This window comes from Saccostrea cucullata, unplaced genomic scaffold (assembly GCF_032062105.1).
Source record: "Saccostrea cucullata isolate Sc308-1 unplaced genomic scaffold, CSIRO_AGI_Scuc_v1 ctg1274, whole genome shotgun sequence".
NCBI classification, from domain to species: Eukaryota; Metazoa; Mollusca; class Bivalvia; order Ostreida; family Ostreidae; genus Saccostrea; species Saccostrea cuccullata.
The window spans coordinates 233,776-305,864 of NW_026927398.1; the positions used below are offsets into that span (position 1 = coordinate 233,776).

Consider the following 72,089-nt stretch of genomic DNA (forward strand, 5'->3'; position numbering starts at 1 on the left):
CTGAGGGATGTTGAGGTAGAAATGCGAGTTGATAAAGACTGGATTCAGGAGTGATTTTAGGTGGACGGGGGTTCAAAGGCTCTGGAACACGGTCAAATACGAGGGGGAAAATTCGGAAACTCTTAAGTCGAGTTTGTTTTAACTATTTCCAGAAAAACATGAATCTTTTCTGATATTTTTTGTTCGTTCATATTTAATGGAATAATCAATATACTATAATTATATATAAAAAAACAAACTGTAATTTATTTTCAAAATTAAGCAGTTTGAGTTTTTTCGAAAATTCGAAATTCGAGTGAATATGACGTCATTTTGAGTTTTGTGCTAATAAACACATTTAAATTTAAACGACTAAATTTTCCATTTTAAAATGTTCATAATAGTGTTCTATTGGAATTTTACATTAGTTAATTGTACTCGCTCAATAAGATATTCAAAAATCATTTCTCCTATGTAAAAGACATTAAGAAATAATTTGAAAAAAGGAATATCCGCCATTTTGAATCGCCATTTTGACTTTAAACTTACAGCTGCATCATCATTCAATTGTAGAACTGTGAGATATAGAGGAAAAAATACAAATCTGCAGTGTATGGGTATTTGCAAAAGTAAAATCCTGAACAAAGAAGAATAAAGAAACAATAGACAAATAAATCAGAGAAAATTATAATTAAGTGTAAAAACGGCTAAATTTTCTGAGTTAAACTAACAATGTTAGCATTTTATTATATTTTTTATAGTTTTATTACTCTCAGTAAGATAATCACTCATTACTTCTCCATTTTTAATGACATTAAGAGAAAATTAGAAAAATTGGATGTCCGCCATTTTGAATCGCCATTTTGATCTCTTTAACGCCATTTTCATGAAGGCCAGCATATTTTTTCGGATTCAGCATTCTCGAATTAGGTTAAAAAACTATGCTGGACCAAATAATAATTATTTGCCGTTAGAAGTATATTTTTTCTATAAATCGGACCAGACTATAAGGGTTGGGTGAGGATGGTAATAAGTAAGATTTGTACGTAAACAATTCTGTCTCCTTGTGCAAAATTGATGTCAGCTAGCTGATAAATAACTTTCAGTAAATTTACTTCTGATATATTTTTAACCATGTAAACGAGTGGCCAATATCCAAAAGTTTTGTATGTCAAGCCTTTCTACTATTTACTCTTTCAATAAGAAAGGTACCTCTATAGCTTATAGAGATATCTTTATACATGCCTTAGAGAGATATCTCTTTGACTGATAGAGATATCTTTATACCTTAGAGAGATATCTCTTTCAACAAAAGATTTACATAAAAAGTGAATGAATAATATAAGAATAATGAATGTCTTTTTAAAATAAAAAGATATCTCTATTTGCATGAGAGATACTAGTATCTCTTTCCGACACTTATGATTTTTCCTTTACATTGAGAGATATCTCTTTAACTGAAAAGATATCTCTAGAAGTAAAATAGATATATCTCTCTAGGTAAAAAGAGATATTTCTTTTATCTTCAGAGATATCTCTTTTCACGAAAGGGATATCTCCCAAGGAGAAAGAGATATCTGTTTAAGTGAAAGAGATATCTCTCTATGAAAAATGTATATCTCACTAAGTATAAGAGATATCTCTCTAAGTTTAAGGTATATCTTCTTCTCAAAGAGATATCTCTTTAAGTTGTAAGATATCTTTATTTCTAAAGTGATATCTTTCTAAAATGAGAGATATCTCTGTAATTTTAAATTTTTTTATTTTCCAAATAAATAGCAAAAGGGCTTGCCATAAAAATGTGACATTATTAATGCTGCAATATCAATATTTTTCGTAGTTCTGATTTAAAATTGTTGATAAAATATAGCATTGTTGATTCATTAAAATATCATACTGATACACATGCAGACAGCGAGTGCAGTAGAACGTATCGCAAAAATTACTTTCACACACCAAAATTAAAATTTGCACACATTTAACACCTGTTAGCAAAAATCACTGATTTTAATCTATGAGAAAAGGACTGTAGAAGTTAACGGTTTGCCATATATCGGTGATACTCACTGACGGTCTCTAGTAAACAAGTAATGGAAAGGTGCTTACTAAGTTATTAGAAATATACAGATATCTTTTTCCCCTACCCCCCCCCCCTACCAGGAAACCACCTGAATCTTATTAAGAACTGGACACTGTTCTGCTTTACCAAATGCATCGTAGTGGCTCTTATGGATTATCACATCGTTCAAAAAACTGTGGGCCTTATACAGAAACACTTTTTCTTTGTAACAATGATTCATCATATACATAGAAATAGACAATGACAACTTATTAAACGCACTATGGTGAATATCTATATTTTAACTCTAACTTTCAGATTTTGAAATGGATTTATCATCCCTGGTTATTGTTCTGTTAACTGTCTTGGACACAGTAATTGGTAAGTAAAATGTTACATGTTAAAATCAGACTAATTTTTATATGTGGTTTGACATACAAAAACACGGACGACAAATTTGTCTCTGTAAATACTCTGTGGTTCAGAAATTCTAGAAGGAAGTGAGGAAATATCTTTTCTGCTCATAAGGTCCTGTAGTGTGAGTCACTAATAATTAAGTAGAGAGACTAATTATTAACTCGTATTGCATAAACATTAGTGCTTTAATATTGGCTTAAAGGTAAATGTCCCCAGAAGTCGTCTTAAGTGGATAAATTTTGCTTTATTTATAAATCAATCGTGAAATTAGAATGATTTCCTTATCTGTCTTATAGTAAAGAAACCGGAATTTGATGGAAATATTCTATTTATAATTTATAAATGTAATAAAGTACATGTATTTTTTTTTTTTTTTTGCATAGCAGTCCTTTATTTCATTTTGCTTTATTTAGGACTGAAATGCTCTAAATGTACTCACGTGGCTATAACGGACGCCCCTTTAACTCTCAGACCAATTCTCTCAAGCATTCCATTGACCGATAGTCCTCAATGTGCCAGCACCCCTCCAGGACAAGCAGCCGATGGCGTGAGTTTGGTTGAGTGCCCAAGTAATCAAACGTCAGGACAAGTGTACAAGTGTGTGACCTACACCGGCACTGTCACCGTGGAAGTAAGCGTTCCCATCGTCTCACGTAAGATTGTCTGAATTAATAATAGATGTGTGAGTTAATATTCTGAAAATATGATTTGCCAAATTTATGAGCTATATCGCAAATTCTCTACATTAAAAATCATATTGAACCCAAAGTAAGAAATGTTTTATTTAAATGAATTAGTATATACATTCGGTTAAATATACTTTGCAATATAGGTAAGCTGTTTTATTTAATTCATTAACATTTTAAAGTCCATGGACAGACTTTTTAAGGAAAAATCGGGTACCAACGAACACACCTTATGGATCCCTTTTCCCCCTTTACCCTACTAATTCCATCGCAGCTTTTATTTTTTACATTATTACTGCAAAACATACAATTATGTCAAGAATAAAACTTAGAGCATCTCTCTGTCCTTTGTTTCCATGATCTACCACCAATAATATTGTACTTTTCTCCAAGTATTACCACTAAATATTGAGTTTATGATGATGACCAGTACTCATTTGTGTTTCGTTACAGCTAGTTTCAAAGCTGAAATAGCTGACCGTGATTGTGAGCTGATGGACCCAGCAGTCCCTGCTTCATGCACCCCACAGGACAACATTCCTGCTGATAACGCTATATTGAAATCCGTGTTCTCCAGTCTATCTGATCTCAATGCTGTCACCTTCGTTGGTACCAGATGTGTGGTAGACGAGAAGTCAACAGCAACACATCTGAGTGAAACCAAGATTGTCCTTTGCACGTTCATGCTTCTAATCTCTAACTATTTAAATCATCTTTGATTATAAGAATCGATCATACTTAATTACCCTTTTATCCATGGGATATACTAGTAAGCTACATAATTATTAGAATAAATTATAATTAGACCATCATCCAGGAGATATCATTCACTGAATATTTTTCTTCATATTTCCCGCTTTGATTTTTATTGATATGTAATCAGAGGTCATGATATTACACTACCTTTTCAGGCTTTTTCATACATATGACCAAATATGACTTTGCTTTTCCTGCAAAAAATATTTTTAGAAACGATTTTCCAATGTATTTCTATTTCAAACTATATGTCATATAAATATGATCAATAGTGGCTTTGCTGTTTTTGAGATTTTTTTTTTCTCTCCAATCAAATAAAATTACTGAACTAACAGTTCTTTTGTTCTCATTTCCTAATGCGCTATGTTCAGTGGCGGAACAACTCAGACAGTTTTACAAAGTTAAAATAAAGCGAATGGAAAGGGAACTATGTTTAAAAATTTTTTTACAAGAAGTCATGTTATTTAACATATTTTATTGTAATAAACATAAACAATGAAATTGAGTCATGTTTTTGAAGTGAGCATATTTTATTGTAATAAACATAAATAATGAAATCGGGCATAAATTTTTAAAACTCAATTCTCTGCCTCCATACAGTGTCATGAAAAATGTATACATTTAAATTATCAAATATGAAATAACCTTAAAAACAGGGATTACTGCTTGAATTATTGTATCAAACAACATAATACTGGGACTGAGTGATTAGTATTTTATTTGACTGAATGGGCCACGACCGCTTCAATGCAGGAGCCGATACATCAATATACTGCCTTTTGTAATGGCATCATTAGACAAGTGGCCCAAGGGCATTGAATCGCTCTTCTGATAAATTATACAATCTATCCTAAGACCCAAGATGCATCAACTAATATTTGATAATTCTTAGCAAGTTAGGACTGAAGATATTTCAATCTTACTATAAAATACTGTAAGTAGGTTATGGTCATGGGCGGATACAGGATTTGCGGTTAGGGGGGGGCGTGGATAAATTTGTTGAGGCAAGGGGTCTGGGGGCCGCCTTAAGGCCCCCAGTGGGTCCAGGGCGAAGCCCTGATGGGGGCCCAGGGGGCGAAGCCCCCGGAAGCTCCTGGGTTTTCGTGTATTTTAGAGTAAAACCAGGCACTATATTAGTGCATATTTTTCAATTTTTTTTGTTAAAAGTGGCATATAGGTTCGGATGTTTGAATGATAATATTGTATTGAATGTTTCTCAGTTCTCATTGTATTGTAACACATGTCACCATAATAAACGATTTACCTTAGTACTTACTAATAGTGGTATTGGTTAGTGATGTAACAAAGTACGCCGTGTTTAATACTAGTTATATCATACTTTGAATGGGGGGACCAGGGGGCGCAGCCCCCGGAAGCTCCTGGATTTTTGTGTATTTTAAGAGTAAAACCAGGCAGAATAACAGTGGTTTGGTTGGTTTTGTACCAAAATGTGGCATTATAAATATTAGTCACATCATAGTTTGAAAATTTTAGGGGGGGGGGGGGCGTGCGCCCCCCACCCCCCCTTAAATCCGCCAGTGATGGTGACATACTTTTTAATTTTAATTTTCTGAGGACACAAGATACATTAACTGACAAAGATTGATGACTTTTCGATCATCATTCTCTAAAAATCCAAGATGATTCAATTGACAAAGTTTGATGATTCTAAGCCAATAAGAACCCAATATAGCTATATATAGCCATAAAATGTCAAAAGAAGGTCAGAGTGACCTACTTTTTGGTCGACCACCGAAAACCCAAGATGCATCTACTGACAAAGTTTGATGATTATAAGCCAATCTGTACCTGCGATATTCAAAAGTAGGTCACCGTGACCTACTTTTTGATCGACATACTCCGGAAACTCAAGATGCCTCAAATGACCAAGTTTGATGATTCTAAGCCAATTAGAACCTGAGATACTTAAATATAACCATAAAATGTCAAAAGTAGGTCACTGTAACCTACTTTCTGGTCGTCAATCGCCGAAAACCCAAGACGCATGACAAAGTTTGATGATTCTAAGCCAATAAGTACCTGAGATACTTAAATATAGCCATAAAATGTCAAAAATAAGTAACCGTGACCTACTTTTTACAAAGTGCGATGTGGTTCACAGGCCTCGTGTTACTTTGTATATTAAAACAAGATGATGGGTCTTACGTGTATAATGGTTTCCCTTTTATGACAGGACCGGTGTTAGGTTGCAGGATATCACTCCAACTGGCCAAATTGACGACTGAGGACGTCACGTGACAATTGACCATGGCGGTCATGCTTTGCTAGTGGGAAGAAAAAATAGATCAAAATCGGAGTTAAAAGTGTCAAAGTGCCGAAAAAAGGGTCAACAGTTTATCATTAACTTTGAGTGGAGGTATTGAAGCTTTTTTGTGTAAGTATCTGCTTATTTGGAACTTTTGGTAAATAACTGTGCACCGCTGTGTATGCAATGTCCAGTCGTGAGTTGAAATCACAAAAAAGAAAGCCGGAGTCTAAGTCTAAGGGAACTGAGAAAATGCCGTTCCCCTCCACTAACTTTGGAACTTTAACCCCATTCAGTGTACCGTTTGCTCCTTGCCCTGAGCAAATAGCGGACCCTTTTAAAACTTTAGCAAGTCTATCACAAGCCGTTGGAGATATTAAGGCTGATCTATGGGAACAGGACGGCTTTGAAGACAAGGTACAATTCATTGCACAACAGCAGAAAGACAATATAACAGAGATAGAGAGTCTAAAATCTGAAAATGCATCCCTACGTAAGGATCTTGAAATGTTAAAATCGGTTGTAATCAGACTTGATAGAAGAGTCACAGAACAAGAGAAGGAAATTATTGATTTGAAAGGGCGATCCATGAAAAACAATATCCTTATACAATACATAACCTGGAAGAAGAAGAAGGAGAAGATCTATTCAGCAAAATTCCCCGCCTGCTAAATGAACACCTAGATTTAGAACGAATAGAGTTCGTTAATATCCATAGGAATACGGGGGACAGAAGGCAAGGAGATAAGCCCCGGGTTATAACAGGCCGGTTAGTGAGATTTGAGAACAAAGACCGTTTACTGAATCAGCAGAGAAAAAAGAAAGATGAAGGGAATATTCTACCATTCTATATCACCCCCAGTCTCCAGTTCAAGTTAACGAAACTTGCAGAAAACTGGTTGAACTCAACAGCAAATATTGGAGCGAAAATATCAAAACGAGAGTTGTGGGGGACAAATTGGTTTTCCCGAATGGGTCCGTTTACAGAGATAAAGTGAAGACACCAAACGCCGAGGAAATTCTACAACTTGACCAGAAAGAACAACAAAAACTAGAGGAAATTGAAGTTAAACGCTCTATCACCCACACAGAATCAGGAAACCAAATTAGTGCTGCTGCAGTTGAGGTAGAGACATATGCAAAAGTTCGGAACTTCTACAGGAAAATTTCCATGGATCCAGTTTATGGGCGTGCAAATCACAATATACTGGTATACCGTTTTAAAGACAATTCTGGGACTATACATGACGGATACTGTGACGACGGCGAATTTGGAGCTGGAAGGAAAATGCTAAAAATTCTGCAAGATGAAAACTTTACAAATGTATCCGTTGTGATATCGCGCATGATGGGAAAACATCTTGGTCCGAAACGCTTGGACATAATGGAGAAAGCGGTATTTGACGCCCTCAAAGAACTTCGATAAGCTAAAAGAGTGTCCTGCAACACGATTTTTCTTTTCTTGGACATTTTGTGATATAACTAGTTTTTTGCTTTTTTCCTTTTTTCCCGGATTGAATAGCTCTGTTCTGAACAGGTTTCTTTTTTATAGTATATATATTCCGGAAAAAAGAAGTTTATGTTTGTTTTTGATTTTTCAATTACCGACCAAAGAAGTATGTCCGGTATTACATCGGCACAGAATTTGAGGTAAACAAAATAACAAGTAGAGCTTTTTAAAAAAGCTTCCCGTCTTTAGCAACAATCTTAAACAGTAAACTGATCTACACCTATCAAGCCGTATAATTCTTTTGAATTTTGTATTTCTACATTAGCCTTTTACTGGCATTAGCTCTACCACGGTTGTCGCTCGGTCATCTCCGTAAACTTTGACTGGCCGAGAACTTCCTTGGAAGACGGGTATTGTATAGCACTGGTTCTCTGCCCTTGATTCCAGTCGCTGCCGCTAGGAATTACAAGGACAGGTAACCTCCGCCGCCATGACAGTGGAAAAACTCACTGCTTGCTTCGCGCATAGTACTGCGCATTCCAAAAATAAATAGCATCGATGCTTGCAGAGAAGAATGTTAGGTGGATCCAGCGATTTAAATAACAGAGAAAACAAAACGTAGCATATCTTTCTTGATGAATAGAGCAATTGAATACGGTGAAATTATTCAAACAACATAGTTAGGACTTTATTAACTGAGTATATCATTAACTTACAATATATTGTCACAATGAACTTTCAAATGTTCCGTAGTGTTAAACATTGTAATCCTCCCTGGTGCATACCATTACACATGGAGTTAGAGAGACGAGTTATAGCATTCCCCGTAAACTTTAGAACATAAATATTATAATGATAAAGAACAAGTGTTATAACTAAATCGATGATTTAATCATATCAGTGGTAAATATGTAGGTAAATTAATCATGCAATAGATCTTGATTTGAATTATTTTGGTAGGATATGCATATGGGACGGTCCTGTGATATCGCTTTACATTTAATGGTTTTTGAGGCAGCACTTCTTTATGGTTTTATAGATGCTTAAAATCCGTCTACTTTCTTTGTTAACAGCAGTGTAGAGTGCAGAGAGAAGGGTTTATTTACTTCAGCACTTCTGGATTTACGCTAGTCTAAATATAGATTTTTTCATCAGTGCTGTTTCCTGTGACGCGATAAAATGGCAGTGGTTACCTGTCGTTGGTTTTTTAGGGCGCTTGCGCCCGTTAACCAATGTCAGGGTACCAGTCTAGGTATTGTATAGTTGAATTTTTTACAGTCTTCGGACTATGCACTTCCTCTCTTTTGTGATTGGTAGAAATTGCATGATGAGAAAATTTTCAATTATTTCATTGGTTGAAATGCTGTTCAAGGCAAGGGAGATAACTTTCTGATGATCTATTTTTCGTACGACTTAACAATTTCGCAAGATTTCCAATCTCAACAAAATCAGCAGTAATTATTTCTTAATTACATGATATTTTTTATAGCAATAAATAAAAAGGTCTCTTTAATTTCATTATAAATAAAATTTGATAGTTATTGCTTGCAGGCTTTACAGTTTGTTTTATTCTTTTCCCCTTTCTTGTTTGAAGAGTGAATGGGAATCATCCGAGGTTTGCCGAAAGCTCCCGGCCAGTCAAAGTTTACGGAGATGACCGAGCGACAACCGTGATAGGGCTAATGCCCGTAAAAAGCTTATTTAGAAATACAAAATCAAGAAATTCAAAAGAATTATACGGCCTGTTAAGTGTAGATCTGTTTACTGTTTAAAATTGTTGCTAAAGACGGTAAGCTTTTTTGAAAAGCTCTACTTGATTATTTATTCGGAAATATTCGCGCAAAGGACATTGGGTAGTGCAGGAATTCTGGGAATGTTGCACAGAGAAATTTGGCTGACGTATGTACACATTTCAATCCGAATTTCCTCTGTTCTTACACGTTAGTCTATTGAGCTCGCTTCGCGAGCGTCGCTTCGCGACGCTCGCTGCGCTCGCTATTAAACTCTTTCAACTATGCATTTGTAATTTATGCAAAGAGTTTGTTTCGTACATGTACATACCCTTTTCTTTTGTTTAATATATTTTCTTTTTTCAGTTTTGTTTACATTTTTGAGTGAGTGTGAAAGTGTGTTTGTGAGAGAATACAACAGTCATGTAGTCGAAAATTTCGCTTGGAGGTTGCTTACACTTTTACAAATCAGTTTTTGTTGATAAACGATAATATAAAAATCGTAACGTTGAACTGCCAAGGTCTAGCGACACCTCAGAAACGACAAGATGTCCTTAACTAAATTATAGAAAAAAGGGTTTCTCTATTTTGTGTTTGCAAGATACACATTTTACCTATGAAACAGAACCATTTGTAGAAGCTCAGTGGGGTTACAAGTGCTATTTTAGTTCATATAAATCGAATTCACGAGGAGTAAGTATTCTTTTTAACAATAATTTTGAATTTAAAGTCCACAAAGATAAGAGAGATAAGGAAGGGAATTTAGTAGCTCTTGATATTACCATTGAAGACAATAGGTTTACCTTGGTAAATGTATATGGACCGAATACTGACTGTCCAGAATTTTATGAAAAGGTTAGAGATATTTTTCTAGAATTAGACAATGAATATTTTGTACTATGCGGTGACTTAAATCTTGCTCTTAATCCAGAAATAGATACATACAATTATGTTAATGTAAATAATCCAATGGCTCGTGAAAAATTAATAGAAATTATGGAAGATTTACAAATGATTGACTATTACAGGATTTTGAATCCAGAAAAAAAAGTGTATACATGGAGGAAAAAAACCCCTGTCAAACAAGGCCGCTTAGACTATATTTTAATATCTGAAGGATTATCTAATCTTGTCGAAGAATTTACTGTTAAACCGGGGTACAGATCTGATCATTCTATTGTTGTTCTAGAATTAAAATTCAATCCCTTCAATAAAGGTCGTGGCCTATGGAAGTTTAATAATAGTTTACTGAATGATGCAGTGTATGTTGAAAGAGTGAAGCAAACTATACAAAAAGTCAAATGTCAATATTTACAAAACATAAATGATATTGAAAATAATGGAAAAAAAATATGGATGACTCTATATTCCTTGAAATTCTTCTTATGGAAATACGAGGAATATTTATTTCATATTCTTCATTTGAGAAAAGAGAGAGAGAAAAGTTAGAGAAATCCCTTGTAGAAGAAATAGAGAGATTAGAAACAAATAATGAAAATAATACAGGTATTTTGGAAGAAAAAAAAGTAACCCTTGAAAATTTAAGAAAAGTTAAAATGCAAGGCCATTTAATTAGATACCGTGCTAGATGGGTAGAAGAGGGTGAAAAGCCAACAAAATATTTTTGCAATTTGGAATCAAGAAACTATGTTAACAAAATTATTAAAAGGGTTGAGATTGATGAACAATCAACTGTTTATGATCAATTTGAAATTTTAAACCACGTTAAATCTTTTTATGAAGAACTATATTCAAATAAAGATTCAGAATGTATTGACATAGATCTGAATGATATTATTGACCCAGCGGAAGTTAAAAAACTTGATGAGATGACTTCTAATAGTCTTGAGAAAGATATTGAAGAAAGTGAAATTTTAGATGTTCTTAAGAATATGAAAAATAACAAGTCTCCAGGCAGTGATGGTTTTACAGCTGAGTTTTTCAAATTTTTCTGGATAGATTTGAAAAGTTATATTTTAAATGCAATTAACTGTATTTTTTCAAAGAAAGAACTTCCTATTTCTCAGAGACTTGGGATTATTTCCTGTATATCCAAAGGTGATAAACCTAGACAGTTCTTAAAAAATTGGCACCCAATTACTTTACTAAATGTCCTCTATAAACTTATATCTGGATGTTTAAGTTGTAGAATAAAGTCGACTCTAGAATATCTTATTTCTGATACACAAACAGGTTTCATTAAAGGTAGATTTATAGGGGAAAATACAAGATTTATTTATTACTTAATGTCTTATACAGAGTCAAATAATATTCCTGGTCTGTTGATGCTATTAGACTTTGAGAAAGCATTTGACTCAATTTCATGGACCTTTCTTTATAAAGTTTTGAAGTATTTTGGTTTTGGAAACAACATTATTGAATGGATTAAAATCCTAAATACTAATTTTAAAGCTTCAGTTTTACAATGTGGTTTTTTATCAGAACAATTTTTTATTCAGAGGGGTTGTAGACAAGGAGATCCTGTTGCTCCCTACTTGTTCCTCCTTTGTGCTGAAATCCTGGCTATTCTCATTAAACAAAACAGAGATATAAAAGGTATAATAGTAAAAGAAAAAGAACACAAAATCTCTCAATATGCAGATGATACCTCGCTTGCCCTTGATGGTTCACCAAAATCTTTGTTTGCTGCTTTTGATACATTGGATTTATTTTCACAATTATCTGGTTTAAAGATAAATAGTTCTAGACAAAAATTATTTGGATTGCCTCGAAAAAATTTTCAAGTCAAGTTTTTCATCATACAAGATGGAAACTAGATTGGGGATCCACAACTTTTACTTTGCTTGGTATAACATTTTCTGTAGAGCTAGAAAATATTATTGACATAAATTACAAACTTGTTTTACCAAAAATTAAATCAATGATCCAACAATGGAAAAGGCGAATACTTACACCAATCGGTCGTGTCACCGTTGTAAAAACACTGATTTTACCAAAACTTACTCATTTATTTATTTCTCTTCCTACCCCTAGCTATGACATAATATCTTCATTGTGTAAGGACCTTTTTGAATTTATATGGAAATCAAAAAGTGATAGAGTTAAAAGAGATATAGTTACTCAAGATTTTTTATCTGGAGGATTAAAAATGTTAAATGTTGATTACTTCATAAAATCATTGAAATGTACATGGGTCAAAAGATTGGTATCAGAAAGTAGTAAGCCATGGCTGGACATATTTTTAGGAATTAATGGTAGACATGTTGTAAACAAATTTATAGATTTTGGTGATGTTTATATTTTAAATAGTCTAATACCTCAAAATAATATTTTCTGGTTTGATGTTTTTATTTCATGGCAACATGTTTTGAAGAATGTAGATCAGGATGTAGAAATGAAATGCAAGGCTTGCAATATTCCTGTATGGTATAATTCAAATATTAAGGTAGGTAATAAAAGTATTTTTATAGAAAATTGGTATAAAAGTGGAGTTAAAAATATTGGGGATTTTTTGTCAGAAGATTGCAATTTTTTATCAAAAACCGCCTTTCAAGAAAAATTCAGCATTTCCAATGTATGCGTAATGCAGTATAATAGTACTATTTCTGCTATCTCTAAATTCTTAAAGAAAATGTCAATAGATAGAATGAACTTGAGAAAACATTGTCAGCCTAATTTACCATTTTATTTTGAAAATATTTTTCACTATGAAAAATGTACAAAGAGAATTTACAACTATATAAATAAAAATGATATAATTCCTACAGCAATTCCAAAGTGGAATCAAGACTTATCTCCCTTTGGAGTGACAGATATTTGTATAAAAGATGTTTTTAAAGTTTGTTTTAAGACTACTTCTGATTCTTCTGTACAGTGGTTACAATATAGAATTTTACATAGGATCCTCCCTGTAGATTCTTATCTTAAGAAAATCAATATAAAAACTACTGATGTTTGTAAGTTTTGTACCCAAGAAACTGAAACTGTACTGCATGTATTTGTTCATTGTGACCATATTATATCTTTATGGAGGAACTTGAGTTTAGTCGTTTACATACATACAGAACAATTTTAAAAAGAATTGCATTTAATGTTAAAAATATTATCTTAGGTGAATTACCACTTACAAATGATAATAGAATTGAAAACTTTATGATATTATACACAAAACAATATATTTTTTCATGTTTATTGCAACCAAAAATACCTTCACTTCTTGGTTTACTAAGCTTTTTGAAAATGAAATACAATATTGAAAGATGCATATCTATCATCTCTGCTCCTAGGAATGAAATAAACTAATTACATAGTTATGATGAGCAAGAATACCTCTTCCAAAATTGTGAATTTTATGGCCCTGGGGTCAGGGGTTCTAGTGATAGGGCGGGGCTCTATTGATTATATAGTGAAAATACATTGAATCTTTGAAAGTTTTCTTCTCTGCTCCTTGGTATTAAGCAGATGAACTACCTATATAGTTATGATGAGCAAGGGTACTAATCTTCCATAATTGTGAATTTCAAGGCCCCAGGGTCAGGGGTACCATAAAGGAGGGGGGGGGGGCTGTACTTATATACTGAAACTGGATGAATTGTTCAAAATATTCTCCTTGGTATTAATCAAATATTTTTGAAAAGCACGGGTGCCTTTTCAAAAATTGTGCAATGTGTGGATCTAGGCCTAGGGTCAGGGGTTCATGTATGATTGGGGCATTACTGATCATGCTGAATGTTACTGATTACTTGAAGTGTATTTTTTGTTCCCCTACCCTGCCTATGGGTATTAAGTAAACAAACTAAGCAACTGCTAAGTGTATTGTTATGATGATCAATGGGGCCTCTTTCAAAATTGTGAATGCCATAGCATCTGGATTAAAACATGAATCAAATTCAATCACTGGAAAGTTGTTGCATAATGCTCAGGTGACCTATAAGGCCCATGGGCCTCTTGTTTTTTTTTTTTTTTTACATTATATTATGAAAGAAATTTTCAAATTGCAAAGAAATACCATTCTCAAATAGCAATTTGTGTTTTGCCTTTCAAGCTATTTGCACCATAGAGATATTTGAAGTAGTTGTTTTATTTAATTCTTCGTTTATTATTTTGTAGGAGTATGTGGAGAACATTGGCTCGGGAACAACGTGATACACCGACTTACAAATCAGGATCACTACACACTTAGAATTGAGATGACGGACTGGGATAAAAACCATAAATACGCTGAATATAGCACGTTTGTAGTTGATGATGAAGATGAAGGTTACAAATTGCATATCGGAGATTACGAGGGAGACGCCGGTGATGGAATGATTAAACATAACAATAAAAAATTCTCCACTCGAGATGTTGACAATGATCAAGTTGTGAAGGAATTTGGAGGAAGTTGCGCAAAGAGATTCCACGCAGCATGGGGGTTTTATAAGTGCTATCAGAACAATTTAAATGGAAAATATTATAGAAATGGCAAAATTGACGATAAAAAATATGATGGTGTAACAAGGAAACCCTGGACTGGCACAAACTATTCACTTAAACATGTGGAGATGAAAATAAGACCGAATTTAGAGCGTAAAATGACATAAATATCAGAAAGTATTACCACATTCAATAAAAGAACTATCCACATTGCATAAAAGTTTTTAATTTCATATCAACGTTTCATGAAATGCACAAGTTATAAATACATGTATATATATCACCTAAGATTTGGTCCGATAATCCATATGAACAATAAGAATTTATTTAGAATATGGAGTGAAACATATGGAGATACCAAACAGTACATGTATTTAATATTTAAAATTCATAAAACAATACTCAATAAGAGCAGATCAAACATAGACCTCCAAAAATCAGAGTTGGAGTAGGTGCCATGGAGAGTGATCATACCCTGCCGATCGATCGGTCACACCTGCTGTGTGCTCCTTGTCATGATCGGGAAATAACGGAAAAATCCGAACTTACGGACGGAAGACTTTATACGAGACTGCTTATATTCTTATTTCAGCAATTTGTCAATAATTACCTCGTTTTAGAGATTGGTCATACATAGAACACTCTCTTGCGCATCGAATCAACTGGGAGACATAAACTTGGAAAATAAAGCTTGGTAGTTATACAACCATTGTCAATTTCAAGTAAAATAATTAAATATGAAAAAAAAGACTCCGTGGTATCTTTTATTTCAAGCTCACCGAAATATGTTATATCGACATAAGAATGGAAATAAGCATTATTAATTGACATACTTTGTCGATACATATAAGTGTTGAGTTGAAGGCAACAGAAGTGTATTTTTTGTTTCCAACCCGACAATTAGATATACTGACGAAAAATTTTAAATTAACAATAGTTATAGTTCCATTCATATATTATATGTTGACATGATATATCACTGTGAGCTTCAAATTAAAGGTATAATAGAGTCTATTTCATATTTTAATATTTTACTAGAAAAATACGTAAATGTTAACACAACAACTAAGCTTTACGATAAACCTCACAATTGAAACTTTTCAATTGTCAACCTACCTTACTTACTAGTATGTTAAGGTTCATTGATACTCTGATAAGAGAGATAACTCTTACTGACATAAATGTCTATTATTCCTTTATAGATTTGCGAAGTTGGAGTGTCTTTTTTGTCAAACTTGCCCCGCAACCTATGCTGTATTATTTGTATTTTACCTAACAAATACATTTCTTCTGGAAAATCATTAAGGTTCAAGCAACACTTAATATAAGTGAGCAGAGGTTTTATGACCCTTAATGTAGCAACATGCCCTTTTTACCTGTTTACGGAGTTTATATATTGCATAGTTGATCAGATATGCAGGAGCATGCTTCGTATACGTTTGAATAATTTCTAAAACAAGATAAGTTATTGACAAACAAGTTGATGAAACAAGAATACCAACAGTCTCGTTTAAAGTCAATTCGTAAGTTCCAAGGTCGATCGATATAATGAACTTTTATACAGATACAATCACCTTTAATTAAAATGCTGAATGATTTTTTTCATACTTGTTGTTAAGTCATTATTAATCTACTGAAATTTTGTAAACATATTTCTTTTTATTTTCTGATATGACAAGGAGCACAAGGTGGATGTGACTGGTCGGTAGGGTATGGTCATTTGCAATCAGAATGTGTTTTAACAAAATAATTTTGCAAATGACCGATGACCAGGTAAGTACGAGTGCCATTGTATATCAAAAAGCCTGGACTTAAATTTATCGTGGGGAATGGTTGTGTATAAAATTGAAAGTCGAAAGTTTTTAAGCTGTTGATTTTGGTAAATTCTTGTGATTTCGAATTGTCCAAAAGTTCTTTGGAATTTTTGAGTATCCACATCTGTTTCACACCACTTCTTAAATATATTGTTGCACAGTGCTCTTGAAGTTTTTTCTTCACTACTGTCAATATTTTAGTGAGAAGTAACAAAAGAGGCTTGATTGAACATTTACTGGAACCCGTAAAGTATCTTTGTAAGGATTTTGATGAAGTTTTGGAATCCAATATACTGAAAACGTATTACATTTGGCGGTGTATTCTTTTTAGCGCTTTTGGCGGAAAAATACTTCCGCTAATTCAAGTACATCGTAAAATGTCTTAAACAACGATAAATGAATAAGAATATCAAGAAATGACCTAAATCAAATCTACACTAACTTGTTCAAAAATCACTTTCCGCTGATTATCGAACGCGCTAAATATTATACATTTACAATATCTAGGGTAGTTCAAATTCATTTTGGCTCTGTGGAATATTAAAAATTTTTAAAACTGACATATGATTTTGAAGAATTTCTTCCTTCTATGAGTATAAGTAGGATTACCACTTATAGAATTAAATCCAAGTTCTTTTAAAATACCATTTATATAATGAGCCTTACGAACGAAGACAATGTTGTTACCTGCTTTGTCAGCAGGGACCAGTACGTACTGATCATGTAATCTATCTACTTTTTTCACTTTTGGATTATTGAACATAGAAGAATAGATGGTTTTCATATTGCCCCTCAATCTGATAATACGCGACTTTAACATGGATCTGATACATTTAATCCATTCTGACAAGGTGTTAATGTCTTCTTTTTCATATCTGGCCCATCGTCTAGCGTAATTTTCAACAGAATCCATAATATTTATGAATTACCGACGCCAGTTGAAGGATCGGGGTTCCCTATATTTAGGACCTTTTAAAATAAGTGTTCTAAGGTTCTCATTATTAAATATTTTTACGTCACCTGTAATAACGTGTCCAGCAGGACTATAGTTATATGGTGAAGTAGAACACGAACGTGATGGAAGTTTATGTTTCAGATACTCGGTATCCAGGCCATGTAAAGTTTTTTTGTAATTGAAAAGTTTGGAAGCAATGGTCGATGTACATTTGTAGGAAAAACAAGATGTAGTCTTTAATTTGAAATATGGCGGAATACAAGACTGGACCCTTTTGTGACTAAGAATATTGCTTATAATAACAGCGTCAATTCCTTTATTGGCATATTGAAGTTTAGAGAAAAGACGGATTGTTTAAGCTGCATTTTCTTCCGTAACAAGCGCGGGTTAAAAAAGCCTACGATTTGCAATATCCATAATCACAGATCCGTGCCTATATTCTGGTATCGAGGAATAAAAAAATGGACTTTCCATGGCCTTCTCAAGAAGACTTTTCAAAAGTTTCAAAGCGACAGAGTAAAGTTTGGTGCGAATATGACGTAGACCTCACTGTTGATTTACATAAGGTAGTAATGAATCAAAAGAGACGTCGTGTATTGCGGGTTTATTGTACGACCGATGCCATGACTACGCTTACGTCTCTGTGTATGTTTAAAAAGTCCCATTACATTTACATTGCTACACTTTGGACTGAAAAGATTTCCAACCTATCGACATTGACATTACATCCATAGTGAAAGGCTGTCCCTAGTTTTCTAATCCAAAATTCTTCTCGTTGTCTACGGGAAGGTGTACTCAACGACGGACTATATGTCTGTTGATAAATCTTTTCGGGATTCCTAACTTTCATAGACAGAATAGAATGATCAGGTGAATTAAAATGTTAAGAGGGTTAAAACAAATCGATTTTTACAATTTCAACCCAGGAATGTAGTAAGAAACATATTGAAAGTATATGCTTTACTTGTGTTGTAAAAAATGTCATAAAATAATATCAAGTTTGCACTAAAGTCAAATGTTCTTAAGAGCATTATAACATTAAAATAAAATACAAGTTTTAAGGGCGTGAAAACCTCTTCATAAAGATATTTACAGTACAGAGCCAAATCTGGAATTGTTTTATTCTGTACTAAGCAGTCTGAAATACCTGTTTGACATATTCTTTCGATGTACTTAGAAATACAGTTACACGTGAAGTTTTGAGTAATTCCTTGGCGAATGCATGTCCCATTATTCAGACATTAGGTTAATATATACACATCAACTTCATTAAAAACTGAAAAGCCCCCAAGTTTGATTTTTAAGAAAAAAAATAATCATCTTGGTTTAATTTTTTTTTAAAGTTTACCTGGAGATGAATTGCCGTCATTGGGTCAGAAGAAGTATACGCCGTCCTACCAATAATAATATTTGAGCGGGGAAAGTCTTCCACAGTTACGGCTGCAGCATATATACCATTTCATGGTGTGGTTTAATAGGAAGGTTATTGTGCATGTTTCCTATGAAAACATTTTAAATTCTATTCATTAAAATCAAAATCAAGTAAGAATTGCTTAGTTTTGAATTTAAGTGGAAAAGTATCATTGTGGGATGACAAAATTTCATACTTACTAGGAATTATAATTATATGGCAAATATTGATTTACTCTATCTAAGCTGGCGTAAGGGAGAGCGGAACAAACAGAGACACATTCTGACCCTGTGGACTAACAACATCTTAAAATATCACCATCAGCATCTGCTGCTGGAATTTGTAAGGCAAGCCGTCAACCATACTGTAGCCTGAAAAGTTAACTGAAAACGTAAAAATTGTTCATATTGAAGACAATTTCTACTTTTTATTGTAATGCATTTGGCATTCATTAAAAATTAAAATACATAGCGCGTTCATCTACATTTTTTCTTACTTTTATGTTTTATATTACATAATTTAACTTCACATCACCTCTAATGGACATATGGTTTATTCTATTTATAGTTTCTCTGGTGAATTTAATTGTTGATCTGCAAAACTTTAAAATTTTGTGATTTTTCATGTGCCGTAGCCTAATTTAGTAAATAACTCTCTCTCTCTTACATGTGCATTTTTCAATAAATGACACTTAAAAACATTAAATCAACATTTTTTTAAAGATACACTGTTAAAATGAAAATTAACAAATTGTTAAGAGAAAAGGATTATACGAGGGTTGAGCTCTACCACATACAACATAGAAATCTATGATTTAAAACTTGATTTTCTCTCATTATTGAATCTTTAAAAGCGACCACTTTTCATCATATAGTTTTATTATGAGAAGCTCGAAAACAAGGACTATTCGAGACACTGCATTAAAAATGAATGATAAAGAATCAGTAAATAGAGTGAAATTAAAGGCTTCATTTGAGCTGCTGTTAAACTCGTTTGGAATCCGAAGAAATTTATTTACTGAAATTTGTGAAATTTACAGCAACATATGTCTGTTTTATACATACATGAGCAGGTGGATTTCAATGAACAAAAATGATATAATGGGCATCAAAAATGGATACCGTTCTTGACGACAAGGACTTACAAGTACCAATGTACATGTACTGTTTCCAAAAAAATCAATAAAGTATCGCTGATTATGTTTAATTGATTATTAGACACATATCAAAGTTGATAGGCATCAATTTTGGGGTAGAAACATTTGACAGTGAAAAAGCTAAATACTAAATGTTCACCCAATGCTTTGAAAATGAGTGAAAACGACAGAGTATAAGAATATAAAAACAAATATCTTAAAAAACAAACAAAAATTGTAATTATCCACGTTTGTCTGAAATTCAAACAGACAATGAAACTTGAATCCATTACTTTAAACTATCATAACAAATTTACAATAAGATGCACACGACATAAGCAGCAAAGGGTTGAGAAGAGCAAAGAATTGCATAAGCACAAAAATAGTTTTATATCCTATTTTCTTTAATATTAGTGGTCTTGTTGTTAATATTATTATTCGGGGAGGCAGTTAAATACCTGGCGGAGTCCAGAAAGCAACATTTTTTGCAAAAAACAAAAAACAAACAAACAAAAAAAAAAACGAAATGTTTGTGTGATATTCCAGTATACGAAAGGCCATACTCAAAAATATGTCCTATAAATCAGAAATTGGATAAAATGTTACAAACATGTATTTTAATTTTAAAGATAAAATTTAAGTGAAATCATTAAGAATAATTCATTGAAAAGTGTTTTTTATTTGTTTCTTTCCAAGCACAGAGGACATTGTTTATTGAACAGCCGTCGTAAAAAATCTATAGAAACAGTAACAACAAACATTCGTCAAATATCTTACCAGCTCATTTTAGATCAAGTTTTATTAGCTCACGAGCTGAAGCTCATATGAGCTATGCTGAGCACAATTTTTCTGTAGTCCGTCTGTCTGTCCGTCCGTCTGTAAACTTTTAACATTTTTGACTTCTTCTTCAGAACAACTTGGCCAATTTCAACCAAACTTGCCACAAACCATCCTTGGGGGAAGGGGATTCAAGTTTGTTCAAATAAAGGGCCACGCCTTTATTCAAGGGGAGATAATTATGAAATAGTGAAAATTTGGTGACATGTTTTTAAAAATTTTCTCCTCAAGAACTACTGGGTAGGGAAAGATGAAACTAATGTGGAAGCATCCTCAGGTAGTGAAGATTAAACTTTATTAAAATCATGACCCCGGCGTAGGTTGGACTACAATGGACGACCAAAGTTTTAAATAGGAATGTATAAGAAAATTCTTTAAAAATGTTCATCTCATGATTAACAAAGCCACGATTTTTCATATTCATATAGAAGCATCCTCAAGCAGTGTAGATTAAAGTTTGTTTAAATCATGACCCCTGGTGGTAGGGTGCGGCCACAATGGAGTATCAAAGTCTAACATAGGAATACATAGAAAAAATCTTTTAAAATATTTTTCTCAAGAACAAAAAAGCCATGATTGTTCATATTTATAAGGAAGCATCATCAGGTAGTGTAGATTCAAGTTTGTTCAAATCATGACCCCCGAGGATAGGGTGGGGCATAAATGAAATAACAGACTTGTAGAGAAAAAGCCACAGTAAGCCAGAGAAATATGTAAGCATCCTTTGTAGATTCAAGTTAACTCAAATCATCCTTCCTTCTGCCTTTTAGGGGTAGGTTGGGACCACATACAGTGACATGCCAAAATTGATGCAACTTTTTCCCGAAGTTTTTTATGTTTGTTTTATTCTCTGTGCATTTTGATATATAATTCAAAATCAAACACTTTTAAAAAAAATTGAGTTGATACAAATTGTATGGGGTATGATTTCCCCTTGCACCCAATTTCAGTTATTTCCCCTGTTTTAACTCTCTAGTGTTTTCACTGTAAACAATGGAGGGCAGACGACAAGAAATGTCAGAGGAGCAAAGAAAACTGGCTTAAGATTTGTACCTACGAGGCGAAAAACAAAGTGATTTGGCAGAAAATTTTCTGTGAATAAATCTACGATTTTTAAACTTCTGAAGATATTTATCAATGAGGAAAGTATGGAAAAGAGCTCCAATAGAGTTAGGAAGAGTCTGATTGATGAGAGGAGTGACAGAATTTTGATTCGGACTGTGAATAAGAATAGAAGACAAACTTTGAATGAAATCGTGGATAATTTACACCAACAAGCTACTGACAAGGTGTCTGTTAGGACTGTTCAGAGGAAACTCCATTCTCATGGAATTCATAGACACAAAGTAAGGAAGAGCCTCACTGTGTCAGAAGTGAACCGAAAAACGTCGTGTTCAATGGTGTAAACATATGAAAAATTAGAAAGTTGATGAATATTGGAGAAAAGTGATTTTTTTCAGATGAAACTCGGATAGTGATATCAAATGAAAATTGTCTGTATGTGTGGAGAACCCAGGATTAAGCGTATCGTCCAGAGTGTGTTGGTCAACATGGCCGCAATGTAAAGTTGAGCGCTATGTTTTGGGGATGTGTGACATATTCAGGAGTGGGGACATTGGTTCCAATAACTGGAAATATGAGTTCTGAGAAGTATATTGAGACCTTTGATGAACATTTATGGCCAGTCATTGCGAAACATTTTGGAAATTCGTCATTTTTATTCCAGGATGACAATGCCCCCTGCCATGCCTCACAAATGACAACAGCTTGGAAACGTGAGAATGATTTAGATTGTCTTGAATGGCCATCACAGTCACCGGACCTCAACATCATTGAAAATGTCTGGCTAATTTTAAAAATTCGACTGAGAAAATCACTAGCAGCAATTAAATCCAAAGATGATTTGATCTCTGAAGTTATGAACATTTGGTCCTCTCTAACTGTCCCTTATATTAGAAACTTATACCGCACAATTCCAAGAAGATTACAATCTGTAATTACTGCTAAAGGTCACATCACTAAATACTGAAAATTTCAAGTAAGTACCTTTTATAATTTTTGAATTATGATGGTTTGAAAATGCAAGAAAGTTTGTTTTGAAACAATGACATCAGGGAAAAGTTGCATCAATTTTGGCACGTCACTGTACATTTAAGTCTTTCAAAACTGGATTGATTTTTGCATTTTTTCTGTAGCCAAAGTGCTCAAGTGTGCGATGTGGTTCATGGACCTCTTGTTACTTTGTATATTAAACCAAGATGATGGGTGTTACGTGTACAATGGTTTTCCTGTTGTTACTGTACTGGTGTAAGGTTGCTGGATATCACTCCTAGTGGCCAAATTTACGACTGTTCGAATTGACCAGGAACCAACTGAATTTCCAAATCCACACGTATCAAGCAACAACTTGCAAATCTATTTAAAAAATATAAAACATTGAAACATTGAGTTATCAAAATGATGGCTAAGTAAAAACAAACAAACAATCTAACAAGCAAATAATTTTTTGATATAGCTTAATGACATAGACCAACAATATATAAGATACAACTACAAAATTCAATTCATATAATGATATTTTGCTATCTGAATTTGTTAAAAAGAGTAGTGTACTATCATATTACTCAACCTCCTGGGAATGTATAGTCAAAGGTCCTCTCCCCTTAATTGTTCCCTATTCTCAGACACGCTTACTCCTACACATATATAGTTTACAGTACTCAAAGCCTTAGAGGTCGAATTACAACCCGACGTACATCTCCAGAAGGTACCACTCATTCCGGTAACCAGGGAACCTATCAACGCTGGAGTGCAACCAGGCCCCGTACCATATCGTCATCCCAGCTTAAATGAGATCTGGACCTGCAAATCGTTTATCGATATATACACTCGATCCGTATGCAGGTGATGAAGGTATATTTCTGCATAAGTAAGGGAAGTTAACGACAGAAAAGCTAAAGTCATCACATTTATTATATGGCTCGTATCGCCGTAGGAGTGGAAATTACCATTGTTAAATGACAATACGTCGTCGAGTTGAAGGCCACAGCAAGTGTTTTCTTCTTTTCACGCATAAGATTTTGAACAAAATCTGCTTCATATGCATATAAAAATAGGTCTGCTAATAACGGAGCCCAAATGGTACCCATGGGAATTCCAATAAATTTTTATAATACCTGGTCTCCAAAAACCACATAGATACTGACGCCTTTTTGATGTCAGCTTCAGAGTACTTGTGTGTGCAATCAGAATGTGTTTTAACAAAATGATTTTGCAAATGACCAATGACCAGGTAAGTAAATTTACGAGTTCCATATTTATTTAAAAAGCAGCTGTCAATGATATCAAAACGCCTGGACTTTAATTTATCACAGGGAATCGTTGTGTATAAAGTTGAGAATTCGTTTTAAAGATATTGATTTTGGTAAAAATTTTGTGATTTCAAATTGTCCAAAAGTTTATTGGAATTTTTTAGTATCCTCATCTGAATCACACCACTTCTTGAATATATTGTTGCACAGTGCTCTTGAAGTTTTTCATTTTTTACAGTCAATATATTAGTGAGGAGTAATGATATTTCAAACACTTTGATTTTTTATAATATAAGTTCACACAAACATACTTCTTTTTATGTAAATGTTTGTGAAATAATTGTGCACTAAATGTTGTATCTTTGTGTGAACTCGCCATTTCAGTTTTTAATATTTAATTCCAATTCTCAATTGATTAGAATACATATATGAATTCGAAATTAAAAAATCCTAGAGTTTGACATATTGATATCATATTTGGATACTTTTTATTAGAAGAAAACCTAATTTCTAATCAACAGATATATGTTTTATGTCTAATCAACGGATATAGGTTTTATAGTGTTAAAATTATGTTTCCCTGTTAAAATTGAAATAGAAAGTTAAGTATTGTTGGGCGTTTCCAAAAAAAAAAAAATTTATTAAAGCATTGTGTACAGGAAATATTTTCTCGATAAAACAGAAGAGCAGGACAATCTGGTGAGCCACATGCAAACTGCAGTCAGAGATATTGGTACAAACTTTTACTATTTGGTTATCTCTAGTGTTGCACATGTTTAAGGGTAAGATTTTAATATTACATATTCTATAACTCGTTTTTCAATACTATTTAAAAGGGTTAAAATATCAATAAATTTTAAGGCATATAATCTTTTGAGTTTTAGAAGTTTGAAATTAATTACATTGTAGATTTTTTATTTACTAATTAACATTGAACTCATATTCTGAAATTCAATTTTTTTCTCTCGAAAGAAATATTTCATTTTTATTTTTTTTCCCCATGAAAATAATGCATTTTATTTATTTTCATTGATATACTCTTGCAGTAATACTTCAAGAAGGTTTCTGAAAAAAACTTTCAAGACTGTACATGTCGTCATCTCACTGTATCAGTCCGTAACAGACTACCACCCTTTTGTTTATTTTTTACACCATTTTCTGACAACAAAATTTTAGCAAATTTTAGAGATGCTGCCCTTTGCTTTTCCATTGCTTAATAAAAGATTAAAAACGCCCATGACATCTTTTATAGTTTCCAATCGTTGTATTTTGTTCATTAGAACATTTTTTTTAAATTTTCACTCCATTGACATGATTATAGATTGACCTGAAGCACGTGTTCGAAGTAAAATGTAAATATGTATTTGGCGTAAACGTTGCTATTCAACGAATGTATGGCCAGTTGCTCGTGGTAAGATCCTCTGCGTGCATTCATAACAATAGCCATATAAGGCAAACAAAGGTTTATGATATTACATATATTTTTTATTTTTTTCAAGCGTATCGGTCGCTAGTGAGCTCTAATTTTCGCCGTAAATTATGATAAGATATATAATTGTTATTTTAACCCCACCCCCTTTAGCCACCCTTTTCTGTTGAAAATCATGAAAGTCTTTCAGAATGGTCTGAAAACACATTTTTCACAGAGCATGTTTTCAAAAGAAACAGACTGTAGCATTTTCCTGTTTCTTGTTAATTTCATTTATAAGATCGGTTCTACCCTATAACCTTTCAATAGGTCAACCTAACCACGTGTCTTTAAATCTAAATAAAATAACCATAGTAGGGTGACTATGGTGTATATTTGTATATTTTAACTCTTTTTTCAGATTTTAAAATGAATTTATCATCACAGGTTATTGTTCTGTTAACTATCTTGGACACAGTAATTGGTAAGTAATATGTGCATGCTTCATGCTAATTTTGTATAAGTGGTTTGACATACAAAAACACAGACGACAAATTAGTCTCTGTAAATACTATATGGTTTAGAAAAAATTCTAGAAGGAAACTAGAAAAAATATTTTTCTGCTTACTAGATCCTGTAGTGTGAGTCACTAATAATCAAGAAGAGAGACTAATTAATTACTTGTGTTGCCTTGTTCATTAATTACACACATTCATTTAAACACTCATGTAAACAAGATCACTGTAATTCTTTTTGTTCGGAACTAGATGCAAAGTCATAGACAGAAATTATATGAAGAACTCACAGAAACAACCAACTTTTCACTCTATATTAATAAAAATGTGTTAATGTGAAATACCGGTAATTTTGGACCTATTTGAATTAAACTTGGTCTGCTGCATGCAATGTTCAAAATAAAATCCAAATGAAAAACTAAACAGTCAAAAAGTTAAAATGATAAAAAAGGGAGAAAAATAAATCCTGACTTCAAAGAATAATATTTTGAGCTCTTAAATTTCTGTTGAATTATAACATGTAATATATTTTATCAAGAGGAATATGGATATAAAAAACTGTATTCAAAATCAAAGTCCGTAAAACAATACAAAATAGGAGCAGAGCAAATATGGACCTCCGAAACATCAGAGGTGGGATCAGGTGCCATGAAAAAGTAAGCATCCCCTGTTGACCGGTCACATCCGTCGTGTGCTCCTTGCCATGATCGAGAAATAACGGAAAAATACGTCGTCAATTCAGTGTATAAATAATGGACGAACAATTAGGATGAAAAACGTCAGTCAGTATATGACTCGATGATAACTTGTATTTGCCGACAAAGTCATTGTATCGACCATAGAACTTACGAAATGATGACTTTCAACGAGACTGCTGATATTCTTGTTTCATCAACTTGCGTGTCAATAATTTACCTCGTTTTAGAAATTGTTCATACGTAGAGCATGCTCTTGATTATCGAATCAACTGAGATAAATATAGTCCGTATGCAGGTGATGAAGGTATATTGCTGCATAAATAAGGGAAGTTGACGATAGAAAAGTTAATGTCATCACGTTTTTCATATAGCTTGGTTGTTAGATTACCATTTACGTCTTTTTCAAGTAAATATCCAAGTATGAAACAGAATTATCAGACTCTTTGGTATCTTTTATCTCAAGCTCACCAGGATATATAGAATCGACGTAAGAATGGAAATTACCATTGTTAATTGTTATTACGTCGTCGATATATCTAAATGTCGAGTTGAAGGCCACAGCAAATGTTTTCTTCTTTTCACGCATAAAATTTTGCACAAATGATAGTTGTAAAAAGTAATAAAATGATAACAATTACTTGATTGAGTCAGCAGTATTTCAGCTAAACTATGGCTGCGTGTACAAACAAAAGAAAAAAATATATTTTATGTAATGTTATACCGTATATTGTATCGATGATAATTTTTTATGGCAAATTTTTTTACACTACTTAGAAAGAAAAATTAGAATTATCAAAATGAGAAATGATATCTACAAATTGTTCATGTGCATCCTTATGAAGTCATATTTTGGGTCTGAATGTCAAAAAGGGTACATATAGATTTAAACGTCAGTATCCGATATCATAGATGCAATATTATTAAGTAGACAAGCTAAACTGGATATTATAGTAATGACAAACTGTATACAAGCTCAATAATCCAATCAAACAATACAAATCAGGAACAGAGCAAACATTATTGGGATTCGGTGACATATAATGTTGAATTAAAGTTGCATTAAACTTATCAAACAACCAAGGTCTTTGATAAACTTCTCTTACTTACGCAGCAGTATCTCTCAGTTGATTCGATTTGCAAGAGCAAGCTCTACGTATTTTACTAAAACGAGGTAAATTATTTACAGAAATGTTGATGAAACAAGAATACATGTATCACCAGTCTTGTTTATAGTCATCTTTTCGTAAGTTTTATGGTCGGTACAATGATATTGTCAGCAAATACCGTTTATCATGTAGTCAAATGTTGACTGACAATTTCATACTAATTGTAAGTCCATTAATTACACACTGAATTGACGGCGGATATTTCGTTATTTCAGTCATGGCAAGGGACACCCAGCGGGTGTGACTGGTCGGCATGGGATGCTGACTCCTTCATGGCACCTGATCCCACCTCTGATGTTTCGGAGGTCCGTGTTTGCTTTGCTCCAGATTTGTGTTGTTTGATGGACTATTGAGCTTGAATACTGTTCGTTATCTTCTTATATTCCATTATATTTACATTTGCCAATGTCTTTCCTTATATGACAATACTAAAAAATTGAAATTCAATTTTCGATGACATGAAGTCGGTCACGTGATCAGACTTTCTTGCGTATGGAAAGCAAACTGCACGAGCAATTTGGAAAGTTCCGACTGTGACGTCACATAACGTCGTAGATACGTTACGTTGCATTTCAAAATCCAAGTCTAAATAATGCCTATATTTCTTTGTAACATGAATAAAAACGTAGAATATATATATCATTTTTAGAGTGTCATTGGGGTATGACATAAAGTCGGTACGTGATCAAATTTACTATAACGCCCTTCGGGCGTTATAGAATTTGATCACGTGACCGACTTCATGTCATACCCCAATGACACTCTAAAAATGATATTTTATTTCTTAAATATAATCATGTAAGTTAATGTAAGGATGCACGTTGATTATATTTAACATGTAAGAATATTATATGTAGAAATTCAAAATATTAATGATAACATGATACCAGATGTTGAGATGCTACTTATTGATGTCAAAATGTGGGATAATTATTTTAAGATAAATAATATTCATGACGTAGACATAAATATCCTGAATGCTGACACAGTTTTCCTGCTTGTTGACATAATTTGTCTTGCAGGTAGAGGGGTCAAATATGCCACCATATGTTCTAGCTACTATATTCTACTACTTCCTTGAGCGTCTACTAGTATACTCAGCCAATAGCGTCTCCTTAAGAATTCTTTCACCCTTATGTTTGAATTAGGAATTGGCAAGCCCTTTTTCAGAATAGCAAGATGATGATATAAAGAAATTTCTTATTCTTATTCATCGTGGCATCATAATCAAATGTGCAAAAAAGTAGCTCTTATAACTCCACAAATCGACACATGAAAAAAGAAAATGTTTATGCAGCATTTGATTTCGTCAGCGGAGGTGACATACTAGTATTTTAAGTAAAGGAAATCTTTTTGTCCTGAAGCGAAACATACTCAAAACATTTCACACCCATTTGTATATTCAACAGTAAATACATTAATACCCTAGTAGTTCCATAAAACACAAATCCTCTTGCAACTCAAATTGTTGAATTAGAATGTAAGAATTCTTCTCCATGTAGCTTAAAGTGCATGACGTGAGGTGTGATTTGTTTTAGCTTAAATCTGAAATGTAGAAAAAAAAATCTTAAAAACTATAAAATTCATCTAGAAGACCAAGAACAGCTAGAAATACCGGATATACCTTTAATTTGTTTCCTTGTTCCTTAAATCCATCCATAGGCGTAGTCACAGGGGGGGCAGCGGGGGCACTAGCCCCCCCCCCACTTTCAGATCTGGGGGGGCAAGAGTATGTCTGTGCCCCCGCCCCCCCATTACCTTTACTATATGTGGCCATTACCCCCCCCCCCCCCCCCCCAACGAAATAGGATTTTCGAGTTTGGGGAACTTCATGTTTTCGTTATTTTTTTTTTTTTTTTTTTTTTTTGCTTGTCAAAGAATTTCTGGAGTTGAGCCCCCCCCCCCCACTTTTAGGTTGTTTTTTGTTTGTTTGTTTGTTTGTTTAGTTTTTTTTTTTTTTTGCTTGTCAGAGAATTTCTGGAGTTGAGCCCCCCCACTTTTAAGTTTGTGACTACGCCTCTGCCATCATAGCGGTAAAAAAGGCTTTTTAAAAGTGAAGAATATACTCAGGAAGCATTCCGTATAAATCAAATTATGACAATTGATGTTTTCCTTATATGAACTGCAAATACAACGAGAGTCAAAAAACCCTAGTCTTTAAAGGCAGCCATACCAGAATTTTATGTATATGAAGTTCATTTTTCATTGGAAAAGGTTTAATAGTAATGCATATGAATTTTACATTTTGTGGTGTTCATAAATCCGATGTTTTCTCCATATACGTCAAAAATAACGAAAGTTAACTACCCCCTTGAATATTAGTGATTTCACGGTATTCCATTGATTAAAATAACAAAAATGAGCCATAGTTGCGACGAAATAGATAAAACACAAAGTTATTATTTTCTCTTCTTTTACTTCAATTAAGTAAAGTGTTTTTTGATAGCCATTGAATTTTATCCATGGCTTTGCTCGTCAGCGAATGGTCTTCGAGGAAATGTTACCGACATATACTTAATGACGTGTAAGTATGCCCACTTATGTTTCTCTCTACGAATACGTAATACTACAGATTTTGTTTTATTCAAATGACAAAACTAATCAAATACCAAAGAAAAAATAATTCTGAAATATGTAAGAAAACTTCTAAAATCAGGTTTTTGTAGTAAAAACATTTCGGGCCATACGATGAAAAATAAAATTACAAAAACCTTACTGCAACTCTATGCATATCAACAGGACACAAGCAAACATTTTCCAAAATATAAATAAGCTACTTAAAAATGTCAGATGGGATTTACTTGTAGAAAGGAAAATCGCTTTCGGGCTTTCATTTGATCCTAACGGTGAAGATAGAAATTTCAAAATCTTATACAGGTCACTACCAATCCTATTTCAAAACATATTTGGTACTTCAAACCAGGGGGGGGGGATGGTTGTGGAGAGGGGATTTTGTCCCGCCTTTCAATTGTCTACACTGAGGACCCTCCAAATTATACTCCAAAATATGAATGGACTTCTCTGACAAATGTGAGAAGAGTTTAGGGAACAAAAGTCTAAAGAACAAAAATCAAACTATTTTAATTCCTTTTTTTGTCCTCCATAGTGAAAATGAAAATTCCTAAACCCCTACAAAAGACTCCAGGGACGCCATTAATCATTTAAAAAAAAAAGATTTAAGCCTCTGCAATGTAAGAGAAGCTCGTTCAGGGAACCAGGGCTGGGTTTCATAAACTTCTTAATATATGTTCTTAAGTTAAAAATCACTTAAAATAGGTATTTTCCACAAATTTACTAAGTACTACTTAAATTTGAAAAAAAATATATATACTTATGTGTAATTTATAAAATACTTAGTGCTTAAGTTAGTTGTCTCCAGAAGGCGTCTTAAGTAGATAAAGAAGTCGGTTCACTTTATGCATAAAATGGCCCTGTAGATATACCAATTAATTGATCAACACTTGATTTTCTATTTGAAGCATCAAAATAAAATAGAGACTTGGTGCTGTCATATCCTATTAAAAAATTCCTCCTCACAGTCCAGGTCTTGAAGAACTGGATTTATGAAATTGCAATGTTCTTTAATTTTTAGGTAAACAGGAATAATTGAGTACCTTCAGTGAAGAAAAATAATATGAGCGCACCCTCTGATCTAAAAAATGAAACATGTCCACGAACCCTCAGAAACAGTTCTATCATTTACTAGTTGTACATTTTAGATCAAAGGTTGCGCTCTATATCATATATCAAAAAATAACTTTAAAAATAGGCCGTTTTTGTAGGCTTTTTCGGAATATGAAGAAATTGACGCATTTCGTGACGTCATAATCCATTGACTAGCCAGAAAATGACGTCATTTTTTATAGGATCGCAGTCACCAAAGATCTAAGTGATATTTTAATGCATCGTTATCCAAAACAATGCAGTTTCAGTTTTTCAGAAAGTCACAGGGCAAAATAAGGCAAAAGTGAACCCTGTTCTTTTACTTTATTTATAAATCAATAGTTTAATGAGAATGATGTCCTTTTCCGTCTAATAGCAAAATAAAAAAAAACAAAAAAAAAAAAAAAAAAAAAAAACAAACAAACAAACAAGGGAAGTATGCTCGTTATACTCTTTAAATATAATACTAGTAAAGAAGTTTCCGTGCTTTGTTTGCATCGTCATCCTTTATTTAAGGAATGAAGCCGATTTCAACTTTTTTATAAGAATAACCTAACTTGGGGCAGTTTACGCTTTAAAAACCGCGAAGTTTAAGTTGAAATGGGTTATAATTTAATTTCAGTGTAGAAAATGAGAAAATTTTTTCGCCGGAAAAAAGGCTTTAAATAAAGCATATTTTAAAAGTAACGTCAAGCGGAGTAATACGTTTTTGATGTAATTCATTGTGACGTAGGCAAGTTATGTTATACAAAATAAATTAAATCTTTTACCCAATCAAATGACGTGTTACAACTAAAATAAATTATTTTATTTTGCATTATTTAGGATTGGAATGTTCTAAATGTACTCACGTGGTTATAAAGAACGTCCCTTCAATTCTCTCTTCATTTCTCAAAAGCACTGCATTACCCCAAAGTCCTCAATGTGCCAGCACCCCTCCAGGACAAACAGCCAATGGCGTGAGTTTGGTCAAGTGTCCCAGTAATCCAACGTCAGGACAGGTGTACAAGTGTGTGACCTACACTGGTACCGTTACCGTGAAAATTGGCGTACTCATCACCGGTAAGAATGTGTGGGTGAATTTATAGATATGTGTATTATTATGCTGAAAATATGATTTGCAAAATTTTATGAGCTATATCTCAAATTCTCTACATTAAAAATCATATTGAACCCAAAGTAAGAGATGATTTATTTAAAAATGAGTATATACATTAGATTGAATTTATATTGCAATATAGGCAAGCTGTTTTTTATGCCCCCGTAAACAAAGTTTCGGGGCTATATAGTTTTGTCGTGTCCGTCTGTCTGTCTGTCTCTCTGTTTGTCTGTTTGTCCGCAAAAACTTTAACCTTGCCCATAACTATTGATTTAGTGGAGCTATGGTATTTATATTTCAGATGTGTATTCCTTGCGACAAGACCTTTCTTTGGGTACCATCAAATTTGACCTTTTGACCTTGACCTTGGAGTTTGACCCACTTTTACACAAAAATATGAACTTTTACTTTGACCATTCTTTTGCAAATTAGATACCCGGGCATTTATACTTGACATGTGTATTTTTTGCTGGAAGACCTTTCATTGTGTGGCAGAGTCATATTTATTAAAAATAATTTTTTATCTTTATTGAATAACTTACTGAGCCCAAATTTACTTTATGCCATATTTGGTAGTAGTCTCCATTCATGAATTCTACTCACAAAATCTCATTGGTCAGTAAATTTTTACCCCCTTGTTCAACCGGTTTTCTGCTATATATACTGGGGCATGGGCCCATCCCTGTCAGTGCGGGGAATTTAACTTACTTATTACCAGCTGCCCGTTGTCACCACTTGAAAGGTAATTTTCTTAGTCTATTAATTTTTCGTATTTTATTTATTAAGTCCAAGTTATAAGCTCAAGTATTTTACCTATTTTTGAAAGAAAGGTATTTTAAACTATGAAAATGACGTTTTGGGCTTAGTAAACTAAATTTTTTTTATTTTTTGAAGTGAATAGGAAATAAAAGTATTTTGTCTCAGTGTCTATGTGTATTAGGATATTGTATATATGTTTTTTTTATTTGTAGATCTGCCATTGCTTTTTCTTTTCCTTATAAATTGATAAACTGAACCTGCGTTTTCCATCTCCGCTTGGTTATATTTGGATACCACCAACCTTGACCTTTTGACCTTGACCTTGGATATTTCTGTACTTATTAAAAAAACTTTAACCTTGGTTATATCTTTTGAACAGAAAGTGCTACGGCTTTCATACTTCACATTCTTGTGAGAAGACGCTTTATTGGATACCAAGAACCTTGACCCTTTGACCTTGACCTTGGAGTTTAACCTACTTTAAAAATACAACCCTGACCATAATTTTTGAAGGGTTAGTACTAGGGTTTTCATACTTCTACTTCACATATTGAATCCTTGTGACAAGACCTCTCATTTGATGCCAAAAACCTTGACCTTTTGACCTTGACCTTGGAGTTAGACCCCTTCTTACACAAAAATTGCAAACTTTTTACTATGGCCCTAATTTTTTAATGGTAGATACTAGAAATTTCATTTTTCAAATATCACTTCTTTTTTTTGGTAAGGCCTTTCATTTGAAACCAAGAATTTTTACCTTGACCTTTGAGATTTACGTACTTATGAAAAAACTTTGACCTTGGTCATATCTTTTGAACAGTAAGGGCTAGGGCTTTCATACTTCAAATATGTAATCCTTGTGAGGAGACCTTTAATTGGATATCAACAATTTTGATCTTGACTTTGGAGTTTGACCTTCTTTTTACAAACTTTAACCTTGACCATAACTTTTGAACAGTAAGGGCCAGCACTTTCATACTTAACATGTGTAATCTTTGAGACAAGGCCTTTCTTTAGAAATTAACAACCTTGACCCTTTGACCTTGACCCAGAGTTTGTTCTTCCTTTAAAAATGTTAACCTTGGTCATAACCTTTGAACAGATGGTGCTAGGGTTTTTTATTTCACATATGTATTTCTTCTGAAAAGGCCTTATTTAAGGTACCAACATATTTGATCAGCATTAGAGAATGCTTTACCTTCGCTATGTTGCCATACGGGGGCATCTGTTTTTCACAAACACATCTTGTTTTTATTTAATTTATTAACTTTTAAATTGTCAATAGACACGTGTGTCGCTGAGTTGTTTAATACAGTTAAAACTCGAGTTGGAAAAATCAGTAACCAACGAACACATCTTATGAAACCTTTTTCTCCTTTACCCTACTAATTTTTTCGCAGCTATATTTTACATTATTGCTGCAAAACATATGTCAGGAATAAAATTTAGAGCATCTCTTTGTCCTTTGTCTCTAGGATCTACTCCCTATAAGGTAGTACCTTTTTCACAGTATTACCAGTAAATGTGTAGTTTATGATGATGACCAGTACTTGTGTGTGTTTTGTTACAGTCAGTGTAAATGCTGATATAGTATACCGTGACTGTGTTCTGATGGACCCAGCAGTCCCTGCTTCATGCGCCCCACAGAACAACATTCCTGCTGATAACGCAGTACTGAAATCCGTGTTGTCCGGCCTAGCAAATATCAATGCTGTCACCTTCGAAGGTACCAGATGCGTAGCAGCAACAGCAACACATCTGAGTGACAACAGAATTGTCCTTTACACGTTCATACTTTTAATCTCTAAATATCTATATCATCTCTAATTATAAGAATCGAATCGATCATAGTTATCCCTTTTATCCAAGGTATATCATGTGCATAGTTATTAAAATAGATCATAATTACCCCCTTCATCCAGGAGATATCATAAACCGAATATTTTTTTCATATTTCCCGCTTTGACTTTTGTTGATATGTAAACCAGGGGTCATAATTTTACACTATCTTTTCATGCTTTTCAGGCTTTTTTCCATACACATGTGTTTCATACTTGGATATTTTACTTGAAAAAGACGTTAATGGTAATTTAACAACCTAGCAATATGATAAACGTAATGACTTTAACCTTACTATCGTCAACTTCTCTTACTTATGCAGCAATATTCCTTCATCATCTGCATACGGGGTGTATAATTATATCTCAGTTGATTCGATACGCAAGAGCATGCTCTACGTATGAACAATTTTTAAAACGAGGTAAATTATTGACAAGAAAATTGATGAAACAAGAACATCAGCAGTCTCGTTGAAAGTCATCATTTCGTAAGTTCTATGGTCGATAGAATGACCTTTTCAGCAAATACAATTTATTATTGAGTCAAATGCTGACTGACGTTTTTTATACTAATTGTTAGTCCATCACTAATACACTGAATTGACGACGGTTTTATATTGTTATTTCCCGACCATGACAGGGAGAACACGGCGGGTGTGACCGGTCAGCAGGGGATGCTGACTCCTCCATGGCACCTGATCCCACCTCTGATGTTTCGGAGGACGGTGTTTGCTCTGCTCCTATTTTGTATTGTTTTTTTGGACTTTGATATTGAATACTGTTCATGTCTCCATATCCTTCATATGATCAATATGACTGCTTTTCTTGGAAAGAAAAGATTTTTAGAAAAGATTTTCCAACGTATTTCTTTTTCAAACTTTGTGTCATATAAATATGATCATTCATGGCTTTGCCATTCTCGAAAAGATTTTTTTCTCTCTAATCAAATAAAATTACTGAACTAACAGTTCTTCTGTTCTCATTTTCTAATGCGCTATGTTCAGTGGCGGAACAACGTAGACATTTTAACAACGTTAATATAAATTTTTTAGAAAGGGAACTATGATGAAAAAAAAATACAAAAAGTCATCTTTTTAAACATATTTTATTGTAATAAACAGGTCGGAGAGAATACTCGAAATCGGGTTTTATCCGTGAAATCGCGTATAATACTCGATATTAGGGTATCGTTGAATCCGCGAAATCGGGTATAGGAGGTGTAATCACCTTATAAAACTTGAACAATGGGATGGCGCATGTTGCCGAGTTAACTTTCATCTAGAAACACATGTTTTCTAAAGGTATCACTAGCCAAGTAAGAATTTGGGCCTCAAGATTAATGCGCTCGGGACAACAAATACCCGTGGAGCTCAGTACATTTCATGATCTGCACACAAAAAGGCGTTCGATTTGCTTTATATTTTTCCTTATGTTGAAAGTAGATGCATCTTCCAAATGTTCATTCCCAACACAACAGAATTGTAAAGTATCAGAATTCGGTTTCAGAATTCACAATGGGGTTTTAAAGTTTAACATAGGAATACATAGGAAAAATCTTTTAAAATATTCTTCTCAAGAACAAAAAAGCCATGGTTGGTCATATTTATGAGGAAGCATCATCAGGTAGTGAAGATTCAAGTTTGTTCAAATCATGAACCCCGGGGATAGGGTGGGGCATACTAGTAAACGACAGAACAGACTTCTAGGGAAAAAAGCCACAGCAAGCTTAAGAAATATGTAAGCATCCTTTGTAGGTTCAAGTTAACTCAAATCACCCTTCCTTCTGCCTTTTAGGGGTAAGTTGTGACCACATGTATTTAAGTTTTTCAAAACTGGATTGATTTTTGCTTTTTTCCTAGCCACGGTGCTCAGGTGTGCGTTGTGGTTCATGGGCCTCTTGTTACTTTGTATATTAAAACAAGATGATGGGTCTTACGTGTTCAATGGTTTCCCTGTTGTGACAGGACAGGTGTTAGGTTACTGGATATCACTCCTGGTGGCCAAATAGACGACTGTTCGAATTGACTTGGATCCACCAGACATAGTCCAAACTTATCCAGCAACAACTCGCAAATCTATTTAAAAAACATTGAAACATTGAGTTCTCAAAATGATGGCTAGGTGAAAACAAACAAACAATCTAACAAGCAAATATTATTTTTAGATATACCTTAAGGACATAGAACAATAATATATAAGATATAACTTCGAAATTCCTTTTATATAATGCTATTGTTTTATCTGAATTTGTTAAGAAGAGTAGTGTTCTATTATATTACTCAACGACGAAAGAACCTTCTCCTGGAATCGTATAGTCAAAGGTCCTCTGGCCTTAATTGTTCCCTATTCTCAGACACTCTTACTCCTAAACATATATAGTTTACTGTACTCAAAGTCTTAGAGGTCGAATTACAACCCGACATACATCTCCAGAAGGTACTCTTCATCCCGGTAACCAGGGAACGCTGGAGTGCAACCAGGCCCCGTACGATATTGCAATCCCAACTTGAATGAGAAATGGGCCTGCAAATCGTTTAGGAAAACTACAATTTATGAATATTAATTACCTTCTATTTAAATAAACAAAGTACCGAAGTTTCCACAGTTTCTTTGTCTGTTCACGATTCTTTTTGTACATTCTTTGTCTGTTCACGATTTTGTTTTATCCATGTCTTTGCCTATTTATGATTTGTTTTATCCATGTCTTTGCCTGCTCACGATCTGTTTTATCCATGTCTTTGTCTGTTTACGATTTGTTTTATCCATGTCTTTGTCTGTTCACGATTTGTTTTTTCCATGTCTTTATCTGTTCACGATTCATTTTGTCCATGTCTTTGTCTGTCCACAATCTGTTTTATCCATGTCTTTGTCTGTTCACAATCTGTTTTATCCATGTCTTTGTCTGTTCACGATTTGTTTTATCCATGTCTTTTTCTCCTCACGATTTGTTTTATCCATGTCTTTGTCTGTTCACGATTTGTTTTATCCATGTTTTTGTCTGTTCACGATTTGTTTTTTCCATGTTTTTGTCTGTTCACGATTTGTTTTATCCATGTCTTTGTCTCCTCACGATTTGTTTTATCCATGTCTTTGTCTCCTCACGATTTGTTTTATCCATGTCTTTGTCTCCTGTTCACGATTTGTTTTATCCATGTCTTTGCCTGTTCACGATTTGTTTTTTCCACGTCTTTGCCTGTTCACATTTTGATTTTTCCACGTCTGTGCCTGTTCACAATTTGATTACGCTCGTCTTTGCCTGTTCACAATTTGATTTTTCCATGTTTTGCCTAGTCACGATTTGCTTTGTTTACTGGATTTATGAGATTGAACATTTTTTATTATCTTCACATTTTACATACTAGTACGCCAAAAGAAAATTGGGAGTACATAAATAAATATCAATCATGTCTATCATTTCCCTACTTTATTATTTCTTTTTTACATCAGATTATGAAAGAAATTTCAAATTACGAAGAAATACCATCTCGCATAGTAAATTGTGTTTTGCCTTTCAAGCTATTCGCACCAAGGAGATATCTAAGGTAGTTGTTTTGTTTAACTCTTCGAATATTATTTTGTAAGAGTATATGGAGAACATTGGCTCGGAAACAACGTGATACACCGACTCACAAATCAGGATCACTACACACTTAGAATTGAGATGACGGACTGGAATAAAACAGTAAATACGCTGTATATATATAGAATTTTAGTATTTGATGATGAGGAGGGTACAAATTGCATATCGGAGGTTATGAGGAAAAGTAACATATACTGTAGATCACTATATTTTCGCGACAATTTATTTTCACGACTAAGCTTTTTGATATTTATTAACGAGACAAAATTTTCGCGAGTTGTGGTTTCTGTTGTATATAAATATTAATAATACAATTACACGCGAGAATAAAATTTCCGCGAATAGACGGGCTCACGAAATTACGCGAAAATAAAGTTCTTGCGAAAAAAGTGATTTACAGTACTCTGAAGTTGATAATAAAAGATGCTTGAGTTTCTCATTGCCAATATTTATGTAGTTTTTACGAGACCAGGGCTTCCAACAATCTTTTGGAATTCCCAAGGGTGCCACTTGCAACCCGTTATTTGCAGACATATTTTTGTATTTACATGAAGTAACAATCATAGTTATTTACAACGCCATAACTTCGACTGCCCGGGAGTAAATAATCTCGCATTATCACGGAAGTCACGTGCCGAGACTTACGGAGCCTATACTGAATTAATTATTGAATTAACAATAGTAATTTCCATTCATATCTTGACATAATATTGACTTAGTGTGCTTCAGGTTAAAGGTTCGACAGAGTCTAATACGTCTATTTCACATTTAGATATTTTAACTTTTCAATCGTTTAACCTTAATTACTTATACGTATATGTTAATGTAGCCCTTTTCACTTGTACGGGGTTAATATCTCTCAGTTAATCAAATACGCAAAAGCATGTTCCAGATAATGCGAGTTAAACTAAAGCGAATTAAATTAATGCGAATTAAATTGCGTTCACACGACAGCTAATGCGAAGTAAACTAATGCGAATTAATGCCCTGTTCACACGGAGAGTTTGATTCGAATTAAACGTAAAGTTATTGCGAATTAGCTTCGCTTAGCGTTCACACGGAGAATTTAATGCGAATTAGTTTAATTCGAATTAATTTACTGCGCATTAAATTACTTCGCATTAGCTCCGTGTGAACGCTAAGCAAAGCTAATTCGAATTAAATTTTGACGCATGCGTAAGGCCAGAATTAAGTCACAGGACACGTGTTGGTGGTTAAATATAGGTATTTGTGCTATATTTGGTTAAAAAATTGAGGGAAAGTATATACATGTATAGATATAGATTTCGGTAAAATACGGTGAATAGCCAAAGGAGAGAAATGTATCTTCTTGTGCTCACATACGTAAAGCTTCAAAAAGTAGGACGGAGCCAAAATTCAATGGAAATTGTGTGTTTACATGGTACTCCAAACCAAATTAGGGATTTGTATCTTCAAAATTACGCTTCTACTTTTGGTAAAAGTAGTATTCCATTAAGCTTAACATATCGGTGATTAAGTGCATGCAAAAATGAGAGTAAAAATAGGCATTTAACTCTTTGTCAGTTTTCTGGTGACCGTATGACACATCATTCTATCATTCTTTTGGTCTTTACTCGGCACTCAGGTTCATTTAGCAGCCAGGAATCTTTATCGTACCAGCGCCTGCTGTGACTCGGGTCTATAAAGTCTTAACTGGCTTTCTCCTGTACATTTAAGAAATGGTGTAAATCAGACGTGGATACTCTAGGAAAAAAGCAAGGAATTCTTCCGTTTGAATTTGCATTTTTCACCATAAATAATTGCATAAAAATGTTTGACATTTCGCACTTTCTACAACCATTCCCCAAGAAAATAAATAAATTCAGGTCCAGAATTTTGACATCGTAATCAGATACTTTATCATGTTTTTATAAGTTATTGTTGAAAAGATGCTAGAATTTCTGATCGACGATATCTTTGTAGGTTTTGAAGATTAAGTCTGCGAATCTGTCAAAAATTCTGTCGGAATTCCCATGGGTACCAATTTCGCCACGTTATTAGCAGACCTATTCTTTGCATTCATATAGTAAACAATTAATTCATAAACATTTACATAAAAATTTAAGAAATATCTTTGTGTGAACTTATATACAGACGCCATTTCAGTTTCTCCATTGAGTTGATATATTCATATGAATTCGAAATTAAAAATTCACAGTGTTTTTGGCATATTGATATCATATTTGGGTACTTTTTACTAGAAGAAAAAATCATTTCTAAAAATAACGGGTTTTATAGTGTCAAAAATCATGTTTCCCTGTTAAAGTTGAACGTCAGAAAAAGAAAGTTAAATACTGTTGAGCGTTTCTCAAAAAATTCTTAAAGCATTGTTTACAGGAAATATTTTCTCGATAAAACAGAAGAGCAGGACAATCTGATGCACCAGACGCAAATTGCAGTCAGAGATATCGGTACAAACTTTTTCTATTTGGTTATCTCTAGTGTTGCACATGTTTAGGGGTAAGTTTTTAATATTATATCTTCTATAACTCGTTTTCAATACTATTTTAAAGGGTTAAAATATCAATAAATTTTAAGGCATATAATCAGGTTGGGTGAGGATGGTGGTGAGTAAGATTTGTACGTAAACAATTCTGCCTCCTGGTGCAAAATTTATTTTAGCTAGCTGATAAATAACTTTCAGTATATTTACTTTTGATATATCGTTAATCATGTGAACGCTTAGTCAATTATTTATTCGTGAAATAAAAAATCTTTCAATAAGAGAGATATCTCTTTAGCTTATAGAGATATCTTTATAGTAGGGATGGTAATCGAATACAGTATTACTTATCGGTTAACCGCAAGACATTCCGACCGATTAACCGTATCAAATACGCATTTTCTTGATGTACATAGCTTTTAGTAGCTCCATTCATATGTACAAGAAGTCTGGTAAAGTCTAGATTTTAAATAATTTTATTTTTCTTGATTCTTGCTTTTAAAAAAACCCACATGCTTATATATTTTATTTCAGTTTCAATACAGACTGGAAAAAATTAAGAAAACCACGATTCGTGTCGAAGAATTTTTGTTTCAAAGCAGATTTCACCTACATTCATTTTGTGTTGTCACCATAATTAAAACTAGGTCTAAAATGTACAGGACTTTATTTACAAAGCTTGTTTAGAAATTTATTCGATAGATAACTGTAAAAAAAAACCAAACATACTAATTCGCAGTTCTCAACAGTGATTAAATTATCATTGAAGAAATGCAGGACAGTCTAGGTAGCGACATGGTGTATATACAGTAATTAAATATTAACACTTCAAACACAAAATGACCAATTACCCGCGATCTCAACCAAGAGAACCATAATTAATTATATGCAAATCAGCTTGGAGATATCTTTATAGCAGCGTAGTAAAAACGCTGAATTATTAAGGTTTAGGGGGAAAAATTTTTTTTAGAAAATTAATTTTAGCAAAATAAGGTTCAAATTTAAATATATTTTGATTTTATTTCGACTAACCGATTGATATCGTTCCGACCGAGTAACCGGTTACAAATTGCCATCCCTACTTTATACATACATTAGAGAGATATCTCTTTGACAGATAGAGATATCTTTATACCTTAGAGAGATATCTTTTTCAACAAAATCTCTTTTACTTAGAAATATATTTTTATAAGCTAGAACGACAGAGATATCTCCAAAACTTAGAGAAATATCTCTTAAACAAGGTTAAAAGATATCTTTCTCAGAGAAATATCTCTTTAGATTTTCAAAAAATACCTTTCTTAGCTAAAGAAAAATCTTTTTTAATGAAAGAGATATCTCTTTTCCAGTGGTCTTTAAAATAAAATAATTAATTACTTCTCCCTTTCACACGAAAGCGAACAAATAAGGAAAGTCTCTGTTATGAGAAAAAAGACTGAGCATGTCATACCCAGAATAATATGTGTACTATGTAGTATGTACACAAAATTCTATGAATTCCTGGTTTGAAACAACAAATAATAATGGCAGTTTCGGTAATACATGCAAAAAGTTTCAGGAAAATAAGTAAGCATGAAATCTCAAATGCAATGGACCGAATTTTCTCAGCTTATGAAATGCCAAATAGTAACTATATGTCGAAGTTTTGAAATCTTTAATGTACTTCCGTGAATAAAAAGCTTGCTTCCAGTAAAGGGAGAAGTCTTTAAAACGCAATTTAAATAAAAATAATGAAGAACAATTAAAATAAAAATAATGAGGAGAAATATCTATTTAAAATAAAGAGATATCTCTTTTTGCTTGAGAGATATCTCTTTTCGACACTTTTGGAAGATAACTCTTTCACTTTGAGAGATATCTTTTAAGATAAACCAAGAGATTTTTCTTTTACATTGAGAGATATCTCTTTAACTGAAAAGGTATTTCCCAAAGAAAAAGAGATATATCTCTCTAGGCAAAAAAGATCTCTCTTTAATGTCCAGAGATATTTCTTTTCCCGAAAGGGATATCTCTCAAGGAGAAAGAGATATCTAGTTAAGTGAAAAGTTTGGAAAAGGAGAAATCTCTGTAAGTATTAGAGATATCTCTCTAAGTTTAAGACATATCTTTTTCTCAAAGAGATATCTCTTTAAGTTGTAAGATATCTTTATTTCTAAAGAGATATTCCTCTAAAATGCGAGATATTGTAAGATAAATTTTTATTTTCCGAATAAATAGCAAAAGGGCTTGCCATAAAAATGTGATATTATTATATGCTGCAATATAATAATTTCTCGAAGTTCTGAAATGAAATTATTAATAAAATATAGCATTGTTGATTTCATTAAAATATCATACTGATATACATGCAGACAGTAAGTGCAGTAGAGCGTATCGCAAAAATTACTTTCACACACCAAAATTAAAATTTGCATACATTTTACACCTGTTAGTGAATAAATCACCGATTTTAATCTCCGAGAAAAGGGCTGCAGCAGTTAACGGTTTGCCATATATCAGTGATACTCACTGATGAAGGTAAATGGATTCATATACAAAAATATACAACTTATCAAAGGGTCTCTAGTAAACAAGAATGGAAAGGTGCTTATCAAATACGTTATTACAAATATACAGAAATCTTTTCCCCCCACCCCTTACTAGGAAACAACCTGCATCCTGTTAAGAATTACGAACTGTTCTGCTTTACCAAATGCATCGTAGTGGCTCTTATGGATTATTACATCGTTCAAAAAACAGTGGGTCTTATACGGAAAACACTTCTTCTTTGTAACAATGATTCATCATATACATAGGAATAGACAATGACAACTTATTAAAGGCACTATGGTGAATATCTCTTTATTTTAACTCTTACTTTCAGATTTTGAAATGGATTTATCATCCCTGGTTATTGTTCTGTTAACCGTCTTGGACACAGTATTTGGTAAGTTAAATGTGCATCAGACTAATTTTGTATAAGTGGTTTGACATACAAAAATTCAGAAGACAAAACAGTCTCTTTAAATACTCTGTGGTTCAGAAATTTTAGAAGGAAGTGAGGAAATATCTTTTCTGTTTACTAGATCATGCCGTGTGAGTCACTAATAATTAAGTAGACAGAGTAATTATTAACTCGTGTTGCATAAACATACTTAGTGCTTAAGAATTGACTTAGAGGTAAATGTCACCAGAAGCCGTCTTAATTGGATAAATTTTGCTTTATTTATAAATCGATTGTTTAATGAGAATTATTTCCTTATCTGTCTTATGGTAAAAAAATCGGAATTTGATGGAAACATTCTTTTTATAATTTATAAATGTAATAAAGTACATGTATTTTATTTGCAAAACCGTCCTTTATTTTATTTTGTTTTATTTAGGATTGGAATGCTCTAAATGTACGCACGTGGTTATAAAGGACCCCCCTTCAAGTCTCTCTTCAATTCTCCAAAACATTGCAATACCCGAAAGTCCTCAATGTGCCAACACCCCTCCAGCACAAGCAGCCGATGGCGTGAGTTTGGTTGAGTGCCCCAGTAATCCAACGTCAGGACAAGTGTACAAATGTGGGACCTACAACGGCACTTTGCAAGTTAGCGTAGGCATCGTCAAAGGTAAGATGGTCTGAAATATTTTAAGATATGAATGTCACATTTACGGTGTTGTATTGTTTATTTGTCTTGTTTGTATTTTAAATTTACTGTGATATTTGTTCTAACGTTGTTCCTTAGTTTCTTTCAGTTTTCCCATTCTGCACCTCTTTTCGAACACCCTCTTTGGTACCTCTACATTACCTGTATTTATATACCTGAGTTTAGGCTTCCGTCCTTCTTAAAAACCGGCTTTCCAAGATGTAACAGCACGAGCTCTGATTGACCAATTTTTACTGTCCAAGTTTTGTAAAGTTATAATATTTTATATCCTTAATACAGACACTGACTTCTGAGGTGAGTAACATGTTTTATTTACATTTTCTTCTCTGTTTTGTTAATTAAACGGTCCTGGGATAACTTTGTTATTTCAACGTATTTTAATTTTAGTTTATTCGTTTGAATGTTCGTTCGTTCGTTTGTATAGTTTGTACGTTCTATAAATATTATAGTGAGTAATGTTAATTGGAAGTATCGGCTCTAGTATTGTCGTATTTAGTTTCATTATGATTCTAAACAGTAAAGTAACTATGTAAGAGAAGTTACTGTGTGTAAGTGTAAGTTACATGTAAAATAATGTAATTATTGTGTAAAAGCATTTAATACAAGTTCTGTAAAGCAGCGCTGTGATGTTGACCCCATTATTATCCCATTTCATGTATAGTGGGTTATGTGGGTAATAACTTGTATGTAAACTTGCTTTCTGTATTAATGTGTAACTTAATGTGTTTACAATTTTTTGTTATGTAGGTCCCGTAATACGTCCTACGTTCCAGGTTACACGTCCTACGTTACGTCCTGTGTTCGGTGTTGTATGGTGTGTGGTGTAATGGTTATGGTTACTGTGGAGCCGGAATATATACTATGTACAGTTGATGTAATCTAGATAAATGTGAAAACGCTTATGACTTTTGTTATTTACTATAATAAGGAAAAGAACCCGCAACAATGAAAATTATTATGCTGAAAATAAGATTTGTAAAATTTTATGAGCTATATCGCAAATTCTCTACATTAAAAATCATATTGAACCCAAAGTAAGAGAAGATTTATTTAAAAATGAGTATATCCATAAGATTAAATTAACCTTGCAATAAAGGCAAGCTTTTTTATATTAATTTATGAACTTTTATATTGTCAATAGACACGAGTGTTGCTGACTTGTTAAATACAGTTAAAAACTCGAGTTGGAAAATCGACCAACAAACACACCTTTTTCTCCTTTGCCCTACTAATTTTTTCGCAGCTATCTTTTACATTATTACTGCAAAACATATATCAGGAATAAAATTTAGAGCATTATCTCTTTGTCTTTCGTCTCTAGGATCTACCCCCTTATATGGTAGTACTTTTTCACAGTATTACCAGTCAATGTTTAGTTTAGTATGATGATGACCAGTACTTGTGTGTGTTTTGTTACAGTCAGTGCTGATATAATATACCGTGACTGTGTGCTGACGGACCCAGAAGTCCCTGCTGCATGTGCCCCACAGAACAACAATCCTGCTGATAACGCAGTATTGAATTCAGTATTGAAATCCGTGTCGCCCAGCCTAGCAGATATCAATGCAACCTTTGTCGGTACCAAATGCGTGGCAGACGAAAGATCCATGAGTAGCCCAAGGTCAACAGCACCATATCTGAGTGAAACCAAAATTGTCCTTTGCACGCCCATGCTTCTAATCTCTAACTATTTAAATCATCTTTGATTATAAGAATCGATCATAGTTATAGTCCCTTTATCCATGGGAAAAATATACATAATTATTAGAATAGATTATAGTTACACCATTATCCAGGAGATACCATTCACTGAATATTTTTTCATATTTCCCGCTTTGACTTTTGTTGATATGTAAACTAAGGGTCATGATTTTACACTACTTTTTAGGGCTTATTCGTACATATGACCAAATAGATGTATGACTTTGCTTTTCTTGAAAAAAAAAGATTTTTAGAAACGATTTTCCAATGTATTTCTTTTTCAAACTTTGTGTCTTATAAATATGATCAATCATGGCTTTGTCGTTCTTGAGAAGACTTTTTTCTCTCTCTGATCAAATAAAATTACTGAACTAACAGTTCTTCTGTTCTCATTTCCTAATACGCTATGTTCATTGGCGGAACAACGCAGACATCGTTAAAATCGTTTTTACAACGTTAAAATAAAAATATTGGACAGGAAACAATGTTGAAAAAATTACAAAAAGTCGTGTTTTTTAAACATATTTTATGGTAATAAACAATGAAATTGAGTCATGTTTTTGAAGTTAGCATACTTTATTGTAATATGTTAGACGGTGTGACCGTTAGTGAGGGCGGAGCCATGAAGAGAAAATTGCTACCTTTTATTGTTTAATGACAAATCAGTTAAATTCTGAAATTGTATGTCAGTGTCAGAGAATCATAACAAAGAACTCAGTTCTTAAAAAAAACTTTTCATTCAAATACATGTAATAAATCTAAGAATTAACTAACTGAGATATTTCATCATGAGACAAAGGGTTGTCTAGCCAGAGTACTAAACGTCGAAGAATGTAGTGGGGAAAGGGAGTGGCATGCACTGGACCAGTAAGGGATTCAACGTACCGAGGTCCAAGAAATGTGATACACCTCGGCCCAACGACACCTCAAACTTTAATGCATGTAACAGTAAACTTGTTCCCAAATATATCCTACAATAATCAACTCATAAACTTTTCTGAGCATCATTTCTTTGTCTTTCACTACATTTAATTCATATGTTTATTTAACAACACTGATCTGGAAACCTCAAATCATTTCTCAACTGTTATTAGGCCTACTCCCATTACATTATCATAGTTATGACGTCATCTAAAGTAAGAACAATATTGTCAAGACCAGATCAGAAGACGAACTCAGATGACCTAAAATACAGACAGATGGTCTACTTCCTGGATGAATCTCATCATCAGACCAAATTTGACTGTGTTACTATCACGAAGGTTGAAAATATAACAGCATTACAACTTTTATGAGAAAAAAATTTGCAACGGATGCATGATTAGGGACATTTATTAGGTCCCTGTTGTGATATATCTTTTTAAAGTTTCTTCTTATTTATTTCTTTTTATTTTACATTACTTGGTAACCCATTAATTTAATTATAATGATTATTTTCTTTATTTCAACGAAAAATGTATATTTCACTTTTCAGGTTTTTTTTTTTTTTTTGGCTGATGTTGTTAAAACAAATCTGATTTAAATAGTCTTTCGAATTTTCTAAATTTAACATTAACACAATCGTTTTGAAAACAGTTATACTTTTTAATTATCTGAAGAAAAAAAAACTCGAAATTAAAAGTAATTTTTCTGGTATCTTTGTCGTTTAAGACTTGGTTAATCATATAATTTCAAAACCAAAACTTGTGAATAGTAGGGTACACTTCTGAGAAGTTTGAATTGAATATTTAACTTTATTGATGTCAAACCAAAATTCTGAATATTTGCTTCATGTTTTTAAAAGTTTAAAAGCACATTTATTAGGATAGAAAACTATATTGATATGCTTGATGTGTATTACATTAACAGCATGCATTGCAACATTGAAGTCATATAACTTCGTGACTGTATATTTACATGCATTTACTGATACATGCAGACTGAACAACTACCTCTCCAGACTGTACATCATACATTGTCTAACTTAGTTTTTCCTAATTTTAGACTTTACAGAATATATGTAATTCCAATTGTCTAAAAAAATCTTTTCTATATTTTTAAAATTCATATATATCAATTAAGATTTTTGTTTTGATTATTATATTTAAGATACTGAAATTTTGTTCATTTGAAAAACTTCATAAAATGAAATATTGAATTTTAAAAATCACAACAAAAATGAGACTCAGACTTCCATCTGCTAAATATTTATATATCTATGTACAAGTAGATATTCATAAACAATTTGGATACCTAAAAAATTTTTTTAAAAATATTCCACACATTTATTGAGTCCCTATATTTAGACTTTTCACAGGGTATTAAATTTTAAATATAACTTTTAAAACATATAATTTAACTGTTCAAAAAAATTGTACAGTATGTCTAAAAAAATACTATATTTCTAGCTTGGTATGTATTGACAATAATCCTGAAGACATTCGTTATTATTAAATTTTATTAACAAATAAATAAGGATTATTTTCCTTCTACAGCCTAGTGAAAGGCGCCACATATAGATCCGCTCCTCAATAGTGTAGAAGACAGCGTCGCCTGTAGGGAATTTCTAACCAATCAAATGCCGTTATACTTGTGAAGCGCGAACTATAAATAAATCTAAACGTCTAAATCGAAAGTTGGAAGATGGATTTGATTTTAAGTAAAAAACCATTACTACTATTTATCCTTGGATTAAATGGTTTTCACTTTGATGAAAGTCTCATCAACAACGAGAATTTGCGCGTGAATCAAAACGACGCCATTTTACAGGACGCCATATTGGCGACAAGAATCTCAGTTCCATAGGTATTGTAATTGACATATAGTTTACAATAGATTTCTTTTATTTTTCATACACATACGTGTTACCTATAGGAAGAGCTTCGCTCTCACGGGCCCTTCGGGCCCGTGAGAGGGCTCCGCCCTCTAATAAACATAAATAATGAAATTGGGCATACATTTTTAAAAGTCAATTCTCTGCCCCATACAATGTCATGAAAAGTGTATACATTTAAATTAGATGTTTCTCAGTTAAAAATCTCCACTGTATAATTTCAGAATAAGATTTTGATTTAATAAGTTGAATTCTATTCCCTCTACAAAGTACAAAGACTCGTGAGTGTAATACACACACCTAATTTTTTCCCATTTACAAGCAATGGGTTGGGAAAAAAGAAATATATATATATACTGTAAGAACTTTCATCCATGTTGACACAATATAAAATATTCAGAAAAACATATCATTTTCATAAAGTTCATCCAAAAATTACTTTCAAATTGTCATTTTTAAGAGTTGACCAATTTATACATATATATCAGTCATGGTATTGATGCAAGTTAAAGAAGCAATATATTTCATGCAACAATCAAAACAATCTCTTGATGATAAATACAGGTTAAAAAATCTACTTCCTTAGCACAATGTCTTATTTAAGAAACACTCGTTTATGTCTACAAAATTTGAACAGATTACAAGTAAAATAGGTAAAATTCAAATGAATCATTATATAAACTGAAACTGATAAATACACCTTCCATTCATTTAGATAGTTAAAATTACCTTTAAAAAACCTCTCAGACATACTGGTATTTACCTGTTTCACAATAACCGCCAGTAGATCTAGGATGACTGAAGCAAGAAAACGAATTAACAAAATCTGTACATGTCCCATTATTCAGCTGCAGGCATAGTTGACTCGCACACTCGTCAATTTCTGGAAAAGTAATATGTATAGAGGGGATTAAAACAGATTGAACCTTGCAATATTTAAAAGTACTCTTGATTGCTAGCGATGTAAAATGAGATGTGTAACGTTTGTCACGTCAAAACGTAAAAAAAATGATACGCTCTGGAGGCCTTTAATTGACAAAAACAGGTCGTCCCCACAACCACCTGAAATTTATGAGATTTACTGCAACCAGTGCCTGTTTTATAGATACATGAGCAGGTGGAATTCAATGAACAAAAATGATATAATGGGCATCAAAAATTGGTACCGTCCGTGACGACAAGGACTTACAAGAACCAATGTACATGTACTGTTTCCAAAAAAAACAATAAAGTATCGCTGATTATTTTTGACTGACCATTAGACACATAGCAAATTTGATAGGCATCAATTTGGGGTTAGTTTAATATGTTTTAAAGAAACATTTGACAGTAAAAAGCTAAATACTCAATGGTCACCCTATGTTTTGAAAAATGAGTGAAAACGACAGAGTGTTAGAATTTCTACACAATTATCTTAAAAAATAATAACTTATAAAACTTATACACAATTATCTAAAAAAAAAAATAAAAAATGTACTCATCCACGTTTGTCTGAAATTCAAACAGACAATGAAACTTGAATCCATTGCTTTAAACCCTCAAAACAAATTTACAATACGATACACTTGACAAAAACAGCAGAGGCTTGAGAAGAGCAAAGAATTACAAAAGCACAAAAAACAGTTTTATATGCTATTACTTGCATCATATTGTTGTTCAAATTTTTATTCGGGGAGGCAGTTCAATTTCTGGAGAAGTCTAGAAAGCAACAACAAAAAATCGAAAGCTTTGTGAGAGGAAGGAACCAGAAACAAATTTCTTCATGACAGCATCCAAACCCTCCGGCCGTGAAGAATCAAGGATTTTGTGGGGGGGGGGGGGGGGGGGGTAAACAGAAAGAAAATGTTTTGTCACACTAACAATATTCACCAGATCTTTCTACCTTTAAATTCATTTCCCAAACTTGTAAAAACACCTTTCAGGAAGAAGAAACAAGCACAGGAAATCATACGATCTGCCATATTCCAGTATACGAAAGGCCATACTCAAAAATCTGTTCTAAAACAATAAGAAATTGGATAAAATGTTACAGACATGTATTTTGATTAAAAGATGATATTTAAGTTAAATCATTTAGAATAATTCATTGAAAAGCGTTTTTTCATTTCTTTCCGAGCACCGAGGACATTATTAATTGAAAAGCTCTCGTAAAAGATCTATAGTAACAGTAACACCAGACTTTGGTCAAATATCTTATCAGCTCATTTTAACCAAGTTTTATTAGCTCAGCTGAATTTTTCTGTAGACCGTGTGTCTGTCCGTCCGTCCGTTGGTAAACTTTTAACATTTCGACTTCTTCTTCAGAAACTAGGCCACTTTCAACCAAACTTGCCACAAAACATCCTTAGTGGAAGGGGATTCAAGTTTGTGCAAATAAAGGGCCAAGCCTTTATTCAAGGGGAGATAATTATGAAATAGTGAAAAATTTGGTGGCATTTACTGTCTTCTCAAGAACCACTGGGTAGGGAAAGATGAAGCTAATGTGGAATCATCCTCAGGTAGTGTAGATTGAATTTTGTTCAAATCATGACCCCAGGGGTAAGGGGGATCACAATGGACGACCAAAGTTTTAAATAGGAATATATAGGAAAATTCTTTAAAAATCTTCTTCTCAAAAACAACAAAGCCATGATTGTTCATATTTATAAAGAAGCATTCTCAAGTAGTATAGATTAAAGTTTGTTCGTATCATGACCCCCGGGGGAAGGGTGGGGCCACAATGAAGTATAAAAGTTTAACATGGGAATATATAGGAAAAATCTTTAAAAATATTCTTCTCAAGAACGAAAAAGCCATGATTGGTCATATTTATAAGGAAGCATCATCAGGTAGTGTAGATTCAAGTTTGTTCAAATCATGACCCCCGGGGATAGCGTGAGGCATAAATGAAAGAATAGACTTGCAGGGAAAAAAAGCCACAGCAAGCCTAAGAAATATGTAAGCATCAAATCAACAAATCAACATTCCTTCTGCCTTTTAGAGGTAGGTTGTGACCACATGTATTTAAGTTTTTTCAAAACTGGATTGATTTTTGCTTTTTTCCTAGCCACGGTGATCAGGTGTGCGATGTGGTTCATGGGCCTCTTGTTACTTTGTATATTAAAACAAGATGATGGGTCTTACGTGTTCAATGGTTTCCCTGTTGTGACAGGACTGGCCTTATGTTATTGGATATCATTCCTGGTGGCCAAATAGACGACTGTTTGAATTGACCAGGATCCAGCAGAATTTCTATAGTCCAAACGTATCCAGCAACAACTTGCAAATCTATTTTTAAAAAATATTGAAACATTGAGTTCTCAAAATGATGGCTAGGTAAAAACAAAAAAACAATCTAACAAGAAAATAATTTTTAGATATACATGTATCTTAATGACATAGAACAAAAATATATAAGATATAACTTCTCCTGAATTCGTATAGTCAACGGTCCTCTCCCTTTAATTGTTCCCTATTCTCAGACACGCTTGCTCCTATATATATGTATATATATATATATATATATATATATATATATATATATATATATATATATATATATATATATATATATATATATATATGTATATAAAATAAAAAAAATCACAACACCGAAATAAACTCAACCGGTTTCATTTCCAATCTTCAGGAGTTTTTTCTATATATATATATATATATATATATATATATATATATATATATATATATATATATATATATATATGAAGCTTTATCGCTTATAGTCAAATGCTAACACACGTTTTTCATATAACATTTTCATATTTTAACAATTTTAATGTTGGTTCATTTTTCATACATGTACACTGAAATGACAACAGGTTTTTATGTTATTTACCGATCATAACAAGGAACACACGGCGGGTGTGACTGGTCGGCAGGGGTTGCTTACTGTACCAAGGCACCTGATTCCACCTCTGATATTTTGGAGGTCCGTTTTTGCTTAGCTCATATTTTAAATGTTATTGTATTGTTTTATGGACTTTTTATCTTGAATACTGTTCCTCATCTCCATACGTTTCTTCATTTTCAAGTCCCTAGGAGCCGTTGGCAGTGTGCTTTAGTTATTTTCATGTCAGTTTAAATAAAACTTGACTTTTCGAAGGATCCGTATCCCCTTTGATCCCTGCATGTCTTACTGCATTTTGTGCTCGAGTAACAACAGAATGTGTTTTCACAAAATAATTTTGCAAATGAGCAATGACCAGGTAAGTACATTTATTAGTGCATTTCTACTGAAAAACTAACTGTCAATGATACCAAACAGCCTGAACTTAAATTACTCGTGGGGAATATAAATGTATAAAGTTGAAACGTCATATTTTTTAAAAGCTGTTGACTTTGGTAGACTCGTGTGGTTTCAAAATTTCCAAGAGTTCAAGAGAATAATCTGAGACTGTAAAAAAGCTATAATCTTGAAATATAGAGAGATTTGGAGATAAAACGATTGAACAGTGCCTTGCATCAAGTCTGCTGGAGTTTTTGTAGAGGACGAAACGGAACAATGCATGCAGTGGTAAACTTCAACAGGAACTTATTATTCTTTGATAGCTTCTTTTTTAAATGAAATAAATAAAGATATGAGCTATTAAGAAGATTTCTACAAATAATTATCTTTTTATTTGGAAAAGAGACTACGGGCAGATAAGGATTTATAAATTCCCACAAGTACTGTAATACGTTGTTGAAAAGACAATGAAATGCAAGTTTTGTTTTTTTTTTATTTGTAAAAAGTTCTAAGATTACAAACCTGTTTACAATGTATCTATCTACATTTATTACAAATGCAACAGAAGATTAATATTATTATCTCATATCTATTCCTGAAGGCCTTTAAAAAACGGAATTGCAGACAAAGCTATTGCTACACACAAGAGACTGCGGTCCCAACATTTGCTGCATCTCGCCAACTGTGGTAAAATTAATTTATTGTGTCGGTTATTAATTACTAATTGCAAGTATTCTTTTACTTTGATATAGTATTTGACAGCAAAAGTTTTTTTAAATGTCTTCGTTAAACGAACTTTTATATTCCAAACCTGTTAAGAATAATCAAGAATAATTTTCATCAATATTAATCTGATTTTTTATTCAGGAAATGAGAAGGCAGAAAAAGAAGACAGAAGAATTTCGAAGACAGAAAAAAGACTATTTTCAATGCAAGTATCATTTCTGTCACACTTTCAATTAAGAGTCGGGTTCATGAAATTCTTGGCCAAAGGAGAAGATGATGTGGAGACGGCACAGGGGGAGCTGAACATAAAGTTCCGGTGTAGGAAACCGAACGTGCTCGAAAAAAAACTGTTTTAAAATTGATATGACTCTCAAAACTTTTTGTCCAATGTCTCAGGACATCAGTAAAGAACCCAGAAATCCTTGTAACGTTAGATGTATAGGTTTACATGACTATATTGTGTGGCAGTTCAATAAAGTGTCATCAAAACAACACCACCATCGACATCATCATTCATCGACATACATTTATTTTTAATTTTTACTCCTTGATTTTTGAAAATAATGCCATATGTGATCAAACTTACTAGTATCTACAATTCAAACTTCATCACTGATTAGAAGTAAACTCATTCATTCTACTACTTCATTTTGTGCAACTCAATTCATACTTATTTTTAGTCCATTATACACTGAATTGTCTTTGGCATTTTCCGTTACTTCCTGATCATGACAAGGAGCACATTGCGGGTGTGACCAGTCGGGTAGGGGATGCTAACTCCAAGTCACCTGTTAAAACCTTAATATACAAATATTTGAAGCTGTACATACATTTATAGCAGCAACAAAACGTTTTATATAAACACTGTCATATCCATATATAGATATAATCTTTATTTGTTAGAAGTACTCCCAAACCGGTACTACTTTGTATTTTGTCTCCCCCTGTAATTTGCCCTTTTTGTTATTTTGTTCATTCTATTTTTCTCTTTTGTTTAATTTCCTATATATGACTTTTTCTGTTTTTTTTCTATGTTACTTTGTTCATTTTTGTTTGTGTTTTTTTTCTCTCTTCTTTTGTACATTCTTTTATTATCACTATTTGTTTTGTACCTTGACCTAAATGTAGGGAGAGGGCTAAAATAGGCTGCGCCTGCTGCCCAATCCTATTCACAATAACATCTGTGAATAAAATATTGTTTAAATTAAAAAAAATTAAATTAAAACCTTGAATATTTTGGAGGTCGCTGTTTGCTCTGCTCTTGAATTTACATTGTTAAATGGACTTTTGATCTTGAATACTGATCGTTATATTATCTCTACATGTTTCGTTTTATATTTTCTTACAAACATCATTAGGGACCTATCCATGCGTAGCCTATTTTTAGAGGAAGCCTGTATTATTGTGGAAGTGTACCTCAGGGTGCTATCTACTAGAACTCGGATTTAAAGCTTGAAGACCCGAGTTTTATCAGTTAAAAACAAACAAATATTAACCCGAAGTCTCTTTCGAGACTGTATCTCTACTGGTTTGTACTTATAATAAAGGATGAGAAAGGAAGCAAATGTCATCCTTCAAAAACTGTAGAAGGAGTAGCGTTTTAAAGGAATTTCACAGGAAACACCTTTCACTGAAATCAAATTCGATGCACTATTCTATGTATTTTAGTGAAGTCTACTTGGTCCCAAGTAATATTGATATCAGACCAAAACTGTGGAAGGAGTAGTGTTTGAAAGGAGTTTCTCAGAAAATTCTATTTTTAGTAACCATGGCAACACCGTTCATCGAAATCAAAAACCGATGCACTATTTTATGTATCTTAGTGTAGTCTACGAGGTCTGTTCGGAAATTATTGAGACAATTACATTTACTCCATAAAGGACGGAGTTAATTTCATGAAAATTCATTCACATTTTATAAAGAACGAATTAAACAATCATGCGAAATTTCTAATTCCTGTGATAATAAGAAAAGTTTCGGTGAAATGAACATGCATATGTCTATCGACCCGGAGCAGCATCGCTACGTCATTTAACTTCAGGACAGCTGGAGATGGTTTCGCATGTAAAACGATCGCGAAACGTTTTATACTTTTTTCTTCTTTGTTATTACGTATAACTTTGCAACAGTCACACAGTCTCTTTTCTCAACCTATTCTTTAAAAATGTATGGCGTTGCTACCCCCATGTCAAATTTTCATTTGTGGGAAAGGATGATTTAGAATCATGAAGAAGGATATGGAGATAACGAACAGTATTCAATCTCAACGTCCATTAAACAATATACAAAATAAGAGCAGAGCAAACACGGACCTCTGAAACATCAGAGGTGGGATCAGGTGCCATGGAGGAGTGAGCATCCCCTGCCGACCGGTCACACCCGCCGTGTGCTCGTTGTCATGATCAGGAAATAACGGAAAAAATCCGTCGTCAATTCAGTGTATAAATAATGGACTAACAACTGGTATGAAATTGGTATCATGCAGTGCTGATTTATGCAACGCGGGACAACTTTATAAATACCGTAATGATATCAATATCTTATGTAATAACTATGGTTGTCCGATGCTTTTGATTTCACTCTTGTTGAATTAAACTGTATATCAATTAAAAAACAACCAAACACATTTTTCCCCGTTGCTATTGTTTTAGCAGGTTGTCCTGTCTGGAAAAGAGTTCTACATTGCGATACACACATATGCTGGTATCCTGGCTGCTCCGCCCTTGACGTCCAAATCCATTTTTTCGTTCTTTGCAGATTTCTCTACCGCCCTTAAAGTTTTAATTATCTCCGTATTTGTGATCAAAATTCTAACAAAGTTGAATTATATGAATCTGAAATAAAGCTGAAAAATTATGCACACAAACTGAATTATTTTCGCTCTTATTATGGGTCCACGAAGAGTTAGAACGTTGGTGTAACATATTTTAAATATCTGATTTCGTGACTGCTCCGGGTACCCCGATTATTGACGCATTTATGTAGCATCGTACAGAAAATATTTAATATTCGTAAAATATTTACCCGGTATTGCTTTTTTTGTAATTTTTAATGTACGTCAAACGTATATGCAAAATTTCACCGAAAGACTTTCATTAGAAAGCAGAATACAATGTCTCAATAATATTCGAACAACCCTCGAACTTGTGTGCCAAGTTATATTAAAATCAGATCAAATATTGAAGGTGTCATGCACAGTTAATGACTCGGAAGAAGCTGCTGTAACTACGTTCCATGGTTTTGAATTGACATCTGAACAAGCAAAGTCAATAGGGTCACTTTTACATCATCCAGAGAACAGTGTGCTGAGAACCTCTCATCACGATGCAGGTTGCAATACATCTCATCATATCACAATGCAGATTGTCTAAAATGAAGTAGTCGAAGCAACTACGGTGGCAGCATTCAACCAATGGTCATTCAAAGATGAGGGTTTTGCAGGTATAAAGTGTACAAAAATTAAAACCATGACATACGACATCTTCGCTAGCCAAGTGTTTCAGATACGCTACTCTACTCTCCTCATGAACCCTTAGCATACGGTGAAGTCAAAAGACGGGATTATTTTGGTCACGTGATCTCGAATCACACACAGATTGCGTCATCGACATAAATAAAGACGCGTGTTTTAAAAAAATTAAATCAATTCTTTTTACTCAAGAGTATTTAAAAAGCAATAGTTGAGTTAATTTCTTATTTATAGTCCTTCGGATGAGACCGTATAAACCGAGATCCCGTGTCGCAGTAGGTGCTGGCACGAAAAAGAACCCTCCCTGCTCAATGGCCCTAAGTGTCGAGTATAGGACAAAATTTGCAGCTCTCCACCGGCAAGTGGTGGTGAAAAATTCTCGAGAGGGACGTTAAACAAAATACATGTACAATCAATCAATCAATCTTATCTATAGTACAAATCGGAAGCTTCAATATAGATTCTTAATCACATATTTACAAGATATTGGATGACAGCATATCTATTCATAGAATTGCATTTTATCTTACAGATGGTCGTTTACTTGCGCAAATATCGTCTTTTACAAAAAAGAAATGCCGATCGAGAGAAAAAAAAACCCACCCCAACAGAATGAACACCTTCTATGAACACCATATGCTAAGGGTTCATGAAGAGAGTTAGCGTACCAGAAACCCTTGACCAGCGAAAAGGGACATACGAACACATTAGAAAGAAAATAAATCTTGTTCAAAATAGTTTTTAATTAATTATTACAAATTTTGGTGATGATGAGATCCATACACTAGTTGAGCTTTAAATTCCCATTTAAGATAGTGCTGGCTTACTAGTTAATGAATTGAAACAGTGGTGTACCTGGAAGACTGGCCTTGATCAAACAATATATTTCGTTAGAATATACACAACTTAACATTTAAACTTTTACATAAATTTACAATAGAAACTAGAGGCATTGTAAGCAATGAGCTCACTAAATGATACCCCTGCCTCCCATATGAATATTATGGCAGACGTTTTGTTGCATGGTGAACCCAAAATATGTGTTGGATCAAAAAGAACAATGAGAGACGCACAATGGCTTTATGTAACAAAGACTTTGTGAAAGTCTCATCAAATAACAAGGTTTACCTTGGGCCTCTTTTGGCCCTGTGAATTTCTGAATAATCAGAACTGCTCATTCTTACTTGTCAATAGTGAAATTTCACTTGCACCCTTGGTGACTTTAAATCAAAATATTTACATTCACTATGTTTTTCTACTAAGCCAACTGTGAAATTGATTTGAAAACCATTTTCGTGTATACTCACGCATAGAAATATACACGGAGAAACGTGCGTTAACGTGACGTCACAATGAGACAGCAACGACGTTAGTAAAAATGCAACAATATAGGGCAGGGAGAAATTCAAATATTAAGTATATTTTAGTTGCTTCCAAACATGTAAAATGTAAATATAAGGAATGTTTTTAAGTTTTGTGTGAATTATTGGTGTGAGAATCACACAGACTTGCACGTAGGCATATTCATCATGAAGCGCTAGCGCGCTTCACGAAATATGCCTACGTGACAAGTCTGTGTGATTCACACACCAATAACTCACACAAAACTTTTAAAAAACATTCCTTAAATGACGTATTTTTTCTCCCATGTATTATGACGTCATGAATTGCGTCATTTTGCTCAAATCTTCCAAAGAACTTTATTCGGTAGTAACCAATATTTGCCCCCAAAATCAAACTTTGACGGAGTAAAATTTAATTTATGTTTTTAAACAGGGGGATTCATGCTGATTTCAAAACACTGAATGTTTTCGTCAGCAATGACGTCATATGTTTGAAATGACGTCAGGAAAATGACGTAAATCTAAAATTTCCACGATGTCTATAGAAAAATGTGAAAATTGCGTCAATATTTTGAGTAAAAATCACCGAGCGCAGGTGTGTTCAGGCTCACAATTTTGATATAATGTGTAGAATATTAGTATCAATTAAATATGCAAATATTCTTCCTGAACAGACATGCGCTCTATAAATTTTATAAATAAAATTGTTGACATTTTTGTCCATTTTGTCCTTTTTAAAAAATATTGCAAAATCCGACGAGTTTGTGACGTCATAAATTAAAAACATTTGTCAATAACCTACGTTGAAACTATAACGTTTTGTTAATTTATATTTTCATATAATTTATACAATACAACACATTTTAAGAATTTTTCAAAATTTAATTTTCATGGGGACAATGATATGCAATACACCGAAAATAGTTCTTTCTTTTAAAATTGCCAAATATTTTGGCCGTTTTTGAATTTTTTGCATAACCCCTTACTTTTAATCTTAAATGTTTAATTATATAATGAAAGAACTGCTTCAGAATTCGCAGTACAGTTAAGGTGCGCAATAAAAATATCGACTAAATTTTGTATTTAAAAATGTATTCGTAATCGTGATGGCGATTATTTTTAGTACATTATTTATATCGGATAATTGTCATTATGGTTAATAACTACATATCGAGGACGATTATATTTTGTATTTAGACTAGTCACGTGATGCGGCAGTCACGCGATTTTAGCTCATTGACTTGAAGTATTGATGTTACATATAAATATCACTAGTGCAAGGGCATAGCCAAGTTAAATTACAAAGTTTAGTGTATAAATATTTTTAACACGCATTGTAGTTTCTAAAAAGTGCTGCGATCCTGTCTAAATTCTGCAATTTAATTGTTAAAATTATACTTGTATGACCGAATGCTATATTTTTTGCTGGTTAGGGGCATGAAATATTTATATAATTAAATTGTTTTAAAGATTTCATCAGGATCGCAGCACTTTTCAGATACCTTAATAGTTCTATAGTTGAAATATAAAAGCTTACTTTGATCCATAGAGTGTATGCCCTTGCACTAGATCGATTTATTGAGACCCCCACATTACCTTCCGATGTACTTGCATACAAATTTACGACAGTGTCAATTAAATACGTAATGTACAGAAAATATATTAATAAAATAGTGAAGAAGACATTAAATTCAAGTTATTGGTTCATAGAATATCTGTAAATAATATTTCATTTAATTAGAGAATACATATTTTGTTGAGAAAATATTACTTGATCTATCTCTCACTGCATACAAACTACGTCACGTTGTAAGAAATGACGTCATATTGACAAGTGTATTGCAATCAATGACTTGTTTATAACTTGTTATGTGGGATTTAACTAACGAAAAAACAACACGTTGTAGTAAGTTTTTATGTAGTTTGATGATTTCTTACTGGTCAAATTGGCAGATAAACTCATTTTGTGGTATTTTTAAGAAATGTTGTATGACGTATATTGTGTATGATGTCATAGTCAAGTTTTCTCGTACAAACTAGGCTCCGCCTCCTTTTTGTAACCTTAACTTTGCTGCGAAGATGCTAATTTATGAAAAAAAACATTGGATCGCGGGGTGGGCTCATATTTTGATCATTTTCTTGTAATTCTTTTCAAATGATCTTATAAGACCAAATACTTCTTATCTAAAAATATAACTAGAAAAAAGAACATTGTAGTAGACCTATCCCATAGCCTGAGCATCAAAACTTGGACTCTCAGAGGAATTTTTTTATATGGTATGTTAGCACTAAGTCCACATTATGTTGATAATCGAAGGGGACGTAAGGACTTAGTCAGTTAATTGGTAAAATGGCCATTTTAGGAAGTAAGTGAACTTACCTCTTTCATTAAGTGGTATAAGAGGAGTTACAGATAAGTGTAACAGACGGAAGGAAGAACATTCCGATGATTTCGTCTTGATTCAGTTTATGACACCTGGGATAGAAGAGTTAAACCTTTCCTGGAATACATCACTGGAGCTCACGCGGTGAAAGAATTAGACAATACTTTTTCGGCAAGAAAACAAATTGATAAAATTTTAAGATTTGTTAATCATTTTACTTGATAGTGAGCGGACTAGTGGAATACATGTAAGAGAGTTAGAAGTCACTAATCCTTACGGACTAGTGCTAAAAAAGTTAACTACGAACCCTGATTTAATTAATGCTCTACTGATTACATTTTCTGTACACGATTTTTGTTTCGAATCAATTCTTCCCCTACAGTTTTGTTCTGATTTCACTATATCTTTGCCCTCAATAAGATACAAATTTCCATCTTTCGGTTTTTGATTTCAATGTACAGTGCTGCCATGTTTACTAAAAATGGAAACTTCTTTTGAAATCTTCATCGAGTGCTCAATTCAGCAACACCAAAAGTTAACTCACAAGATATCGACTCAAAGATTCCTGTGCTACAGTCAAACCAAAGCTAAACCCACGCCTGGACGGCGATGAGTAAACGTGGGGCCTCTAAAATTATATTAATAAGAAACATAATGGACTCGACATTTTACATTGGGAACATATTGCTGGACACAATTCTTCCATGGATTCTTTACATTCTTATTTTCAGGTGACCGGTCCTTGAGCCTTTTGTTAAGAAGTGATATTTGACCATTTAAATTTTTACATAAATTATCTTTCTCTGTCTCAACTAACCTTATTTTTGCATTAACAGTGTTGATGACTTTTAAAATAAAGCGGAGCGCTTACGTAAGTTCATATACATTTTGTTTTAATTATTAGTTTTATTGAATGTTTTTTATTAAATTTTTATTGCAATTAAAAACTTCCTTGAGATTATAATAAATCATCTGTCAAACATTTGGTTAACTTGAAAACACCACAGTACTGTATATTTACCTTTGCAAAGAAATGCTCACGAAATGTTCATACTTGTCACTATAAGCAAATTATCTTGCCACAAGATGTAAAAAGTGAAGATAACAGACAGTGATCGATCTCATGTGTAAATAGATGTAATACTAATATGTGAGAAAAGGGTGTTCTTTGAAAATAAGAGATTGGATCAGGCCTTGGGGCCATAAAACTAAGATGAGCTCACCTTTGATCTCAGTCTCACTTTTCCCAAAAGTGAGCTCGTCTAAGTTTTATGGCCCCCAGGCCAGGGGGCATGGAGCAGTAAGCATTCCCGGTTGTCTGTTCCGAGTACAGCATCACATAATTACATAGTAACATGTAAAAAAGATACATATGACCATAAAATAAACGTGTACATGTATTATGAAATTTTGATAACCACCAATGCTATATGATTCCATTTTATAGTAACCGGTTTTCATTTTTCATGATTATTAATGCTTGTCTTGTGATATTCGTTTTCTATTTTCAGGTCAACATTTTTCCGGATCATTCGGTTTATAGAATGTTTAATTTTTTAAAAATAAAATCAAGAATGTGTCTCAATTCTTCTCTTTTAAATAATGATTCTGGAGTTAATGTAAAGTACTCTTCTCTACTTGTAGACTTGTGCTTTAAGGAAACAAGTATTCAGGGTCACACACATTCATACCTTTAACAGTCTATTACATGTACTTAACATTCAAATAGGTCTAGTCGCCCGCATGATGCAGTGGTTAGACCGTCTGGTCTAGAGTCGATCCTTACGTTGCAGGTTCGAATCCCACGGTGGAGACCGGTCCTTCGGATGAGACCGTTTAAACCGAGGTCCCGTGTCGCAGTAGGTGCTGGCACGAAAAAGATCCTTCTCTTTTCAATGGCCCTGAGTGCCTAGCATACGACAAATTTTCTAGCTTTACGCCGGCAAGTGGTCGCGTCGCTATAGTCTATATGAGAGACAATTTTCTCGAGAGGGATGATAAACAATATACAATCAATCAACTAGTTCTAATCTTCAATTGACTTTTCAATTTTCTTACTTATTGTAAGTGCATTATTTATACGATGAAGTCACGACGGTTTTTTTCTGTTATTTCCTGATGAAGTCAATGAGCACACGGCAGGTGTGACTGGTCAGCAGGGGATGCTCACTCCTCCGTGGCACCTAATTCCACCTCTGATGTTTCGGGAGGTCCGTGTTTGTCCTGCTCCTATTTTGTATTGTTTTATGGACTTGAGATTGAATACTGTTCGTTCTCTCTATATCCTTCTTTTACCGGTCACGATTGCCTATAGGCTGTAGTGGTAGAGCGTTCGCTTCGTGATTGGGAGGCCCGGGTTCGATTCTCGATCGCGTCAAACCTAAATGTAGTTATAATAACTGAAGTTACGGATCTTTCGGATATGACCTTTAAAACGTAGGTCCCGTGTCACGGTATGCGTTGGCACAATAAAGAACCCTCATTGCTCAATGGCCCTGAGAGCCGAGACTAAGTCTAAATTTAAAGCCCTTCACCGGAAAACGGTGATGTCTCCATATGGGTGAAAAATTCTCGAGTGGGACGTTAAACAAAATATACAATAGATCTATTGACTTTTAAATTACAACCAGAAGTCTCTGTCGAGACTGAAGCTCTACTGGTTTGAACTTATAGCAAAGGAAGAGAAAGTACTTAAGCAGCTGGGATTTGAAACTTTATAAACAGCATTAAATAGAATAATGATCGTTGATAAAGTCTCTTTATGTTCTTAGTGTAGTCTACTTGTGTGCCAAGTTATACTGAAATCAGACCAAAACTGTAGGAGGAGTAGCATTTTGAAACAATTTTACAGACATTTCTATTTTTAGTAACCACGGCAACACCGTTCATCAAAATTAAAATTCGATACACAGAATTATGTATCTTAGTGTAGTCTACTTGTGTGCCAAGTTATATTGAAATCAGACCAAAACTATAGGAGGAGTAGCATTTTGAAACAATTTTACAGATATTTCTATTTTTAGTAACCACGACAACATCATTCATCATATCAAAAACCGATATACAGAATTATGTATCTTGGTGTATTCTACTTGTTTGCCAAGTTATACTGAAATCAGACCAAAACTGTAGGAGGAGTAGCATTTTGAAACAATTTCACAGAAATTTCTATTTTTAGTAACCACTGCAACACCGTTCATCGAAATCAAAAACCGATGCACAAAGTTATGTATCTTAGTGTAGTCTACTTGTGTGCCAAGTTATGCTGAAATCAGACCAAAACTGTAGGAGGAGTAGCATTTTGAAACAATTTTACAGAAATTTCTATTTTTAGTAACCACGGCAACATCGTTCATCGAAATCAAAAACCAATACACAGAATTATGAATCTTAGTGTAGTCTACTTGTGTGCCAAGTTATACTGAAATCAGACCAAAACTGTAGGAGGAGTAGCATTTTGAAAGAATTTCACAGAAATTTCTATTTTTAGTAACCACAGCAACACCGTTCATCGAAATCAAAAACCGTTACACAGAATTATGTATCTTAGTGTATTCTACTTGTTTGCCAACTTATACTGAAATCAGATCAAAACTGTAGGAGGAGAAGCATTTTGAAAGAATTTCACAGAAATTTCTATTTATAGTAACCTGGGCAACACCGTTCATCGAAATCAAAAACCGATATACGGAATTATGTATCTTAGCGTAGTCTACTTGTGTGCCAAGTTATACTGAAATCAGACCAAAATTGTAGGAGGAGTAGCATTTTGAAAGAATTTCACAGAAATTTCTATTTTTAGTAACCACGGCAACACCATTCATCGAAATCAAAAACCGATACACAGAATTATGTTTCTTAGTGTAGTCTACTTGTGTGCCAAGTTATACTGAAATCAGACCAAAACTGTACGAGGAGTAGCATTTTGAAAGAATTTCACAGAAATTTCTATTTTTAGAAACCACGGCAACACCGTTCATCGAAATCAAAAACCGATACACAGAATTATGTATCTTAGTGTAGTCTACTTGTGTGCCAAGTTATATTGAAATTAGACCAAAACTGTAGGAGGAGTAGCATTTTGAAAAATTGTTTACAGACAGACGGACAGACGGACAGACAGACAGACGGACGGACGCCGGACGCATTACTATCGCATAAGCTCTTCTGGTCTCTGACCAGTAGAGCTAAAAACAATTTGAGACTATTATACTCCTTAGGAATAAAAAGCCTAGGATTTTAATCGCATGATTGTGATACAAATCAAACAGTCAGCAAGTGACCAAAAACAGTGTCTTCCAGGTGTTAAGTCCAAGTAAGAATTGTAGTGACATGTGTAAATAACGAACAGATATCAAGCTTAAACCCAACTAAATCAAATCGTAGTAGAGTAAACTTTCGCAAGTGGGATCAGGTGCCATGGAAAAGTATGCTTTACCTACTGACCGGCCACTCCCGCCATGAACTCCTTCTCAATGTATATTGTTTAACGTTCCCCTCAAGAATTTTTCACTTGCCGGTGGAGAGCTGCAAATTTTGTCCTATACTCGGCACTAACAGCCATTGAGTAAGGAGGGATCTTTATCATGCCAGCACCTACTGCGACACGGGACCTGCTTTATACGGTCTTATCCGAATGACCGGTCTCCACGTCCCACAATGGGATCAACCCCTTACTTCGCGATTCTATAGTAGACGCTTTACCCACTGCACCACGCCTTATCAATATTAGGCAGATGGATATGGAAATAACGAACAGCATTCAATCTCAACGTACATTAAACAATATACAAAACAAGAGCAGAGCAAACACGGACCTCCGAAACATCAGAGGTGGGATCAGGTGCCATGGAGGAGTGAGCATCCCCTGCCGACCGGTCACACCCGCCGTGTGCTCGTTGTCATAATCAGGAAATAACGGAAAAAATTCGTCGTCAATTCAGTGTATAAATAATGGACTAACAATTGGTATGAAAAAAGTCAGTCAGCATTTCATTCAATGATAAATTGTATTTGCTGACAAGGTCATTGTATCGACCATAGAATTTACGAAATGATGACTTTAAACGAGACTGTTGATATTCTTGTTTCATCAACTTGCTTGTCAATAATTTACCTCGTTTAAGAAATTGTTCATACGTAGAGCATGATCTTGCGTATCGAATCAACTGAGATATATATACTCCGTATGCAGGTGATGAAGGTATATTTCTGCATAAGTAAGGGAAGTTGACGATAGAAAAGTTAAAGTCATCACGTTTATCATATAGCTTGGTTGTTAGATTACCATTAGTGTCTTTTTCAAGTAAAATATCCAAGTATGAAGCAGAAGTGTCGGACTCTGTGGTATCTTTTATCTCAAGCTCACCAGGATATATCGTGTCGACGTAGGAATGGAAATTATCATTATTAATTGACAATACGTCGTCGATATATCTAAATGTCGAGTTGAAGGCCACAGCAAGTGTTTTCTTCTTTTCACGCATAAGAGTTTGCATAAATTCTGCTTCATATGAATATAAAAATAAGTCTGCTAATAACGGAGAGCAATTTGTACCCATGGGAATTCCAATAGATTGTTGGAATACCTGGTCTCCAAAAACCACATAGATATTGTCAATCAGAAACTCGAGCATCTTCTTGATATCAACTTCAGAGTACTTATGTGTGCAATCAGAATCTGTTTTAACAAAATAATTTTTCAATTGACCAATGACGAGGTAAGTAAATTTACGAGTTCCATTTTTGTTGAAGAAGCAGCTGTCAATGATATCAAAAAGCCTGGATTTTAATTTGTCGTGGGGAATTGTTGTGTATAAAGTTGAAAAGTCGTAAGTTTTTAAGCTGTTGATTTTTGTAAAGTCTTGTGATTTCAAATTTTGTCCAAAAGTTCTGTAGAATTTTTAAGTATCCACATCTGATTTACACCACTTCTTGAATATATAGTTGTACCTTACTCTTGAAGTTTTTCCTTCACTACTGTCAATATTTTAGTGAGAAGTAACGAAAGAGGCTTGGTTGAACATTTACTGGAACCTGCAATGTATCTTTGTTTGTAAGGATTCTTTTGAAGTTTCGGAATCCAATATATATAAGGTAGTTCAAATTCATTTTGGCTCTGTGGAATATTAAAAGTATTCAAAACTGACAGGTGATTTTGAAGAATTTCTTCCTTAGAAAGACATATGAGTATAAGTAGGATTACCACTTGCAGAATTAAATCCAAGTTCTTCTAGAATGCAATTTATATAATGAGCCTTACAAACGAAGACAATGTTGTTACTTGCTTTGTTGGCAGGAACCAGTACGTACTGATCGTGTAATCTATCTAATTCTTTTTTCACTTCTGGTTTATTGAACACAGAAGGATAGAAGAAATGAATCTGTATGAAATAAGGGGGTATAAGACAGTTGATCGACCAGTGATGGAGAGCCGAGGAATTTTCCCCAGCAGTGAGTCCTTATGCTAGAAATATTATTAATCAACTTAATACATTGCTTTCCTCACAATCCTTTTTAGTCGTCTTTACAGACCAATAAACTTACTTGTTCTGAGTTTTTTGCCATTCTTTTGAGGGTTCATTGGTTTGCAAAGTGGTGTGTGAAGGATTGGAATGTAAATAAAATGCATGTGTAGGTTAAAGAACGTGTCTAGAAGTAGGTAGTACTTAAAGAATGGAAAGCGGAGATATTTCCCCCAACAATGAGCATAACATGTGTCGTAAGTTCTGCAGCTAGGTAAAAGCACCTGCTCTTCCTACAAATTAAAGTCACGCGACCGCAAATTATATATTTATGAAGAACGTTTATAAATGAGAATTTTCTTGTTTACAAAATCTGGCTTTTAAGTTCCTAGTTTTTATCACGTAATTCGACCTTGCATCTTGATCGGATAAAGAATAATTTACATCATTTGAAGATGTAACCACGAAAAAAAAAATGATTTTATTATGCCACTTAATCGATTGTCTCCAAACAATGGATTATAAAAATTTTCAGTTTTTGAGGTAAGCACGTGTGGTTATAGCCATAAGTTATCATTCCATTAAGTTAAGGATAGATCATGTCATATAGTAAAAGCGGTGTTGAATGGCGATGTACAAACAGAAACTGAATAAACTAAAGATAAAAGTTTGGCTAAAAGAATGTAAAAATCATTTTGAAATAGGTTGTTGCAAAAGCCCCAGTATATGATTATAGAAAATCAATGAATGTTTTAGAAAGCTTTAGAAGATATTAATCCTCTACAAGCCTTTGAAACACAAACTGCGTTCTATATAGAACGTCCTTGAAGAAAGGTTAACAAAAATTAAGTAAAATTTTCCCCTTATGAAAGTAAAAGAATTGTGTTGTCTGAAGCGGAGCCATCTGTAAAGACTAGCCTTTTCCCTCAAGATTCAAGTACGATCATTGAAAATTTCCCCATTCCAGTTTTAAGTGGCCAAGAGTATCATTTTTAATGTTGTCGAAAGTTCAAAGTTGCTCTCAACCCTAAAGAAGTCCATAAATTCTAGCCTGTCTGACCTTGTGTATGAATGTGACCTTTCATTATAACTTCAGTGGATGACCCCAGTTGGTTGCAGAGAATTTATTTGACGGAGTTTCAGACGAAAATACAAGTGGATGTGACAGACCTAGAAAAATTCAAGATGGCGCCGTTGGGGACCTTGTTTATTAATAAGTATGTGTATATTATTTTTTTATTAAAAGAAAAATAAGTAACGTCAGGTGCCTGTGACATTGGTATCTAAAAATGCTTTATCGGGATAAAAATGTCAATTTTAATTAGAACTTTCTGAGAACTTGCATAAAAGTACTTGTATTTCAAAAATAGCATCTATGACATACTATTAGGTGATTACATCCACCAATGATTGATTGATTGATTGTTTATTGTTTAACGTCCCTCTCGAGAATTTTTCACTCATATGGAGACGCCCCACTTGCCGATGGAGGGCTACAAACTTTGTCCTATGCTCGGCACTCAGGGCCTTTGAGCAGTGAGGGATCTTTTTCGTGCCAGCACCTACTGCGACACGGGGCCTCGGTTTATACGGTCTCATCCGAAGGACCGGTCTCCACGTCCCGCAGTGGGATTCGAACCCGCGACGTAAGGATTGACTCCTTACTTCGCAACTCTAGAGCAGACGCTCTAACCACTGCGCCACGCGGGCGACCATCCACCAATGACTGAGCGTCACGAAATCAACGCCTGTACAGATTTCATAGAGTAGGAAATGAGGCTGTGGTCTTCAAAGCAGATAATCTATTCTCAGCACAGAGTCGAAACGTGTATTTCGTTTCCCCACACTTAATCAAAACTATCCGAAACATATCAACAAATCAAAGCCTGGAGGAACAAAGTATATTTGGGTTTGTGTATCTACCTATGTGTCACTATTTGTATGATGTTAACAATGAATTCCAATTATTTATTCAAATTAAAATGAAAAAATCCTCTTTAAAAGAAGATGCCGTTCAATTCTACATAAGTCTGATAGTCTTATTAGTAACTAAGATAAAACTGGAATACTGTTTATCATTCTAGAACAATAAAAAAACATCTTATGGACTCATGTTGAACAAATGTAGAGATGATACTCGAGGGCATCTGTACAGAACTAAATTGGGATATGAGCATGTATACTTACCCCTTCCTGCAAACTTGAACTGGAAGGAAGTATAAAGCATTGCTCAGGATAGAGGGGCCTTGAGGAATCTTGTCAGTGGCCTATGCCCTCAAAAGGGTTAGCAGGCATAAGTAAGTAAGTAAATAAGGTATTTTCCCGTACAGAATAAATAGGGAGATGGAAAAAAGTTATCTCGTATACTGGAGTATTCTAATATATGTCATTGTTATTCATCTAGTCTAATTTTAGATCCATTCTGCCGTTGTTACATTGTAGCTCCATATCTCGTGCATATATGATGTTAAATAAAGGGCAGGTAATTGTAAATTTCTGTATATGGAAAACAGTAGGGACATAAACATGGAATTAAGGTATCCGATCCATAAAAGGACATTATTTTCTAACCTTCAATATCCATCCTATATTGAATACTCTGAACTAATTCAAGCAGTTTAGAAAAGAAAAGGATTAACCAGGGGAAATTTTCAAAAATATAATTACCCGAGCAGTAAACTTATTAAGAATGCATTAAGGTCTATGGGAACAAGCACATTTTTAAAATAAGAATTTAAATAGTACGGATATAATAAAAATGCTATGGTGGAAAGATGTATCTTATAATTAAGAATAGAAATACGATGAAAAAATAATTTTTCATCAGATAGATTTTGTAAAATTTATAATTTTATTGATTAAAAGCAAAGGGGGATAACTCTTTAAGGACAGGTCAAGGGAAAAATTAAGGACACATACCGCTCTTACATGTTGAGACGAAGATAATGTCTACATATACTGAGTATTCAGCAGGTATATTTCTTATATGCATTCAATGCACTCAGATACATTGAATCTGAGGTTATTATGGATGGGATACGACCATAATTTATTGCATTACGTTCTAAAATTATTTATATCGTGCCAAATTTACAGACCTCTGCAGCAAATATACAAATAAAGTTAAGGGGAGATCACCGGGATATTTCCTGAGTACAAAGAACAATAAATTTGGCAACGGTATCTCCCCTGTTGCGCAAACAAACATTACTTTGGCAAAAATATTTTGACAAATAAAAAGTATATAAACCACAAAGTTGTCAAAACAAAAAGCTGCCAATATTTTGAAACAAACAAAGTACTTAAAAAGGAAAAAATTAATAAAGATGACAAGACAAAAGTTGCACGATGGCAAGTAAGATGGCACAAGGTATATATTACGATAAATAAATTACAAAACATAACTTTGGGAGTACAATGTTTTTATCATGGAGTATGAAGGGGGACGGAGGGTGGGTAAATTTCTCAAAACAATTCTGTGAATTTCTTGGCACTTCTAAATCAGTGAAAAGACGCTATCTTGTGTCACGTGATTTGAATAAGCGTTACGATTGGATAATAACAACTTTTTTCTAAAGGAGACAGCTAATAACACAATAAGACTCAAACAAACATGAAAGTTGAACTACATTACATCATAGATTACATAAAGGCTTTTATTTACAATAATGCTGTATTATGTAACCCTAGTGATCTGGCTAGACTACCGCAAAAAGCTGCCACCAAAAGTTTTTGTTTTGACAACTTTGTGGTTTATATACTTTTTATTTGTCAAAATATTTTTGCCAAAGTAATGTTTGTTTGCAACAGGGGAGATACCGTTGCCAAATTTATTGTTCTTTGTACTCAGGAAATATCCCGGTGATCTCCCCTTAACTTTATCTGTGTTATATAGTACTTATTGTCATTTAATAAATGACAATTCTCACTCCGTATACATTGTTTGTTATATTTCAAC

At 33.6% G+C, this 72,089-nt stretch overlaps 1 protein-coding gene and 1 long non-coding RNA gene across 6 annotated transcripts; both read left to right on the forward strand.

The window, feature by feature from the left end:
* Window positions 1–2,333: 2,333 nt before the first annotated feature.
* LOC134274342 (uncharacterized) lies at window positions 2,334–47,085 on the forward strand. Of its 5 annotated transcripts, none has more exons than XM_062756620.1 (4): window positions 2,334–2,382; window positions 26,038–26,074; window positions 32,458–32,694; window positions 35,061–36,086. In XM_062756620.1, the coding sequence occupies exons 1-4, from the start codon at window positions 2,365–2,367 to the stop codon at window positions 35,315–35,317; spliced, it is 549 nt and encodes a 182-aa protein (XP_062612604.1). In that variant the 5' UTR covers window positions 2,334–2,364; the 3' UTR covers window positions 35,318–36,086. The 5 variants fall into 5 exon arrangements, with proteins under 5 accessions (XP_062612604.1, XP_062612603.1, XP_062612600.1 ...); XM_062756616.1 differs by lacking the exons at window positions 2,334–2,382; window positions 26,038–26,074; window positions 32,458–32,694; window positions 35,061–36,086 and adding exons at window positions 41,283–41,389; window positions 44,236–44,298; window positions 44,735–44,968; window positions 46,427–47,085; XM_062756617.1 differs by lacking the exons at window positions 2,334–2,382; window positions 26,038–26,074; window positions 32,458–32,694; window positions 35,061–36,086 and adding exons at window positions 41,425–41,496; window positions 44,236–44,298; window positions 44,735–44,968; window positions 46,427–47,085.
* On the forward strand, window positions 44,981–45,907 carry LOC134274344 (uncharacterized). The gene is made up of 2 exons (XR_009993593.1): window positions 44,981–45,301; window positions 45,755–45,907. It is a non-coding gene; the product is annotated as an uncharacterized LOC134274344 (long non-coding RNA).
* Window positions 47,086–72,089: the final 25,004 nt, after the last annotated feature.

Coding starts and splice junctions, on each gene's coding strand:
- LOC134274342 (XM_062756615.1), top strand. Junction 44,299..44,734: donor CGTCTTGGACACAGTATTTG/GTAAGTTAAATG, acceptor TGTTTTATTTAG/GATTGGAATGCTCTAAATGT. Junction 44,969..46,426: donor TAGCGTAGGCATCGTCAAAG/GTAAGATGGTCT, acceptor GTTTTGTTACAG/TCAGTGCTGATATAATATAC.